The sequence below is a fragment of the Homalodisca vitripennis genome, chromosome 3 (genome assembly GCF_021130785.1).
Source record: "Homalodisca vitripennis isolate AUS2020 chromosome 3, UT_GWSS_2.1, whole genome shotgun sequence".
In the NCBI taxonomy this organism is placed as follows: domain Eukaryota; kingdom Metazoa; phylum Arthropoda; class Insecta; order Hemiptera; family Cicadellidae; genus Homalodisca; species Homalodisca vitripennis.
The window spans coordinates 113,153,945-113,226,033 of NC_060209.1; the positions used below are offsets into that span (position 1 = coordinate 113,153,945).

At 35.0% G+C, this 72,089-nt stretch overlaps 1 protein-coding gene and 1 long non-coding RNA gene across 4 annotated transcripts; one reads left to right on the top strand and one right to left on the bottom strand.

The window, feature by feature from the left end:
• Window positions 1-9,996: 9,996 nt before the first annotated feature.
• Window positions 9,997-40,216, bottom strand: LOC124357325 (netrin receptor UNC5C-like). 3 transcript variants are annotated; one of them, XM_046809013.1, is made up of 16 exons: window positions 40,070-40,216; window positions 30,266-30,667; window positions 26,496-26,774; window positions 20,428-20,595; window positions 19,135-19,155; window positions 17,251-17,415; window positions 17,014-17,160; window positions 16,533-16,784; window positions 16,211-16,438; window positions 14,807-14,973; window positions 14,372-14,632; window positions 13,521-13,667; window positions 13,225-13,416; window positions 12,970-13,064; window positions 12,432-12,533; window positions 9,997-11,801 (listed from the first exon to the last, which is right to left on the bottom strand). In XM_046809013.1, exons 1-16 carry the CDS (start codon window positions 40,125-40,127, stop codon window positions 11,630-11,632), a joined length of 2,856 nt encoding a protein of 951 aa, XP_046664969.1. In that variant the 5' UTR covers window positions 40,128-40,216; the 3' UTR covers window positions 9,997-11,629. The 3 variants fall into 3 exon arrangements, with proteins under 3 accessions (XP_046664969.1, XP_046664968.1, XP_046664970.1); XM_046809012.1 differs by having other exon boundaries at window positions 12,970-13,067; XM_046809014.1 differs by lacking the exon at window positions 19,135-19,155 and having other exon boundaries at window positions 12,970-13,067.
• On the top strand, window positions 20,503-22,076 carry LOC124357327. The gene is made up of 2 exons (XR_006921935.1): window positions 20,503-20,610; window positions 21,764-22,076. It is a non-coding gene; the product is annotated as an uncharacterized LOC124357327 (long non-coding RNA).
• Window positions 40,217-72,089: the final 31,873 nt, after the last annotated feature.

Consider the following 72,089-nt stretch of genomic DNA (forward strand, 5'->3'; position numbering starts at 1 on the left):
ATATCATAGGACCCTATCATATTACACCACAAGTGCTTTCACAAAGAAATCTACGAACTTCGACTTTGGACTTTCTCTAGAATGGTCTAAAATAGTTCAAGTGTTACTGAATACGAACTATTCAATAACATATACGGAATTTTGCAATTGTGGGTGAAGCCACGTGTATGTGCTAGTGATAATAGATTAATACAAATAAAAATGAAAACTATATAGTAGAACACAAAGTCTGCGCTAACTGACCTTATATTTTCTAACTTACAAGCTTATCGTGTAACATCTAACATGAATATCAAAACAACAGCGTATCGGCACCTAAATATGAGTTGCACGTTACAAGCTTTAACATGAAACACAAAATGGACTAAAAACGACTATAGACCATATTTTGTGTCTTGCTCAAACTGTTGTATTATAGTGGCAGTGGGAAACCATAATTCCCACGCACATATTTAACAATACAACATTATATAAGATGAGTGCTATAAGTGCGATCGGTTATGTTTCCCAGATTCTCATGTTATTAACTGACGTACGTGCAATGGCGTAATAGAATACATCAGGCAATAACCTCTAGCATCATAAACCTGTTCTGCCTGTTGTGGTAGTAAGGATGTGAGTGGAGAAGGATGTCCCATGGAAACATTACAGACTCAGTCGAGTGAGTCTAAACTTTAACAGCGGAACTGTAACCAACTCGCTCGCAGGGCTCAGGCATGAATTACGCAAATGAATTCCCCGTTTCGCAAACTTGCTTCGCTTTTCAGTTCAATTGGTGTTCCAGTGCTATGCATGCCACATTAGACCTCAAATTCTGTGTTAGGATAAAATTATCGCCTTATCTTAGGTATATAAAGAATATATGTAAAAAAAAAAAAAAAAACAGTGAAATATTGATGATTAAAAATAAAGATTATTTATGATTAAAAGACTATAATATTACAGAAATACCCAAGAAAAAAGTATCTATTGCAGTTTGTAGTTAAAGTCCTCGTAGTAACATAAAAACTTTAATATTGACCATTGGTAGGTAACCTTTCGAATTTTTAGTTCGTTTCTTCGTTTTTCAAGATACATATCCATCTGTTTTGGGCCTCGTCGGGTTGACGATATCGTGGCATAGAGTATGGGACGATGGCTTTGTATGGATGGTGATGGATGAATGTCTGTTAATTTCCTTATAAGTTTTATTCTATTTATTTATTTTTAGTTTCATAGAGAACCTTTATTTCATTTTATTACTTTATATAAAGATATTATAATTTTTGATTGTAAAATAGTAATGTAAACTGTATTGTAACTCTTGTTTTACAGTAATAGTAGAGTTTATTAATTTATGGTTAGGTGTAAGAGAGGACTTAATAGTGATAACCTCGCCAATTGAATATGTTTTACGTTATATTCAATAAGGACATTTTTCATTTCATTTTCATTTCATTTCATATAAGATACACATATTGTACACGTATTATAAGATATTTGCTTTATACGGACTTTGTGTTTTACTATATAATTCTATTTTTTAGTAATTTGTTATAGAACAAAAACAATGGTATAGACTTTGTACAATCCTAATGGGGGTTCTAGTAATACAAGATATATGCAGTAGTTTTTAGGAATAATATTATTCATTTTTCATCATACTGTAACTATCGGATTATGGTATCAAAGTAATCATGTCCACAATACAGCAACTTTATTAGTTTTAATAAAGACGATTATTAATTTTTTAGGTATTTTCGATTATAATATGACTATTATATCATTTTCGTGCGTACTTTTGAATATTAAGAGCAATAATAATAATGTTAGTTTTCAGTGAGGAGGCTCTCCTATTGTACTTTATATAACCGTATATTATCACCAATAGTCTAAACTAATGGAATCATATAGCACGTCTCCATTAATAAATAACAATTGCAAAACTCAGTGCATTAAGTGATAAGGATTAAACATAAAAAAATATCAATCAATTTGTAGAAATTTCACGTTGATGAAACGTGTTAGTCACTATTCTTGCCTCATACGATCCTCAGGCGTGAGATATGTTATCTCGGAGGTTGGAGATCTTGGTGTGGTTGGCCCTCGCAGCTGCTTGGATGATTGTCTCGCACGGTCCTTTGGCGTAAGTTGAGCCTAGCATCTTAACTTCTAAGATTATTTCGTCTTGTGCAATCCTCAGGTGTGAGATATATTGTCTCGTGGGTTGGAGATCTTTGTGTGGTTGGGCCTCGCAACTGCTTGGATGATTGTCTCGCACGGTCCTTTGGCGTAAGTTGAGCCTAGCATCTTAACTTCTAAGATTATTTCGTCTTGTGCAATCCTCAGGTGTGAGATATATTGTCTCGTGGGTTGGAGATCTTTGTGTGGTTGGCCCTCGCAGCTGCTTGGATGATTGTCTCGCACGGTCCTTTGGCGTAAGTTGAGCCTAGCATCTTAGCTTCTAAGATTATTTCGTCTTGTGCAATCCTCAGGTGTGAGATATATTGTCTCGTGGGTTGGAGATCTTTGTGTGGTTGGCCCTCTCAGCTGCTTGGATGATTGTCTCGCACGGTCCTTTGGCGTAAGTTGAGCCTAGCATCTTAGCTTCTAAGATTATTTCGTCTTGTGCAATCCTCAGGTGTGAGATATATTGTCTCGTGGGTTGGAGATCTTTGTGTGGTTGGGCCTAACATCAATGCTGCATATGTTACTTCCGAATAGGATTCTCTGAGGTAGCCACATGAACTTATGAGGTATGCGAAAAAACTAACAAAGTTGCAAGGATTGCTTGGGTTGAGGTAAATTAATGGTAAGTCAAGTGAATTAATTATAAAGCTAGTATTATCTACATTAATCTGCTATAATACAGTACTAGAAACTGCATAATACCCATTCCATATTCTATTCCTATTTATATAGTTACTTATTTCCCTTTCCTCCCATGTGTTGCTGGCAATAAAAAACAATGCTAGGCTACATTCTTCCATATGGGACACGTGCCTTTACTTCAAACAATAGGTAATCGTACTTGTTTCATGGCGCGTCACAATTTAGAAACCTTTCAATTGGCCAAATTTACCAGAAACCGATTTTTCTAACTAGTAACAAACTCTAATGGCTTATTAAAAATATGACTAGTATATTGGTGCTCTTAGATTAATCATAGTCCAGTAGTTCAAGACATAATCTACAGGTTGTTAGGTACTGGGCGGTACTGTATGTCGTGGCCCATTACATTTTATGGCAGCATTCCAGTAAAGCACAGGCTGAACACCGAGGTATTATAATGTTATGATTACGATACGGTAAATATACAGTCAATGCAGCAACGGTAGTTAGTGTGCATCTCTCCGCGTTCGCAGGTTCGTTCTAGGTGGCTTCGCTAAACTTTCTTTGATCTCGCGCCATGTTCCTTTAGTACTAAAAGGAAATATTACAATGGTCTATCCTCTTTATACAAATAGGTTACATAAGTTTATGCTGAAAACACCAAGAATATCTTCAGCCATGTTTCAGCCTACTATTTCAGAGACGATGTTCAAGTTGAAAAATATAACAACAGTATTATTTGTAAAAAACGTCAGGCTATACTTCTAAGAACCCAATGGTTACACTAATTACCATAAACTCAAGACAATCTGTTCTTTACTAGGAAGACTTTCAATATCTTGAAGTTGAACACTGCAATCCGAGTTTGTGTGGATGTATCCATGGTACTCCAAGATTACATCACAAAATAAAGATCGGGGGAATGACTTAGTATTATCGTTCTATTAGTTACTTCATCATATCCCATTCATTCCACATGACGCGCCCACAACTTTTATGGTCGCATCATATCCACTTAAGTTGCAGAGCATATAGTATTGTGTTTCATTCTTAATGGCACATACGTTTTAATAAGATTACTACACTCTTTATTCATATTTTACGTCGGCTACTACTGTGTCCACATCGTTATAATAGGCTGTCATGGTAAATTAGCCTAGACTACGATTAAACAAACCTAAATTTAAGTTATCCATTACTTTTCTTATATTATTGATTAACAATTTGCTAGATGGCCACAGAAGGGATTTTCTGCCTTTAGAATCATCAATTAGACTCAAAATATACACCGAAATACGAGGAATTGCTGGAGAATGATTGTAGCGTAGTAATCATCGGCAACGAAATCCTTTGCAAGAATACAATGCAGTATCTCTTCCACTATAATCCAGTGAATCCGATCTCACTTTCTATAGCAATTGGAATTGATTCTTCATAGTCCATGATAAAGAAGCTCCATTGGCAGAGTAATTCACATAAATTCAATTACATATTTTTGAAATCCGCCGGATATCGATCGCACTTTTCCTAATTGTTACCCTAGTGCATACAAAATATAGAATTCAGTTCAAGTACCGTTACATCTAGTCACATACAGTACGTGTCGTTTGATTTGACCGTAATAAGTCTTATAGCAACTCCGTAACACATAAGTTTCAGTAGTTTACAACATTACTACATGATCGGCGTTAGATATAAATGTGACGTTTCTGTTGTCGTTCATATTCTTGTTTGAAGGCAGTCGGTTCTGACGTGAACGAATTACTCTCCATCCATCCATACGAACTACTTTTCATATCCATGAATCCAATCAAAGTAGATTCTACACATACTTGAGATTCAGGAACATTGAAACTCGTCCTCTATTCTAAATCGTTGAACTCTGAAACACACTGACTCATCGCTAATCCAATAGGTAGTTAGTAAAGGTAGCGTTGTTTTCACTTTTCCACATAAAAATATTCAGAACAAGTGATTCGTAATACCTCTTGTATCATAATTTTGATTACATAGTAATGTTCAAGATTTTAAAATGCAATTCATTGTTAATTATGTTTGCAATCCACGGTAAGATAAGGCTATTGTTCGCTTTCATGGATTTACATTCTAGTCGGATTCAGTATGTCACAAGGGGGTGAATTATACAAATATTTGCTGTCCAATTTGTATTTAACTGATGGCCTATACTCATGGGATTCTAGATGATTTAATTGTTTAGCAAACCGCGCTGGCTTGATTTTAAATACGTCAAACCTTTGTCAGCTGAATATAATACAATATAACTAAATAATTACAATTATAATTAAATATGAATAATAATCTTCAATTTTTTTAAATAGGCCTACACCTAATTTTAATGTTGTATTTGAAATATATTTGAATAACATGGACGCAAAATTGTTTTTTTTATCCTATAATAATTTGTAAAGGAGGTAAGCAAAGTTGAAACAAAAATAGTAATTTTGTATAATTTTACTTTACAACTAGGAAAGGATATTATTTTTTTTCAAATGGTAGCTATTTTACATTGATAAAATTCTAGTCTGATGTTAATTATTGTTATATTTTTGTTTTATAAAGGACCTTTTTTCACGATGTTATTACGAAATCTTTACACGTAGGAAATAGGCGTACCAGTTATAACAACCAAAACGTTAAACTGTTGGCACCTATTTTTTGGAATATTTTTAGTTCCACTGAAATCAAAAACCATTTGAATAAAAAATTGTATTTTGAAAAACAAGAAATATAAGCAGATCTTACTAAAGTTACGAACCAGGAAATACATTTTATAAACATTCTCGCGGAATTTTTACAGCTCTCTGATGATTCAATGAATATTTTGATGCTTGTTGTTTGTTTAAAAAATTGTGTTATGGTGACATCGGAATTACAAGTTGTATGAGCGAAATGCTGCTACCTCCAGATTGATACATTTCTCTTTACTTTAATTAACTAGAGCAGTATATCCAATGTATTTTAAACAGCAAGTATATGTGAGATACGTGATTATTAATATATTGCAACTCCAGCCAGTGTCATTTCTAGGATTTCAGTGGGGGGGGGGGAGATATCCTTTTCTCATATTTGTTGTGTGGCGAAGCTTAGATGATGTCTCCTTTGTCAGTATTGTAATTCAGAATATTTGAAAAATGTAAACCAAAAGTTTTGAAAACTTATCATATAAATTTAATTATTCAGATTCTTCAACAATTTATGCCCTCATGCAACAGGTTCACATGACTTACATCCGATATTTATTGACGCGACTGCAGAAACAATCGATTCACAACTATCACTGGAATATAACCTTCTTTTCATCCCATAACTGAGCGAAACTAAGGGCTTATGAGGTAACAATTTATATGGGAATATTTTAGATCCTAAAAGTCCAGTGAATCAGAGCTCTGAAGTTGGAGAGCAATCGTTTCTTATTGCACACACATGATAGATAGTCTACGATATATATCACAGCACAACCACTTCCAATTAATGACTAATAGGTAAATATCATTTTTAGCAAATAATCATGTTTTGATTTTTGCATATCTGAGATTACAGTAAATTATATTGAAACTTATGAGAATTAAAGGAGATACAACATCGGAGAGTGACGAAGTAGTTTTTTTAGTGGAAGTCTATTTTTAAGTCACTTGATATTTCACATTCTGAAAATGTTGAGTAAATAAATACGTTTATAACAAAGGAGGAGGCAGATGAGTCAATTTCGCGATTGACGTGCTCAAAATAATTCATTTTTTGAAAAACAATATGATCTTACAAACCTTTTTAGAAAGTTATGGTTATGTGAATTATATTTGTTAGGTCTCTTGAACATTCGTTATCAGACCCTCTAGAACCTAGATCTGTTACTGATAGGTTCTGTCTCGAGGGATGTTTATCGTTCGTCGCCGTCAGAACGGGGTAGCACCGATGCGATAGTGCTGCTGTAGCTCGCTCGTCACACTGTCGTAGCTTACACTGTTCGTCGGAGGCAGTATCAGCCAGTCCGAGAACTAGAAATACTCTTAAATACCGTTCAAGCAATCATAAAGGCTATTATCTGGGTTTGCATTTGTATTTCAACAGTTAAAGTATTATAGGAAAAAATGAAGTTATGAGGGAGATAATGGAATTTAATCTAAACATTAATTTAATTAAAGATTAGAAAGGGTTTATAATTTTTTTAAATAGTATGTATTTGATAGTTTAATTTCATGTATCAAATCTTTAACTTATAAACACATAAGAAATCATAGTATAATGCTTATCAAGATTTATTTGTGTTGTGAATTTTTAAGAATTAGAACATTTGAGATAATATGAAATAAATAGACACTGAAGCTGTGAGCCATGGCCAAGTGAAACAAAGTGCTTCAGTACGTATGTGTAAGCAAAGATTCTATCCACCCTCCGAGGGCAGATGATATCTGTGTTATGGCGGGGAGGGGTGTGCGTGTTTGTAACCGAGGCTGTTTACAGCTGTTATCTCTTCCCCAGACATCGTCCATACTGATATGAATGTCTAGACCTTCCTTTGGCTGGAAATTTTCACCGCCAGATAAAGTTCACAAAGAATTCTATCTACTGCTCACTAGATCTTCCTTATTGTTGTTCTCCAGGTGGGCTGTTATCTCTTACATTGTTTCGTATTAAGCTTCTCTAGATTAAAGAAATTTATAGATAGCATTCAAGCCTTATCTTGGTTGTGCCCTGACTACACCTAATCTTGGGATTTTAGTTAAAGTAATTCATGCAACGAATTACAACATACTTATATTCTGTTTAAAGGCATAATAAAAAGACAATTTGTTTTTATCATAGCCAACATTTAACATAATTCGAAAACAAAATGAAGGTATGTTTTGTACAACCAGAATGTAGAGATAAAACATAGTTTTACTTTTAAACTAAAATTTAATTTTTGGAAATGAGCCAAAAAGTAAATGTTGTGATGAAATCAAGAGCGTCCTCTAAAATACTAAAACTAACTTCACCAGAGAGTCAGTACAAAATCAATACCACACAGTAACATTATATGCCAATGGTTTTGTTTTTTTACAAAACCTAAAATAAATTAAATCAGAAATATTTGACATAAATATACATATGAAATGTAATTGGACGAAAATCAATCAAAATTTCTGTAGAAAAGATTTAATTTAGCAGTAAATTAAATTATCAGTATAATTTGTTGCAAGTATTAAAAATCCATAATTAGAGCGCGTAATTACAAAGTCTGTAACCAGTTTCAAAATTCAGGTGTATCCACTTTTCATAAATGTAACTTTTAAGTAACAAACCATTTCTAGTTCACATTCTTTCTCAATACTAAAATATAGGCTACTAAAAATAATTTCCAAAATATCAAATAATTGAAAATACTCTGTATCTACCAAATTTTTCAAACTTACAACTTTTAAATATTTATTATGTTCATTTTAAAATTAGATATATTTATTATTTTACCGAAGATTGCCATTATAAAACTAATGTAAATTAAAACTAGTTGTAAATTAAACTACTATATGATTTACGTTCATTGTATTTTAGTAATTTTATTTTTCAATACCATTTCATAGGCTACAACTATTCATAAACATTTATTTATTGATGCTAATAACTATTACTTCCTGATCTGACTGCCGATTATTATTAGTGTGTAGAGCTAATAAAATATGAACTATGAAATATTTATTAATTGATATTTTAAGAATATTGATTACCTTCCATTCATTAAAACAGGGGTGATGAAATAGTTTGTCGCTTCACCAAAATTGTCATGTTTATTTACCAAAAATACTAGGTTGCTTGTGCTTATACAATGAAAATTAGGTTTCCTTGAACAAAAAAAAAAAACAAAATTCTTTTTTAAGACACAGAGATTTGTTTACAGTAAGATTTGGCAGCATCAAACATGAAATAGTTACTGAAGGCTCTTTATGATATTTTAACTCTTTATCGTTACAATTCTAAAGATCAATTCAAAATGTTGATTTTATTCCCTGAACTTAATTTTTTGTTGGTTGAATGCTATTAATTTTTAAGTATTTTTAAACATAGCTTTGTGTTTTTTCAAACAACACATCATTGTTTGTGCAATGTTGTTAAAATGAAAATAAAAGTTACCAATGACTTTGTTACGCTATTGTATGAATAACAGGTACTCTAAATGAATCCATAAAAGATATAATGGTCAAACATAAAAATAAATTAAATTATGAAAGATTAACCACTTTGTGATTTTTTAGTAACAATTAAAATTAACCTTTAATGAATAATTGTTTTTTTATCTATGTTATTGGAGGTATAACATGTCTGATAGTGTTCCTCCATAGCTTCAAATATATGATTGATGTAAATTTAAAATTAAAGTAATGCCATAATTAAATTTTAAAAAAGATGATAAAAATTACAACTACTAGCAGACAAAATAATATGCCTCAGAGAAATGGCACAGAATACAAGCAGAACTCAAACCCATTCACTGGCCTGATGATTCATCACTATATTAACTCACTGAAGAGTGATTGAGTTCTCAAACTCAATAAGAAAAAAATATTTTGCACACTGCTTTAAAGTTACTAAATATTTTCAAGCTCATACAATTAGAGAGTGTACATCTAACTTACCCAGTTTTCCAGTTAAAAAATTATCATTATTAGGGCTTGACCAGTTAGGTCATACACACCTGGAAATGTAAATCTAGTTTTATGTGCAGTCACTTTCTTCCTATCAGTTTTGATGACTGTTATATAACCAAAGTTTATTGAATACTGGGGTGGGGGAGGTTTCTTTTGTCCTATTTCAGTCAGTATTCAATGGAAAATACACAGGCTAATGTTTGATTTAAATCTGTAAACAATGATGACTAAGTGCAGTTTCCATTGATTACTGACTGAATTAGGAGAAATGTACCTCCCTCCACGCCACGATATAGTCACAGTTATATGAAGATACTTTACAAAAACAAGGAATTGGTAATTAATGTACTTCTCAAAACAATGGATAATGGAATTGTGGAAATAATTATATATGAAATTGTTTCCACATCCCAAATAACGTACCTTCCTCTTATATACCTTGCCTTCACAAAATCTAAAAAATCACACTTATGAACTTTATAGTGATTTGATTTCTGTGAAATGTTATTGGTAAGCCAGGGAAAATAATATTGACAGAGGATGCTGTTTAAAGTAATTATAATGTCAAGTACAAATCATGTATTGTAGTATACATTACTAAAGGCAACATTTACCGTTTAATATATTTACACTGACAGATTTAAATTTATATACAATATATAAACGATTATAAAACTCCACTTTCTACAACGTTCCACTGTCTACAGTTTTCTACAATAATGCACATATATACAACACAATCTACAAAACAAATATATTTTGTCAGCAATATTAAAACTCAATACTTCTATACAATAACAATCCTATAGTACCGTATATGTTATACTGTAAATTTTAACAGGAACAAAAATTATATAACCTTCAAGACAACATCCAACTAATAATATGTACGACTGAAAAATGTAAATATTTAGCAATAGTATACACTAGATAAGTGATGGTTTATTTTTTATTTAAACTTAATATACAATAGAAACTTCAGTTCAGAATTATAAAATTTTGGTATGTAGGGTAGATGGTTGGCATAAGTAATTCTTATTCATGCATGCCAACATATTGTTACACCACACTGAGACCAGCATTTGTCTGTGGCAAAGTTTTGATGAAAATTATACAGCCCACCATAACATATAAACATGTAGTATTTTAAGTAAAATGTTAATTAGAATTATCAATGATTAAAAAATTACACGAAGTATTATATGCTTGTATATTGTAGTGGACTGTATTTTACATGTGTTTTTGCATGTTGGTGTACATACATGATCAAATGAATGCCTATTCTTCCAATCACCTTCCCTGTGTAGCCAAAAACTTACTATAAAAAATTATAATTTATTAAGAAATAAAACAGTGTCATTGTAACAACTTTCTAGATTACTAAAGAGGGACAGAAATTCGTTCAAGAACATAACAGCTAATTTTACCTAATTTGTTTAATACAACTTAACAGCACTTATATTAATTATTTTTTTCTTAATACTAACAATTGTATAAATCAAAGAAAATCATAAAAATGAAAACTATTAAACCAATAATTGTTAAGCTAGAATTTGTATAAATTTCTAAAAGCTGTATAACATTATTAAAAATAACACCTATTTCTTTGTAAAATATATCAGCTCCAGGCAAAATTATTATGATTGCATTAGCAAACTATGTTCACAGCCATAATTTTTTACAAATTATTAATTTTGTTATATAATGTCTTATATTGATTAAACACACTTTAATTTCTGTTATTTTTAGCTTTACAGTAAGATATACAAACATAACGTGTTCTGTATTTTTTTAATATTTAGAGATGATTTTTTTTTGTAAAAGTCGATTCCGATTATTACAAAACACCAATTTTGCATCTTTAAATTGTATTACATTCTTTTGTTTTCTGAAAGTGAATGTTTAACACACTTATTTATATTTATATCCATACTTATTAAAAGTTCTAACTGTTTGAATAAATTTGCTAATTTCTTGTGGTGAAAGCAAGCATTTTAATTTTAACTTCTTTAACATAGAGATTTAAACAAATTTCCATTTTTCAGTCTCTTCAACTTTGGTCACATTGCGCCACAAATTGAATGAGTCCTCTTTCGTCAAATATCACAGAATGTTAATACGAAATGCAGTTTGGCAGTTTTTTTGCACCTTCTCTTATCACAACACCAGCCGATCTAGAGCCAGGGCCCTAGCTGCTTCTCAATGAGAGTTGCAGCGTCACTTCGACCCATAACCCTCAGGATATTGACAAGGTCAGTGACTGCTGTCGGCTCCCGGTGCCGGGCCTCCCACAAGTCCAGGATATGTTCTGTGGGACTTGCCTTCGTTGCGAAGTAGTTTATGTACCTAGGAATAAATATATATTCTATTACATTCAAAATATGTGTAGTTAATTCTAAAATAGAGTTATAAAAATATGTTCCTTTTCTTTTTTTATAGGACAAATTAAAGATCTTTAAACAACAACTGGAGTTAAAAAGATTCAGCGTATTTAGGCCGATTGCCGATCGAGGCCACTTCCCGTTCAGATCTCCTGGGAATACAACCAAAGAGGTGAGGAGGATATATAGGATACTCTAAACCTCAGCCATTGTTGCCCCCTGAAAGAAGGAGAGGATAGCAAAATTCTGGTGGCTATAGTTTGAATGACAGATAGGTGTGCCTTCTTCATTTCTATATAGGCTTGTTAAGCCTTATGTATTCAGAGCACTCCCATCCACTCCATTTTCCATCACCTATCAACCAAACTATCGCTTTATCTCATCTTGAAGTTTTCAGTTAGCAAAATACCATGTCTGGGTATTCTTTGGTTTGTATGGATCTAAGTGACAATATCACGTTTTTGTGTATTGTGCTTAGGTTCTACTTGACTGGTATAATGAGCAGTACTTAACAGAAATGAATCCCTTCTCAATGAATATACATCCTAATCTGGATACAATCAAAGCCTTAAAAATGTCATAAGAGTTTTCTTACCTGTCTACATTTAGTCTCTGTGCCAGCATCCTCCAATCGTTGCTTCTTGCATTAGGTGGATTCAAGCATTGACTTAATTGTCTCCGAAGGGTGCGGTTTAGTCTAGAAAATATTTAAATCAGTTATTACTTTTTAAATTTTCATACATAGGCATATATTTACGTAATAAAAGTGAATTAAAAAAGATTTCTTCCACACAACTAATAACCAGAATTTTATGGAACTTAACCATAATTTTAGCAAAAAAACTTTTCTAGGTAATGCCAGCATATTAAAAAGGCTTTTCATTGAAATTAAAGAGGGTACACAAATTAGTTACATGCTGCAAATCTCAAGTTGGGGTTAAAGCTTATAATTGCATTGAAATGGGAATTAATCTCAAATCTATACATTTTCTCTTCTGAAATTTATATTTTGGTACTTCAATACTAATGAATACTAAGAATACTAATCAATACTAAGAAGACTCAGATACATGGATGGCAGCTAACCTGTGTTCGCTCTTAACAAGTCTTGTAATAACAAATTATAAGAATACCTGAAGGGTGTGGTAGGGTTGTCACAAGTGGTGATGCTGGACCCACAACCGCTGCTGCTGGTCACTGTCCGACAAGCTAGGGGTGGCATTCCCACCTGCTGACACAACATGTACTTTGAGTAACAAAATAATACTTGAAGAAGTATAGGAACATATTAAAAACATGAGAAAGTAATTTCACTCAAAGTATTTGATTAAATTACTATTTATCTTACGAACATATTTCGCTGTTGGGGAAATTATTTTTAGACCTACCAAGGAGGAAGAAGAGGAATCCACAGAGAAATCTGCTTGAATCCTGAACATCTGCCGGTGGGTCTGGCAGCCCTTCTGGCTAGCAAGCACTCGGAAAGAGACACCAGTCGCCGTTTGCTCCGCTCTCTCCAAAGTGAAGGAACAGTGAAGGTGGTTCACATTAGAGTTCCACACGTGAGTAAATGGAATTTCCTGTAAATAAGTGATCATGTGGGTCAATATAGAAATCTTTAAACAGATTTCACAAGTATTAAACAGTTAGACATTACAGTCCAGAACAATTTTAAGAACCCTACCTGGTAATCCGTATGGGGTTTACAGCGCCAGCCAGGACTGATGTCCTCCAGGGATATGCTGAGGCTGGCCCCACCGTCTTGAAATAGTAGAGACTTAGGCTTGTCTGCCAGGCACCCACCCAGCTTTCTCTCCACTTTTACCACACCCTGTAACACACCCAAACAATGAAAATCAATAATAGAGTACGGTATTGGGTAAAATGATGATTATTGTTTAAACGCGACTTACTAAATAAATTGTAAGAACACAGACAAAGGATTTACATAAAGTTGTTAAGAATGACTATTTCTTAGATGTGAGAATCGTTAGAGCATAATAAAAATGTTACTTAAGTGTCTATATGAAATTGTAATGAGTTGTTCTGTTGTAAATATTGAGCAACATCATGATAATTATAGATAATTTTGAAGGTAATCAAAGAATTTATCAAGCAAGATCAATCAATTGCAAGGAATAGTGGAAGTATAGTTAACAAAGATAATCCTCCCTTTACCCATCCCACTATTATATAATATGTCATTCTTAAAAAAAGAAATAAAATTGTACTTTAGGTCTCTGAATTTATTCTTAAGAGCTTGAAATGAATCAAAGTACTTGATGACTTCTAAAGATAAAGGATTTCTTGCCCTCATCAAGTAAATAGAATGCCTGCACATTTCACTACAGAAGTTAAGCTTATGAATTGTATCAACAATAAATAAGGCTATCTTTTTCCGATACAGAATCTTCCCAATTCACATCTTTACTTTCTAATTTGTTTATTTTAAAAATTATTGCCTATGGACACACAAATGGTGCTTTATTTATTTCAGAACATATAGTTTGATCAAAACTCTCATTAAATAAGTACCTCAAGTGCAGCCATATTGTCCTCCAGCGCGTACACTCGCACACTGTGATCGGAGTGGTGTGAGGTACGGGCCATGGATAGTGGTGGTGTGAACACCGCCAGTCTCAACAGCTTGACACTGGGAGGTCTACCGACACACACGTTCGGCTCGCCCACTATCACCACCCTGGTGAGCTGCTCCATCATGAGATACACCTGACTCGTGTCCACTTGCGTGAAAATTGACGTGTTGATGGTTTCCTCACCAACGGTCAACATTTTCTGTAACAATAAAAGTCATAGAAATGGAAAATCATAAGCATGCACACTGTTCTACTTATGATTTTGAGAAAAATGTGTCTAAAAAATTTTTTTGTAAAGTACAATAACTATCAAAATGGTGAATAGAGGAACATTCTAATAATTTATTATTGCATTTTATTAATAAATGCTTACATTCCAGACTGGTAGAGCATCCAGAGGTGACTCTGACGCCCAGACGGAGAGAGTCCACTGGCCATGCTTGAGGCTGGCACAGTGCTGAATGTTGAGCACCACAGGTTTGTTGAGAGCAACAGAAGCAGGGCCACACAACACCACTGGGCTGAGCTGAGTCATGCCATCTGTCAACAAACACACACATGCCATACAACTGCTAGATTGTGGCTTCTTATTTTAAATTTTAGAACTAGTAATAATTATACAGGGCATATTTGAGCTCATATTACATGCTATAGTATTTTTTTAGCCAAAGATTAGACCTTTTGCTTGTTGCAATAGTTTTCCAAAATACATTCCTTCATGAAAGCTTAAGTTCTTTGAAATTTGAACTACTTATTTTGAATAGAAGCTACATTATTAAAAACAATCTTAGCTAACTAGGGGGTATGTACTTCAAAGTTTTAACTGCATTACTCATGCTTCCCTATCTTCCCAACTGGGCAGTTATATGTGGAGGCTTTATTTTCAAACTCATATCCTCAGAAATGGTAACCAACAAATATCTGAAAATCTTCCATTTATCATACAATTTTCATGGTGTAAGTATTTTTTTTCTAAAATTAGTCAAGTACAAAATAATTTAATGAGGTATTTATTCCATTCAAAATCTTTTTAAAACTTCACGTGTGTTCAAGTCTGAAATTACTACAACAAACAATTTTAAAAAAAATCAATATTGTTCTACTAAAAAAATGTTGTATAAAAATATTATTTATATTTTAACTTATTATAGTTTAACTGTTAATTATAGTTATACAGTACATGAATAATTGTTATGGTCTTACTTTGATCTTTAAAATATACCAAGAGAATTTTCCATGTGTTTATATACACACTGTACCAAAATTTGAATATTTAAATTAAGTGTAAATCATAATTGTTATTCCTTGCAGCTTTCTCTATTCAGGGTTCCTTGGAATAAAGTCAGTTGTACTGAAATAAGTTGGCCACAGAATTCTCTAGATTATTATTTTAAACAAACATTCTATTGTTCAGTATAAATTAAAGAATTACAAAATAAATGGTAGAGATGGGAAGAGGATGATGTTTTGTACAATACACACCTACACTTTCAGATCTTATTGGTATTTATAAATATTGCCATCAAGCATTTCATTTCTCTCAGTGTAGACAGCAAATCTTTAACTACCTTTTGGGATAAAATATTAAATATCGCTACTAACAAAATTGGTATTACTTGTATCTTTTAATATATTCATTTCAGTAGAGTGAATGTCATTGGTTTCAGTGTTATAGATAAACAAATGTTAGTCAAAGTTATATGTCACAATCCGAAAACAAAAAACCTACCTATATAATAATCGCATTTTCTTATCTAGTATCTACTCTTTTACACACCTGAAAGTTTTGGCCTGTGTCTGTCATCTCTTAGCACAGACACGTAGATCTGTTCCTTGGATCCTTTAGGCATGGATCCTTCCGGAATATACAGAGACACACCGGACTCCGGCAGCGATATCCTCCCTCCAGTTGAGGTTATCAAGCTGCTCCCGACACAGTCTATGTCAGAACTTCCATGGAGAGAAAAAGCACTTCTACAGGACCTGTCCTCTACACAGGACACAGCTGAAAAACCAAATTTATTTATGAAAGATTTCCAATATTATGAAATGACTGATACTCATACTCTGAATAATCAACAATTTCATCTAATACTTACAGGAGCCTGTGAAACTGGAAAGGCTGTGAGAATTAGCACTGCGCAGGTCCGGCACGTCGTAATGGTGTTCACTACAGGAGCGCTGGACACCCTCGTACCTCGCAGTCCCTACACCACCGCTCTCAGAGAACGGATATTCGTAGCAGCTGGGGACCGAGACAGGTATGATGGCTCCTCTTGTTAGATCAGGTTCAAACGGCTCCACACCATAGCTTTTATTGTCTTTCTCTGGTAGATATTCAGGCTGATAATCTATAACAATTTAATTTTATTAGCTTTTTACTTCTTCTTTGGGACTAATTTGTGTTTGATTTTAGATGTGTGTCATTAATTCTAATCTAGTTACATAATGATCAATTTCTGATTAATGAATAGTAACTGATGTAAAGTTTCAACTATTGGGAAGTTACTATAATAATAATGAGAATAAAGAGATTTAAAATGAGGTGAGAAGTTTGAATTATTATATATGAGTGATCACCTGAGTTGGCCCTGTTGTACATGCGGTGATCTCTGCCCTTCCTCTGCCTCAGGAGAAAGACTATCGCTGCCACACAAGTGAACACGACACAAGCAACAGCCAGTCCTATGTACGGTGCCAGCTGAATGTCTTCTTCAGAACGGACAGCTATAACATTTGACAATCATTACATATTTAAAATTATTTCCAGAAAATGGTATTAAACAGTAACTTAGTTAAATCATTCCCACAACTTACCCACACATAGAGGTCCAGTACAGTTGGCAGTGGCCGTGTCCTTGCCCTGGCAGTAGCTGCCACCGTTGGATGGTGGAGGGTTGGAGCAGGTCCTTCTCTTGTGGTGGCGGCAGTCCGGCCCGCAGGCGCTCCAACCTGACCACGCCGACCACCTCCCGTCCACAGCTGTATCAATAAAAAAAGTTAACAACATTTGAGAGAAATAAATCTAAAGCTTACAAAATAAATATGTTGTACTTATCAAGAACTAAAATAATATTACCTAATTCACAGATGTATCCTAAGTAGCAAATGAGTTTAATTTTTCTTGAGCTTCTATTAAACTTGTACAAATCAATACATACATGTATAAAAAATAAGGATACTTATGTATTGCAAGGTACCTTTGTAACAGTCTCTGTGAGTGAGTGTAGAATCATAGAGGAGTTAAGGATCTAGGTATCAAGTTAAAGGCCAAAACCAAAAAATTCTATTAAGAGCTTCTGCAGTAAAATGACCTTCAGTTGTTCCACATAAGAACAATGTTAAAACTCATGCACTTTTACATTTTTGTTATTGTAGCATTAAGGAAGATGTTTTATTTAAAGATTATTAATATGCATCCAAACACTTTTGAGTTTTTGTATAAAGTTTATACGTTTTGAATATTTAAACAATGAAGTTAGAAAATAATTCCTTTCTGAATAACCAATAAAATTTAAAAATCTTGTACAACAGTGTTGTATGCTTATTATTTATATCTTTAAAATGAGACATTTCCCATGATTTTAGCTAATCCAATAATTATGGTACATCTGTTTTGTAAACGTAATATTTTTCTTAAGATTGATAACTTACAAGTTTCTCCACTCAATTATAATTGACGGTGGTTTGTTTAGTAGAATTGTAAATTATCAATTGTCCAACTGTATTTGTGATTTTCTTGATAAATGACTTTGTTTTTAACATTATGTACAAAAGCGCAAATTTAGTGTCATAAGGCCCTGTCTTACAATTAATCCTAATTAGCTAAGCTGAATTTAATACATTAAAAATGTAGACCTACATGTTTTATGTATAATTATGTTTGTTGCCACAGTTTCCAATATTTTCATTGCAAATAATCATTTGGAAATTATTAAGTAAATCTGATTAAGAAACACTTTTCAGCTTTAAAAACATAAAGGCTTTCTACAACAAGAAACATTTTTCAAACTTCTTAAAATCACATCATATAAATAATTTTGCTCAGAATGCTCAAAATAAGTTTGTGTTACATGCAGTACTTATTAGTGTCATGACATAAGTATGATGAAAGTGAAAGTGTACTTTGATATTGTGTTTCATGAGTAGAATATATAAAGACTACATACAATACTTTTATTGTATTTCTTTTATAGATTAAGAGCTGATTTTAAAATTTAATGAAAAATATCACAGCTAACACAGAAAATGTGAATGCATTTATATGCAGTTGCATTCCACTATGAGCATTACCACATTGTAAATGTTGAGTAGCATAATGGTAATAATATTTTTTATTTATAAAAACCTAAAAATTGTACAAATAGTAACCATGCATTATTATTGAAATTAATTAGCTACAATTATTTGATTTCACAGATAAAACTTCTGAATTAAATGAAATATGTTTAAGTGAAGCCACATGAATATTGTTTATAAGGGTTCAAGTAGTATATACATATTTTTTATAAAAATGTAAAACACTAATTTTATTCCTTTTTGTCCAGATTTTAAGCAGCATTCCAGGTTTTATAATTAGTTTGATCTCAATACAATAAAATTAAGGATTTCTAAATATTTCATTGTCGTCATAAATAAATACGAGTACATAAAAAAGTACATGTAAAAGAACGTGAAGGAAATTTTCATGAGCATCTTTACCTGATAATCTAGTCTCCTCTTCTGTATGCATAACAGTGAACAGTGGTTAAGAAAACATTCATGTTCAACAAAATTATCCACAAAAACCAAGGAATTCAAAACAATATTAATATTCATGAAAAAACAGAGCCCCATTATTGATAACTGAGGACCTTCTAGTTTGTGAACATACATTTCCTGTAATGGGCTCTTTAGAAATATTAAATTTACATCTCATCAGTTTGATAGAAAGGGAAAGCGAGGACCAGGGGCAAGGCATGGAGGAGTGCCTCTAATACTCTATTATCCCAGATATTAATCTGATGCATGCTGTTTTAATAATATTATTATGTAAATGTGTAACCTGCAGCAAGTCTCCTGGTACAGACTTTGTTTCTGCTACCCACTTCCAATACTGTACTATGATATTTCAATCCGGTTGATATATATCCCTTGAATATGTAAAGGAAAGAGGAACTCATAGTATCTAACTATATATACAGCTATACAGAACCCAGATATTTAGACATGGGGCGATTGAGTTTGACCATAAGATTTACATGCTTGCTAGTACTTTTCATACATTAAACAAAACCAAAGAATCTAGTTTGCTCCGTAGCCTGGTAAGATATTTTAGGCCTAAGGGGGCTTAATAATTAAAATGTGGCCTTATCAATCATATCTCATACATAGGCTTACAGACCAACCAACTCATCTCAGACAGTATAAAGGCTAGAAATAGTACATTACACTTATTACAAACATCTGTTACAAAGAATATGAACATCACTTTAACAACTATACTCTATAGAATGCCATGTTGGGCATTGGCAACTGAATATTCAAGTGTATATCTATTAATCTATTAAACTTGTTTCCTTATAAGTAACCAATTAAAACAATCCATTAAAATATGAAATTCAATTATGTAAGAGTCAATGTATACATTTTATACATTCAAATTATTGATAGTAAGAAACATTACAAATTATAATTCTAAAGACCAAACTTGGCAAAAGGTACTCATCACTATGTTCTTCCAAAAGTGAAAATAAATTATATCAGTTGTAGTCAAAATATAAATCGTTTGTATTACTACATAATTGAAATTATAATAGTGTGTATATTGTAGTATAATTAATGACATTGAATCTGTTTGTAAGTGTGAAATATGAATAAGGAAAAAATCACGAAGACCTCCTTTGGGTAAGGTCAATTTTTCAAAAACCAATATTGATTTTACAACCGGAAGGCATGGATGTAACCGGAATAAATTGGAAGTGTATACAACAATTCATCAACGTCGAGACACACCTGGGCAGACAGAGGTGCAATCGATCTTCTGAAGGGCAGATCCGGGGCACTGCTGGCCACCGTTGAGGGGCGGGGGGTTGTTGCAGATACGGGACCTCTTCTGTATCCCGCGGCCACAGCGAGCGTTGCACTCTGACCACTGGGACCACGGCGACCAGGCGCCGTTCACTGGAATACATTTCGGTAATTACAATGTGGTTACAACAGAAATAAAGAACAAACCGAACTCCGATACATTTAACATCATTAAGTGGATATTCATTCTTTTGGATATTCATAACGTAAGTTTCTTAAACAGCTAATCTAATCAGCCTTGTAATGGAAAATCTTTGGTTAAAAATAGCGTGAGGTGTACCAGGAAAGTGTGTAATGTGATAAAAATACTGATACATCGTAGAATCAAACGACCTGACCGAAAGTAATGTAAGCGCTCACACACGTACGTTTGGACTATTTGACCTCAAGATCAATAACCTTCTTCATGTGGCCAAGGAACCTTTTCTATCAAGAGTTACCGCACAGACGGACGGACAATTACACGATTTTATGAATGTCCTGTCTGATCCTTAATAATCTCCAAATGTAATGGTCTAGATTTTAATTTTAAGACTTGAAGTGTCAGTTTTTTACTAATTTTGCACCTAAAAATAAAATTTAGAGTTATGAGGCAGGAGAATACATCTCCATATATTCCTAGACCGTTGTACTGACCGAAACTTGAGTTTTACCCCACAAAAGTGAAAGAATGGCGTTCATTCCAGCAATTATTTATAAGTAATCTTTGAAATAGGCTAATTATAACACCACGGAAAATAATGTATTCATATTTAGTCAAATAAAGCAATTAAGATAAAAATAAACAATAATACTATACTTTAATATAATATAATACTGTGAGGCCTACTTGGAAAACCTGCTTGTGCGTAGGCCTAATTATATCTAGCTGATCAAGGCCTAGTTTTATAAGATTAGTGTTAAACATCAAACACCATTATGCCCTATTTTGGCCCTCAATATGTCTCATTTTAAAGATACGATCAATATGCATCCAAATGCTTTTTAATTTTTCTTGTAAAGTATGTAAGCTAACTTTTTAAATATGTAATCAAAATCGAAAGTACAAAAGTTTGTGATTTTTTTCTTGAATAATCATTTAAATACTGAAAGGTTCTTATGGGGATTGAAAGAAAGAGTGCTGCAATTAGAATTGGTTATTTTTCTTTAAAGTATCGTTAAAAATATAAAATAATACCGAAGTTTATTCATAAATATAGATATTACCTTAGTTTTAAGATCCAACATTTCTTTATCTTATATAAAGTGCCATGACCTATAGACTCAAGGGAAGATAGACAATAGAGGAGGTTAGCCATGCCAAGGGGGGACGAAGCTTGGTCAACTTCAAATGGCGACCACATAAACCTCAGCCACCACAAGCTCTCTCCCGCTACGCTAACCAAACACCACGAGATTGTCGGCGACAAAAGCAGCGATCTCATGGCGGCAGCGGCATGGCTGAGTGTTGAGACATCCTCGCCCAGTCTTTGTAACTTGTATTGTTTGATATAAAAAATGGCCGTACGAGAAATTTCAAAGAAAGTTCAACTGTTTGATATATGAAATAAATAATTTGGTTTCTATTGTCATAATTACTCGCACTTATATTTCTACCCTGATAGTAGGCTAACATTAAGAGACAAATCTTGCTGTACATTTTGTAGGATTTTGTAAATCGTATTTTAAAAATATTAAATTTTAACTAACTAAAGATATTGGTGCAACTCAATAAAACATACTTCTTATACAAAAGTTAAATTCATAGTCAATCACGCAGGCAATAAACAGTCTTTACCTAGAATTTAAGATTTAACAATGCTCATTATAATTATTGGATTTGAGCACCAAATTCTAGATTCATATTTTGTATTAGCTTATGCAGCAAAACTTTTGCAAGGTTGTACATTTATACCTACTCCTTTGGCTTTAAACATTTTAACGGTGGATTTGTGATAATTTAAATTAGTGATTATTTTATAAATTAAACATATTTTTATTAAAATTTGTTCGGTGTAGAGTACATACAATGTTACGCAGAGATTCGAGAGTCAAGCAGCGTACAAAGATTGCTATCTTGAATCATATTGAATCATTGAGTCATATTATTAATTTGCCAAGTATTATTGGCTTGGATGGTCATTTATAAGGTATTTGGTGATGCGCAACTTGACTTGTCATTAGACTTGAGTCGTTGCGCCAAGCGCCACTGTATTTTCACCATAACCTAGAATAGTTATTCATCGAATATTATTCTTAAAACAATTTTCAGGTGAATTCCTTCGCACAAAAGACAACATTTTATCATTATACTGTGTACATAACACGTCGTAATGAGAAACAGCTATACTAGTTTTGTTTGTTTGATAAAGAGTTCTTTAAACGAAAGTGGTCATATAGCAAGATGACATATCTCCAAGCAAAATAGCACTTTCTAGTGCCACCAATCCACTAATGACTGAACTGAACTGATAGAAGACACCACCAGCTCATTGACCTCATTTTATCTGGTGGTCACTGGTCCTAACCTCAAAAATGTATAAAATTCTTTTCCGTCAGAATTTTATTCTCGTGGTTAGCCATTGATTGACTATTTTTACTAATTTTTTAAAACTTTTTATAACCTGTGTTTTAGTTTAATTTTCCTTAGATAACTGACAAACAAAACAATTTAATTACCTCACATGTAGAGGAATAAAACCGGTATTGACTTTATATCTACTAATGCAAACACAAAGAATTGTAGTTATCCCAGTAAATAAAAGCATACTTCTTTTAAATTATCTGAATGAAAATATGTTTAGAGTATTTGTTTCTCTATGTTATGGTCAGCTCAACTCGTATTAATCGTTATAAGCTACTATTTGGCGATCGCTTTAAAATGCACTGATAACAATTTTACGCGTTGACTACAGATAAAGTAGTTTAATATTTGTTTGAAAGTTTGAGAATAATTAAAGAAAAAAAGTATACAACAGAAAAAGAGTAACAACAAAATTAACCCACACAGTTAGAAATTCTAAGCACATTAAATTATTTTAAGTTTATACAACTTTTATATGAATGGTTTAAACATTGTGGATTAACATACCCATTTTGGTTTCTGAATTTACAACATCGAATGGTGCAGAAAATTCACTAGTTAGTTAATATACACTACCCTAATACTAGTTTATTCCAAGTATAAGTTTACACTTGTTTTTGTGAATATCAGACTCGACTCACCTCCAAAACTACCCGGTAATTTGTTAAACACATTAAAAGATCCTTTCAAGTCAAAGTGAATTCTGTCTTTTACGTCTTTAATTATGTTTCACAGCTATTGATTGCTTAAATAATGTTGTTGGTTCAATCACTTTTCCCGCTAAGGTACAGATTTATACTAAGAAGTGATGTTTTGAATCATATACAGTTGTGTAGTACAGACTAGTACTGTAATACTTTATCTGTTGAGTACTGTAGTCTCTTACTTTATTGATCATACATTTTGAACATCTCGCTGGTGAAAAGAGGGAAAGAAACAGTCACAATATTGCAGAAGTCGCTCAATCCTATTACGGGAAGTTGTACGAAGATGGGATTAAACAAAAGTTGGCCTCCAGTCTCCAGATGAAATTATATTCGAGTATTCGAAGGCAGGCTGGTGGATTAAACAAAACCGGATAAATTATTCATCAGAGAAGTAAGTTTGGTTCATTGTGTGCCCGGGACAATCGACACTGCGACAAATTCGGGCCGCAGAAAGAGAAGGTTTAAATCTTCATCGGTACGAAATTAATTATGAAAACTGGTTTGGAGTGGCGCTAATTATGAAATGAGTGGAGGCTAATAGTCTCCGGCTCATGTTGCTCATTAACAGACCACTGGAATATTAATAAACTTTGCCAACTTCTCGTCTTCATAAACGGCGCGGGCGGCCACTTTAAATGCCCCCACCGCAGGCACCCTGAATTAATTTCGACCCGCCACTTTTCCACAAAACTTCTGAAGGATGTTTGCGCATCTTTATGAATAACTGATGTGAAAACAAAGTTAACTTTTCGTTCTTTGCAAAATTAAAACCTTTATCGTCCCCGCCCCCTTGGGCGAGTTATTTAATTAACTCTAAGTATCGCTTATCTTAACCTAATTTATTTTCCTAATATTAAGAGCGTACCCTCGGCAGCAAATATATAGTTCCTGTTGCAAATGCATCTTTCAAGTTATTTTTGTATTAACTTGAGAATTTTTTCTCATAAGTAATGTACACTCTTTTCATAAAGCAGTTTAACCTATTTTGTCAAATCTGCTTCTTAACAAATAAACAAGGTATGCCATTTTATTCATTACCTAACATACCAGTTAGTTGGTGGTAAAAAATGAAATTATCGTGAACACATTTCTTAAAATGTCTCAATGATCATCCAGTTATATAACATTCCAAGTTTAACCAAAAATAAGATCCTAAATTAATTTTATTCCTAGAGACGTTTTTACTTGCCAAAGATGTGTTTGATTTAGTTATATCATCAGCTTAAGGCGTAGAATACGGTTCTGGACAAATGGCGCTCTTATTACTGTTTCTCTGTTAATTTCTCATAATTCGTCATTTGTGTGAAATAAACACGCTTTCCCCTTATTATCAATAATTAATTAGTACAAAACGAACAAAATTTAAAATTACATTTTTATGAAGGAAAAAGGATTTTTCCGGACATTTGCCATCGTTAAGTGAAACAAGAAAACAGTAACACTACGTTTCGAGATCTGCAATCTGATCTCTTCTTCAGGTAAAGAACTAACCTAATACATAATTACAAACTAGGTTAAAATAAACAAATCTTACTAAAGCGTTGTGGCACGCCTAAGTCAGGAATCACAACCTACATGTACGACTGCCGTAGATGGTTAGTAGACGAGTGAAGACGTATTGTGACCTGTATTCCGTAGTTTAGTTTTTATGATTAGTGTTTTGTATAGTTTTGTATTAAGTGCATGTCTTTAGTGTTAGTGAAGTTGACATACAACATGGTTGTGATTCCTGACTTAGGCGTGCCACAACGCTTTAGTAAGATTTGTTTATTTTAACCTAGTTTGTAATTATGTATTAGGTTAGTTCTTTACCTGAAGAAGAGATCAGATTGCAGATCTCGAAACGTATTGTTACTGTTTTCTTGTTTCACTTAACGATGGCAAATGTCCGGAAAAATCCTGTTTCCTTCACAATCCTTCCATCGTCAAAAATAACCTTCAAACAAAGTTACATTTTATAATACGAAAATTGTTGACTTAACATATATATTTTAACGACTAAATATATAAATTGAATAATATAAACTCTTTTCAAAGTATGCTTACAATGTGTCAAAATTAAGATACAAAGAATAATTTGACAAGTTATTTTACTTTCATAAGCAAATTACGAGGCTCTTAGATATTATGATGATTAAATCTGCTGTGTTTAAATTTTACTTATGGAAATACGTGTAAATTAATATGATATACTTGTGTAGAGACATATAAAAAAGGATTAGACAAAATTCCACGGTTTTTACTACAAGTTCAGGTGTACGTATTAAGAATAGGGTTGAAAATTACAGATTTTTATAATATGATGTGAATATAAAATCTAGTTAAATTTGTTCACACAGTTTTTTTTAATTTTTAATATTAATGCGCACTTTAATATCAGTGCATAAATGGATATAATGTGATTAATGTAACTAAAGAGTATATAGAGTTGGAATCGATTATTGAATATGGGCGTTCCACAGGGTTCTATGCTGAGCTCTTTAATTCTTGTATGTATTTTCCCCCGCCTTCTTACTTTATCGAAATTATACCTGTACTCATTGCTTTTGAAATATCTAGCGACGTTCATATTAAAAACTGTTACCTTTCCCAATAAGTGGATGTTTAAAAAGTTCAGTAACAACCTAATAAATTTCTTAGTTGTCTAACCAACATAGTTTAACTGCGAGGGTAAATTAGAGATAGATGTTAAACTGAAACTTCGAATGTCTGTGATTACTGACCATATACAGTGAGGAGCGCCGGGTCGCTGATGCGCTTAGCCGCTATGTTCTCGGCCACACACGTGTAGTTAGCAGTGTCCTGCAGCCTCGCCTGACTGATAAGCAGGTGTCCCTCACTACTGACGATCACGTTGGTGTCGGTCTCCAGGGGCAGACCGTTCCGCAGCCAGTAGATCTGAGGGGGTGGGACCCCGGGAGGCGCGTGACATCGCAGTTCAGCCTGGTGGTCCATCTCAACGCTCTGAGAGTATGGCGGAACCTCGAAGTGTTTCTTCAAGTCTACAAATAAATTACTTGGTTACAACTCTAAAAGACCTAACAATAGCGTCAAACATGTAAATGAAAGTGCAATGTAATTCTTATGGGATCTGTAAATAGAAAGTGTAGACAATTATATTCATTATTAATTTTGAACCGTAATCGTAAGCATAAGAAGCTCTTTTGGTCCTAAAATTGCTGCATACTTGATCCCAGTACCTGACCGCATTCCACTGGAAGTAGAAAAAGGACCCATGTTTCAAATTTCGGGTAATTGCCTTCATTTCGCTTTATTAGGGTACGGGTTTCTCTTCCTAATAATACCTTGTACTATGACCACAGAGTTGGGAACTCCCAAGTACTACAATTCATCCGGACGATTCAAATTGAAGCTCTGGCAATAGTATTAATATGTAAATTATTGTCCCGGCAGATATACTGTTATTTAGGTCTTTGTCCAAATGCCAGCGGTGTTTAGGACCAGCTACCTGTAATTGAAGAATAGTAAATTCATCTCAAACACTACCAATTATTAGCCTGCGTGGACTGAATTCTATTAGAATTGATATTACTGCGTTCTGGGTGCTGGCTAAAGCAACAAATAGTTTGTTTATATGATTTTTTTCAAATTCTGTAAAATTTTACTGAATAATAATGACAAGGGTGATTACTGATTATATCAATGGAAGATTCGGACTCTCTGACAACTGCTTAGCGCTACTCTTTTCTATTCTGGAAAATCCTACATAACCAAGAACATATTTCCCCGCTTACACTGCTCCACACCATTTCCAGAATCTTAGCTCCGACTAGCATTCGACATTGTGCTATAGAATATTACAATTCTATGTATGCCACTATTACTATTACTATTTAATATGACTCCAAACCATTGCAGACTCTAATATTGTTACACGGATTTGCATTTTATATTAATTCTTTTTTAATTTGACGAACATTTAATAGCACCAAATAAAACGGAGTAGATCATAAATAAATATTAATATGAGTAATGATGATGAAAGTCCAATTCTTAAAGTTGTGTCGGAGGTGGTAGCATATGAAACATATTGCGAAGAGTAATTTTCTTTTCATCGCTTTCAGTTTGTGCCTGTAATGTATTGCCTTAATAATTGTTGATATAATTTAAACGTTCCTTGAAGAACATTGCTCCAGAACTACTCGCATCAAGTAATGTTTATTACAAGATTTTGAAAATTTCAAACGATAAAAGAATCAATTATTAAAATATTATATATACGAAATAATTAAAAAACTTAAAATGGATCTGTTTTAAGTGATAATATTTAAAATCGAAATATTTATTTGCATATAGTAAGTCATCGTTCTTCCCAATACAATGTTTGAGGTTCGATTGTCGGTGGACAAGCATCTGCCTAGCGAAGTCTCAGAGAGCGGCATAATTCACAATCAAACCACTCCCAACCCCCATTTAATTACTTGATGTTTCTCTGCTCGATCGACCTCAATTAACTAGTCTACAAATTTGTACTTTATATCAATTGTGGTTTCGGTGTTGTGCTGTGGAGCGCACCCCATCTTCGCTGCACCCTCCCTTCCCCCGCAACCCCAGGGGATGAGTTATACACAATTAAACGCCAAGACGAGGGCGGCATTACAGCTACGTTAACAACAATCCCATTTCCAATTTACGAAACATAAACATGACTTAGAGCCTAGCTATTGTTTGGAACCACGCCTCGGAGACGTCTTGCCGAGGAATCCCGCATAAATTACATTACACGGCGGAACAATAATCAACAAATAATGTCTGTACGTTTACACCATGCCCCGGGGCTAACACTGCTCCAGTCTCGCACAGTTCTTTCAGCCGCCTAGCGCCATCCGTCTTGTTCCAGTCACTCAGTTACTCTAGTGGGTACAGCTAGCTTCAGTGTTATTAGAGATCTTATAATTCACTTATATTACCCTAAGTCGGTTAATGTGTACAAACGATCACTATTAAACGAGCCCTTAGATCATTCAGCTAGAAACTGATCAATCATTTAAACTAAATCTCCTTTTATTAGACTAATACTTAAGAAACCTAGATTTTTATGATTCGACTTTTTAGTTAATGAAGGGTTTGAACTAAAAAATATGAGACTGTAACGATGCTTTCCTATAAATCAAGATACGATCAAGTTGAAGGAGACAAAAGAAGACAGAGCCTTCCTCCCAGAGGGAGACAGGCATGACAGCTCCCCGCGTCTTCAATGAAGCGTGCAGATGCCGGCCTTAGGGCCACTTTAATGTCCTATATTTCACCGCAACTTGCTCCGCTCTGTCCTCATTTCATTTTACTACACATTATAGAGACAGTAAGACACAAAATGACGCTTGTAGGCGAGTTTATGGGCCGATCTCCTCCCACTCCCCTTCTGTGCGCTTTGTCGTGTCGTCAATAAATAAACAAAGGTTACAATCGTATAGCTTTATGGCTTTGACATTTCCTTCGCTATGGCTACAACTTTACCGCGTTCGCTCTTTTATTTTCTGAATAATTCTTTGGCACTGTGTTGTTGCCTTGGTTTCATGCCTTCACAGTTCATTTGGCTTATTTTTGAGCTCCGTTGTTTGTGTATTTGGTGTTATGTACGCCATTAAAAGCAAAAACCCTTCTTTTGGAGTACATTAAGAACAAAAAAGTGCATCATAATGCTAATGTAAAAAATAACCAAACTTTTTATCTTTGTTTAATTGAGACTTATTTCCGATTTTATTTTTATCAAACTAAATTTAGGAAACGTACTTGTAAGTTATATAGTGCTACTGTGAAGTGAGAAATTACATTACCATACTACCATTCAGAGATTAAAATTATATCCAAATAATATGTAGGCAATTCATCGTTAGCTCTTAATTTGTATTAACTTAATAGAAAACATTTGACAATGTTCTTTGGCATCATTCATTCAGGTAAAGCCTATAAATTTGCTCATTGTTTAAAAATATGTAATTATCTGTAGTCCCACAGTAAGAAATTACAATGTGCATTCGTGTTAAAGAAAGGTCTGGAATAAAACTGTTAAATAACATTAATATTACCGGTGCCCAAATACCTGTAAGTATACTCTTCTGCATTCTGGAGACATAAATAAGAGATTTAAACTTTAGAACTCAAATCCAATATCTATTATCACTTTGAAATAAAGTTAGGCAGGTCTATCGGAAGGACAGGTATGCGGCGTAAACGAGAGGTTCATCCAATATTCATGCCCTTAGCGGCGGCGGTGTCACCACCGGCTGTGGGGGAGTGCATTCCAATTAATTCATGTTTAAAAGAACGTCCCACTCCCTCAGCGGGAATTTATAAACTCTTTCGTTTTTCGATTGTCTTAATTGGCAACAATGTGCGAGCTCGTTTAGGTGGTCAAACGGAAATTGTTAGCTGTTACTTGACATGGAATTTCCTTATAAAGTGGCTAAACCTATGTACTGAAAACGCAGTATGATTAAATGAATAAAAAATATACCAAACGAAGACTTACAAGCAACATCGACGATAGCAGGCTGGCTCTTGATCTGCCCTCTGGAGGACCAGGCGACGCACTCACACCTGAAACTATCCTTGCCGAAGTACTCCTCCACATCGTCCCTTGTGATGTTGACGGCCAACTCCACATTCCTCACACCGGTTTGAGGATCTACAAACTCCAGGTGAGGGTGTAGCTCCCCGGACACCCGTTCCAGTCTCTCGCCATTACACTGGAAGTAGACCTGAAGCGCGTGCGCAGCTCGGCACGAGAGGGCGGCAGGTTTGTTCTTGATGACGTAGGTGTCGGTGGGTTCCTCCAGGAACACGGGGAGTGGCACCGAGTGGTGGTCCGAACTCCCGGATACTCCAGGATGGGAGTCCAGAATGTCACCCTCTTCCTCATCCTCGTCATCACCTGTAAGATTAACCGTAATTAGTACTAACTACTGCGATCAGTCAATAGTGTTGCAGACCACATAGGCACTAAAACTTAATAATTCTACTACAAAATACTATGGTAAGAAAACTACATTAATTAATATAAACAACATCTTATAAGTGGAGCAAATAACAGTCACTAGATTTACTATAACTTTGATCTTTATTAACCTCAATGGTATTTTAATTTTACAAAATGAAAACCTCTCCCATCTCGTAAAATATTTTATTTTCCTTTTATAAGATAACAGTTAATTTAGATACGGTTAGTAGTCTCAAGCGATCTCAACCCTGTTACAGAACGATACGACAGGAAACATTAAAGTGACGGTGGATACAGATGTAGTATATATTTTGTCGTTTTCAGCGCGTGCTTTTGATTGCGAGCCATAAAGAGTTCCGGTTACGTACAATCCAGAGTAGGTAATATTATCATAACGTGCAGTAAAGGAATTGCTAAGAGATTCTTTTATTGCTCTATAAAGTTCGCGTTAATATCAAAACATTCGGGATTTATCGCCACCCTTCATCTCGATCTTAAACCGAGTCGTTCTTCTTCATATAAAATGAATATCAACTTCGAAGAAAATAATGCATGAAGTTTGAAGGTGAACTTTTTATATCAGGCAGAAGATACCCTAGTCAGAAATATTTACAATTTGTGTGAACTTTACTTTTACTCTTATCTTTTCGCGTAGTTTCTTATTTTCTATTTGAATACCATCACTCACTTACAGATACATAAAATTTTCATACAATGTGATGTATATTTAGTATAGCTACATTAGTCAAAGAGTAATTTTATTAAAACTAAATATAGATATATTACTAGAAATAATAAATTCTACTCTACGCTACCTAACATCAATGTAAATCCTTTATCAACAAACTATATAACTACATAATACTCGTATTTCTATGAAATACAGAGAAATCGGAATACAATGTTTATATTACCGCAATTCATTTAACCACAAAACCACTAATTTAATTTGTGCATCCACATTTACGTCGAATCAGTTAATTTATTGAAATTGCTCCAGATAAGTTTTTATGGCTGAAACCAATAACTACGAGGAAATAATACTAATATATGTGCCTCTTTGTTATATATTTTTCGATGTTTTTGTGTCTCCAGTGGTAAAATACAACACGAAAATTTTTTTAGGATATTAACATATTTCTAATATTTCTAAATTAGTGTTGAAATTGGACTTTCCTGGTATACGACGGTACTTTCATAGTTAGACATGCTGTATTCAACTATTATTGGACAAGTTTAAAAAATAATTTTTCATCATTCTGTGACAACCCGCATCATAATCTAACGTTACACATTACTTACTGTCGCCCTTAAAATTTAAATTCTTTCAGGGTTGGCCATTTCATTGTTGCTGTTACACAATGTTCATGTCATAGACTATTTATCTTTGTACGGAACTTAAGTATTATTACATTTGATCTGCAGGTGAGAAAGATAGAGTACTCTGAACCTAATTAACTGGCTTAATTCTCTTTTTTTAGCTGAACATTTATTTGAGGTGCTGAAAATATTTAATTTACGTATCTGTCTGTCAGCATATCTCAAGAACAAAGACGTAAGTACATAGACGTAAATTGTTACATGAAACTCCATTTTTAGATAGTCCACAGCAAGTTTGATGATGATGGCTCTCACTCTATGGGTTGAGCTTACATTGGTGACGTTTACACTAAGAACATCGCAGAATAAATTAATTTGTAAGCCAACGGAGTAGGCCTACAACTATATACGTGACAAAGTAGTGTAACTACAAGATATCTCCAGAAATGTTTCATCTTTAGGCTTTAAATTTAGCAGGAACTTCATTTCTTCATTGACAAGAATTAGTTCTATGATGGTGAATGTTGTCAATTTAGATTTGGTTGAGCGTCATTAAAACCTACCACTCATGCAGTAGGCTGGCAAAATTTCTCTTTTGTATCCTGGGGCACCGAAGGGATGTAAAAAACTTTTTCTGGATGATTGTTAGTCTGTCATCTCGAGAATTAAATGAGTTGTAGAGTTTCACAGCCTCTGCGAAGCCTGTTTCGCGACACTTGGTGTGGTCTACTGCTTCCTTGTGATAGGTTTTATGTATAATATGCTGTATGTAATAAATATGTTTTATATTTTATCACAATATCGTATAATATACATGTATATGTAGCATATTACTTTTATTAAACTACATAATTATTCTTTATGTCTGATAACCTCTGTTTTAATATCTAAGTAAATTGTGGAAAATTTTTGAAATTCTTAAAATAACTAAAATAAATCCGAATTTTAACCTTGAGAGAATTATTTTCGACAGCTCAAACCATAGTGGATATACAACAATAGGTAAGGTGCGTAAGTAAAAAAAGTTAGTTTAATCTGTCGCTATGGAAGTTTAATCAATAACCTCCAAGGAAGGTCTAACAAAGGCGAACTTGGTATTGGATAATTCGTGAATCACATTGCAAAATGCTGCTTGTCTCTCCTACAGAGCATCTCTGCAACAACAAAGAAAGTGTGCGAGGAGGTACAATATGAGATGATACAATAAGAGGTAGTAAATGCGATATGAAACAATACAAGGGGATAAAATTCTAGAGGGTGCAATAAAGAAATGGTTTAATACGTGGTATTACAGTAGGAGGAGCTATAATACGTGGTGCTATAATACGAGATGATACAATACAGTATCGTACAACACAAGGTGAGACAATTCGAGGTGTTACACTACAAGATGGAACAATACGAGATGGTATAATACAGGGTGTTAAAATGCGAGATGGTGCAATAAAGAAATGGTTTAATACGTGGTATTACAGTAGGAGGAGCTATAACACGTGGTGCTATAATACGAGATGATACAATACAGTATCGTACAACACAAGGTGAGACAATTCGAGGTGTTACACTACAAGATGGAACAATACGAGATGGTATAATACAGGGTGTTAAAATGCGAGATGGTGCAATAAAGAAATGGTTTAATACGTGGTATTACAGTAGGAGGAGCTATAAACACGTGGTGCTATAATACGAGATGATACAATACAGTATCGTAGAACACAAGGTGAGACAATTAGAGGTGGTACACTACAAGGTGGAACAATACGAGATGGTATAATAAAAAAGGTTAATGGGGTATAAAATGAGGTGGTATATAAAACAAGGTATTAAATGCGAGATGGTGCAATAAAAGGTATTTTAATGATGTGTTACAATACGAGGTGGTATAATACAGAGTTTTTAAATGCGAGATGGTGCAATAAAAGACGTTTTAATGATATGTTACAATACGAGGTGGTATAATACAGGGTGTTAAAATGCGAGATGGTGCAATAAAAGATGGTTTAATGCAAGGTGTTACAATACGAGGAGGTACAATACATGTGGTATAATACGAGATGGTACACTACAAGGAGGTACAATACAAGATGTTATAATAGGAGGTGGAGTAGATGCAGTTGGTACCAATATTTTCTTACAAGAACTATCTTTTATTTTGTAATATAAATGCTTTGATTTTTACCCTTTTCTAGTTAATTATAATTAATTGATATTTAAATAATTTAATTTATTCATTATAACATTGCTATCTCTATCTTTCGTCTAGTTAAAATAACGTATTGTATTATCATTATAATAAAGAATTCTACTAATTAGTTTGTGATACACAATATTGTTTTTTAATACATTAATTTGAAAATGGATTAACAAAATAAAATAATTTATTCAATGCATTCATCGTATTCAATTTGTATTCAGAATGTGCAATAATATGAAATAGTAAATATAAATATATAAATATAAAAAAAACATGGGAACTAGATGATGACATTAAGAGCTCCGCAACGTTACCAAAGCCATATTTTTTAATCGCTTGGTCAAAAATAAAAACTAGAATGGTAATTTAATAACAAATTATATACCCGAAACCAGTCTACTTATACCTAGCATGCATACAAATTTGATCTTAATTAGATCACGTTTCCAAGTAAAAAATTTTCAAAGGTGCAGTTTGCTTGTAAAACGCATCGACCAGTACTTTTTCGTTTTTACCAACATAAAAATTGGAAATAATGTTTTTAAACAATTTGCTTTAAAAGTCTAAAACTAAATTAAACCAGCTCAATTTTAAACATACCATAATTAAACAAGCTCAATCTTAATTTGTTACATTGTGGTTAACGTTATAACTCACCTATCCATACCTTTTTTATCCGAGAATAGATCCGTTCTTTAGCTTTGTCCCAGAGTGATAAAACAGATTGTGTATTCCCATAGATCATATTTAGGAACAGAATAATGTTAAATCGTATAAACTAGATTATACACACATTTTGTACTGATACCATAACGATTTATATATATTCTTCAAATATTGCATTTATAAAAATCCTTTAATGTAGAATACAACCAAAGTAGTAATTATTTTATTAAATAATGTTCCATTAAAAAGAACTTAAAATTCCATTCAGATTGTACTACAATGAGTAATTGTCATATATATTAACACATTGCTAAAACTTTAAACAAAGGACGATTAGCTTACGCAATTATCTCTTATTACATATACTCTTTGGCTAAATAATTAACCAACATGTGTTTGACAAATTTTTTTGTTTCGAACTTTACAAATGCATATTTTTAATACAATATGAATTATTTTACTGAGAGGTAAAATACCCTATTAGTGCGGTTTAAAGCGTGTTCAAAAATTAAAGTATTCATAAACCGCCAGATTTATAAGCTTATATTTGTAATTATTTATTGTAATCATGTTTATATGTTTATTTACATAAGTCAGATATTAAAAAATGGAAAAGGGCAAAATCCTGTGATTTTGAAGAAATTCAATGATTAAAATATTAGTAAACTATAATTCAACTAACGAAGCTTTCAGAGTGCTCAACGCCTCATTAGTATTACAAAATAAAAGAAACATTCTTGAAAGAGAAAGTTAGTATTTGTTAACTCAACAGGTTGTGTTTACTATACAACTAATTTAGAAGGGAATGTGTTTGTTGAGAAAAACACCTTCGGGCTGTTATCAAAATATCTACGTATTAAATGTTAGTCAATGAACCACCACATTATATCAGTACTGTATATTAAGTGTCTCTTTTTACTCAAATCTAAAGGACACTTTGTTATTTAAGTTCGTTATATACAACTTCACATTCTCTTTATTTTTCTCTCGAATTTCCGTGATAAGTTAATAGATCACAAAGTGGTTCAGTTGTTTTCTGCTTTATTAAATATTTCTTACGTTAAATTCGTAGCTTTCATGAATACAAAAAAAGAAAAAAAACTTGTTTGGTACTCGAAATGAAATGACAGGTATTTAAAGTACAACATTTAGGAAATTGTATATTCAAGTTCAAATAAAAGTGGTTGAATATATAAATCTGAAACTCTTGACAATATGTACATGTATTGGCTTCAGGGAGTGACATGGTTTTTATTCATTTATGATTGGTTGAAGGATATTAGATGTTTTTAATTAAGTACAATTTCAGAAATTAACATTTTTTTATATTTTTCTTAGCGAAATAAATTTTGGTATAAATGAAAAACAAGTCAATGTTCTGCACACAGATGGGCCTGATTACAATGCTGCCTAAATGTGCTACATTGAACAACTGTAGTTTCAAGTTAAGTGATCAAAAATTACTTTTTCTGTAATCAGGGAAGTTGTCTTAAAGCCCTATTAATCGTAAACAGATATTTTCTAAACCCAATATTAATTGCACGCTATTAATAGTTTGTCAGCATACAAGTATTAGGCTACAGCTAATAGACAAGAAAATAAATGTAGTCACACGGTACATCCGTAACTGTAAGCTTCTCTCAGTTTCGGCTTAATTGGGGCTGTGGGGTCGGGAAGGTCTAAGACCAGGATTTATCTTGGTGCCAAATTTATGAGACAAGGAGCATTGCTATACAATTCCATCTCATCTCTCTCCATGATATAGAGCGGTACATGGATACAATCCGGAATAGTACCGCTGCGCCCTACCGCGCTTCCCTCTGGGGAGTTAGCAGTGTTGTAAGCCGGCGGTATAACCTCAAAATGGTAAACTCTTTTCTCACCTTAGAATAATTCTTTGGTTCGTCTCAGTGAAAATTACGTGTGAAAATATAGTAGGCAGAGAAAAATATTTTCAGTATGTTTTCTCACTGGCAGATTTATGTCATGCTCTAAGGAAAATTTACGAAAGATGTGAAGTGCTAAAAAATTTGAACATTTGAATAAGCAAAACCTATTTCAGACATACTAGAGTTGTATGAGTAAGTTGAAGGTTTTAATGAAATTTTAAAAGACAGAAAATTATAACGAAGATGATTAATCAGGTAAAGGTACATTTTTCTTATGAATTTATCGATAATACCAGTACCAGTATTGCAAAACTTGATCATGCAGAAGAATTGAAAATTTACTCTTACCAGATGACAGCATGTCTGTTCAACCAACATGATAGAAAAACAACTAAGACTATTATTTTGTAATTGGTTTTGTTACCAGATATTCAATTTGGTTTCAACAATTCGTAACTTAAAATATGGATAATTCTATTTTAACAAGAGAGATAGCTTAGAGAAGGGTTACCTGCTGAATATTTCATAAGGATGGTTCTAGGTCGCCTGAGTATAACGAGACGGAATTAAGTTGTTTGGGATGGAATTATCGTGTTCCGCTGTCCGTGACTAACATTAGATGAGTTTGGAACCACAAGTCCACAGACACATGGTGGAATTAGGTAATTATATATTAGGTAATTTAGGTTGGGTGAAATTTTCAAGTGGGGGAAATAGCCTTGCCATATTTCATCCTTTAATAAAGTAAAAATAGAAACCATATTTATCTAATTTTATTAGTGTTTAGTGCGTGTATTATTTTTACAAAAATGATTAATTGTGTTTGTTTATGGTTTAAACTGGATTATTGTGAAAATATTAGTTGATGTATTTTATGCATCTGTTAATTATTATTATTATTCAAGCTATATTTATTAAGTGTTGATTTATTATTAATTTATTAATTAAAATTCCATTAATTTATTAAACCAATTTCCTGATATTGTCATTACCATATACTGTATCTGTTATTTATCTGAATGTGTATTATATATTGTTTATTTATTTATAATAGTGCCTATGAAACGTTTAGAATAATATTTATTTATATTTATTTTGCTTATAAATATTCCAGTGATACAATGGACATGGGACTTGGACTCAAACCACTTTTTTAACATTTTGATTTGTTTGTACTCCTATAATGTAATTGGGCGTATTTCCTGTTTTATAAGCATGAAAATAAAATAAAATAAATAATAAAAAACTAATGGTATTTGGCATGCGATACAGGTTTTCGCCCAGTTGCTAAAGAAAATGGATAATAATTCCTTAATAAAGTTAAAGAATAGAGGATTAATTTACTCATTATGGAAATAAACCTACTTATATTCCTAGAGAGTAAAATAAAACACAATGTTTACTGTTATAACTAATATAACGTTTTAAATAGGAAAACACTAGAGAATAAACATATTTGTACTCGTACTATTGTGGATTCATAATGGAAAATCCATGATGGAGCTTACTATAAAAATTAGTATTATTTAAGGAATAGTACTACATGGACGCTTAAAGTGCATAAGCGTTATTCAATAACATTTAAGATTGTGGGAGGGTGAATTGTTCTATTACATGAGAAAAGTTCCTTGTCGGTTGGGTGAGCCGGTCAGAGAGCGCATGGGACGTAGGTCCGAGTTAGAGATGCGCGGGTCCAAATCTCTTTCTCTGACCATTGTAAATTTATCAGTACTGTCATGGTACTATGCATCTTGTACTGTACAGATGCTTCCCCTATTTTGTTCTATAAGTCTTAACAAAGGCCAGTTAGATTATACATAATTACGGCACCCTGTCTCGCAAACTGGAGAATTACAGGATAGGAAGAGTTTTACTCAAGTGCACAATCCGGAAAACAGTCAGAGATACGGGGCCCCTCAGGGATCCATGCTTGGTCCTCTGCTTTTCATGGTATGTGTCAATGATATTGGCTCATCGATACATGTCAATCAGATTGTCCAGTACGAAGGTGAGACGACTCTGCTTCAAGATATCTTCAAAGAGTGAACTTGAAATCGCGATATTCACTAAGGTCAACTGTATAATGCAGCACTTTAGTTAGCTCAATCTCAAAACAAATGCAACAAAATCAATTTTCATTCCATTGTATCAACCGCAAACATATCTAGATATCAGTCCAACAGCCATGTTAGATGATAAGGAAATTTAAGAAGTCGACTTGACCAAATTCGTTGGTATACACCTCGATAAAAGATTGACATGATGTTCTCACGTCGACAAAGTAGTAGTTAAAACTAGCCTCAGACATTTTTGTTTTGAGACAACCTTACAAATAAATGCTCAATTCAGGTACTGTTGTCGGCATACATTTGAATCATCTATCCACATATCGCCTATGGTGTTATATTGTGGGGAGAATGTGGTGGAAACACACACTTTTCTAGAATTTTCAAACTAAAAAAAGCAACCAGAATAATTGCCAAACTCCATTGGATAGAGTCGTGCAAGTCAACATTAAAAATCTTCAACTGTTGACAATTCTCTTCCTCTACATATTGGAAACATCGCTTTTTTTCTAAACAAAGTGCTGTCACATGGGAGGTGAAGACTACCACTAGTTTGAAACGACAGGCAAGGAAACATAGAACGGCAATGTATGAACATTTACCTGCTCAAGCAAGAGTTCAGTTTTCCAATAAGCCGAAAATGATAATAAGGGTCCCACTGCAAAATGGGTTTAAAGTTCGTTTAGAGCAGTTTTGGTCTGAGAAGCGTTTTGTAGTATAGACGAGTGTAAGGTACTAAACTGAGAGGCATGATTGGCTAACTGATATCCAAACTAGAGGTAAGAAATTAGGGGACGAATAAGAACCGAGTGAATGAAATATTTTGTATGTACGATTGAGGTACTGGAAAGAGATTTATTTCTACTGTTTTAAAAGGTAATAATAATAGAACTCCTGGTAAACAGTTAAATATAATTTCCTGGATTCCTGTTTGCTTGGGTAAACACTAATGATCTCGTACTTCCTCTGAGTGAGTACACCTGGAGTTTGTTCTTTCTTCCAAAGAATATACGGAGATTTAAATATTTCTTTATTGTGTCTAAACCGCTACAAAACGCACACTGTGCCTCACTTTGAACTCCTGTACAAAGACGTGTTTACAACTAGAACTAACTGCCATAAAACAGAGATGAAAGAAGCAACAGCCAGAGCTGTCACTCAGACATGTTTTATTGTGCACGTTCAATGATTTACAAACCTTGCAAGGCGGAAGTCGTGGAGAGAAGCAACAAAATGTAAATAAACCGAGGCGCCATGAGTCCTCATGTAGGAGCGCACCGCACTGATAACTCGCGCACTATCACCGCTCGACCTCCGAGCTCACAGACCGCACCACAGACCTGTAAACACACCACAGCCACATTACACACTTTGGCACATTAACACAGAAACGTATACTGTCTGTATATTTTTGTTGAGTTACTGTGTTACATTATAATCCCTCGACTACATTATACTATAGCAGCTCTAGCTGTAGTACACAAAATGTATGTTAATGAAAGGATAACATGATTTAGGACATTTGCCGTCGATATACGTTGACAAATAAAATACTACTTTTCGAAAAAGAACGTATCCCTTTCTCTATCCTTTCTGCTGCCAGTCAAGTTGAGTAATGAGTTAATTACATTACATTGATTTATGCTATATTAACCCATCATGTATATTTATATACATCACTCTGTGTGTGACGTCTCAGTGGTGTGACACACCTACTTTATACAGCTTGGTAAAGAGATGTCATATGCTTACCAATACGTTAAAAAAGGACTGATTCAAATTCTCAAAACGGAAACCAGGTATGGTTTACACTATAACATCTTGTAACATACTTCATATCTTAACTGACCTGTTTTGTCACCAGGAGAAATATATATCTTGGAAACTTAAAGATTTCCTTCAATTTTGAAAGCCCAATTCTAGAAATACTGTTTTAGGATTGCTGTAGTGTTAATGCTGTAGAAAGTGGCGAACAAATGGGGCAGCTGAACATAGAATACAGCTACATTCGAGGTCTCCAGCTAATAAGATGACGTAATTTTCTCGTTCATTATTTTTTTGCAAGTAAGCGACCATATGCGGAGATCAATTCGGCCGCTCGTACATCTCACGACCAGATGTCGAGATACGACGTGTCGGAGCAAGTGTGTTAATTTCATCACCTCCCATTTTACTGACTCGCTGACTCCAACGTTATCTACATTGTAATCACATAAGTTCACACCCGGCGTGTGCAACCACGGGATCGGGGACACCGCCGCCATAAATATAAACAAGTGCCATTAAAGCTTCGCAAGCGGTATTCGAAAGTACATTCCACGCCTGTAAAATACGGTCCAAATCGATTTCCAAGTGTGGGCAATCGCCATCGCGGCTAATTCGTCCGCGTCCGAGCCTGCCAGTGGAGCGGGTGGGGACCCGAGCTCGGATAAATTGCTCTAAAATTTATATCCAAATAGCTGAGAGGCGAATGGCTATAATTAGACATCGAGGCGGTGTAATGGCAGGATTCATAACTCGAATCGCTGTCTAGAAACGGTGTTATTACGGGGGTAATTTTAGGTTTGTAATTGCGAAACTCTCAATGCGACGGGCGGTGAGAGCGGTTCTGCACGGCGCGCGGCAGACGACTGTTTTGGCCATTGAGCCTCACAGCGGTCTGCAACACTGGCGAGTTGCAATGTGCTGGGCAGTACTCAGAAGTGGAGTGTATGTCACCATGACAACGTTCACTAGCGAAACATGGATGTCAAGTACCGTGTACACGATGAGCTGCAGCCGCTAACACAGGCAATCTGGCAGTACTGACAAGTGGAGCGTTTGACACCATGACAACGTTCACTAGCGAAATATAGATGTCAAGTACCGTGTACACGATGAGCTGCAGCCGCTAACACAGGCAATCTGGCAGTACTGACAAGTGGAGCGTTTGACACCATGACAACGTTCACTAGCGAAATATAGATGTCAAGTACCGTGTACACGATGAGCTGCAGGTCCAAACACAATCTGGAATGGGCCTGGCAGTACTTAGAAGTGGAGCGTTTGAAACCATGACAACGTTCACTAGCGCAGTCACACAAGTCACCGCTTGTCCAAACACAATCTGGAATGGGCCTGGCAGTACTTAGAAGTGTAGAAGCGTTTAAAATGTCAACGTTCACTAGCGAAATATAGATGTCAAGTACCGTGTACACGATGAGCTGCAGCCGCAAACATAGACAATCTGTAATAGGGCTGTCAGTACTAAGAAGTGGGTCATTGTCACTCAGTAGCGAAGTATCGATGTCATGTCAAAAGTAAGACCTAAAGGGTTTGAAAACTCTGCTGCAAAATGTTATTCCTGGTGTGGAATCTTCTTTCCCACTCTATTTTCTGGAGATATTCTTTAACCCTCAGACTCTTAAGACTCAGGCTTTAATTGTGTTTTAAAGGTCTGGCACTTATTGAGTGAGCGGTAAGGTTTGATGCTTAGTCAAAATTAACTTTACATCAAAATTATAACAACGATAGAAAATAAAAAATAATGATATATTAACTATATTATTTTTGCACAAAAGGAGAAACCTTGATATTAAAAAAATGCTTGTGTTTCTAAATGTGCATCAAAATTATAACAGTGACAGAAAATAAAAACAATGATACCTTAACGATACCATTTTTGCACAATAAGGAGAAACCTTGAGATTTAAAAAAATGCTTGTGTTTCTAAATGTCCATAAGAACTATAATTTTCAAACCATCAAAAGAGCGTTTTGGGTAGAGACGGGCGACCTTACATTACACATCCAACTAAAATTAGTTTGCGGCCGAGTAATGAGACGACCCATGCCCCTGTAATGGGTCAAAATCGACCAAGGAAACAAAAATCGCGAGGAAACAACGCTTATTTCAAAATATAATGATATGTTATTTTCAGTTTTTCTAAGCTTGGGCAATAAAGACGGTCGGATCCATATACCTGGAGAGAGGCGCCCGAGGCGGCGGCAGAAATAATGACTCTAGAGTGGTGACAGATATCATTTGGTAGACAGTAAAAAACATCTGTAGCTCCCTCCCACCTCCTCGCCCCTCATTCTTTGTTCCCAACAGAGACAAAGATCTAGTTAAATGGGCTGCACTAATTTGGGACTTATTTTCCGTCCCCGGAGCGCGCATATTTCAGCGGTGGGAGCGTGGTTGACCGTGATCTGATTTTATCGTATGAGAACATGGACAAGGAATTTTAGAACTACCTCTTTTTGGAATATATGTGAAACTGGAAGTACCTTCCGTGATTTCTAGTATCCCAAGTGTTGATTGCATTCATTATACAGCCGATAAAAATTAAGTATTGAAGTTATCTTTGCAGGATCATACGCTCACATCCAGGAATTTGAATTTTAAAATTATTGCCACTTCTGTGTTTTTCTAACAATAACTGTCGTAAAATCTATTAGATGCAAATTATAGTTGAATGTAACTAACATTTAATACGGGTTAATAAAATATGAAACATAGTAAATGTGTAATACACTTATCGGAAAATGAAATAAAGTAACTGAAGATGAAGATTTATGTACTGACTGAGAGAGTGAGAGGGGGGGAGAGGGAGAGCTCAGCTAAGAGAGTGTCCTCACAGTAAACATGTGATATCGACATTTTGTTTTCTTCCCGGAGCCGCTTCATTGGCCACAAACCCACTTATTTATTTTCTTCTCGTCGGTAACTTTGTTTTAACTCTTAGGCCGTTTGTTTCAACATTAAATCATTAGATAGCTGAATTATTGCTTTCCAGGTTTTGTGTTCTTCGCAGAGTAGAAATAGTTGACAATATGAAATCATAAATTACTTAACTGTTATAAATCCGTTTGTAAGTTCTTATAACAAAAATATTATTACTGTGATGTAGTTTTTGAAACAAAATAATAGTATTAAAATCATGGTTTTTATAAAACGTTGAAAATATCTTTATCAAAACTCATGAATAAGTAAATATTACATATCAATCGGGAAATCTGTCACACCAATTTTAAAGTAATAAGCAATTGTAAAGTTCACTTTGATGTATGTATGCGATTGCGTTCCATTGTAATATAAAAGTGTTATAAGACCGTTAAATTACCATTCCTTTTTTCCCCTTCGTGATTAATAAAATGTATATATAAATTTACATTTAAGATTACTTTCTATTAAAGCAACTGTTAAGCGTTAACCTTGTAGTGTATGACGATTTGAAAACATGAAATTAGGCTAGTACTTGGAAGTTTAATTTTATTCTTCCTGTCCATTCAAACTTTGCAATGAACTTTAATATGCCAACAGTGATGGTGAGGGGAGGGGAAGAGAACTCAACGACCTTGAAAGGCAAGCATTGGCGTTCTCTTAAAGATAAATTAAACGGCAGATCGCATACTTTATATATTGGTTTGTGTTTTTAGGAAAAATTTAAAATTAAAATGTGATGTAATTCCACACTTTGTTTGTTTTGTAAAAACAATATTGATGTACTATAATTTTTACTAAATTATATTCATGATACATTTTGAAGATAAGAAATTGATAATATTATTTTGATTACAATAACATGACTAAATATTGCAATAACGAAAATATGAAGATAAGATGATTATCAATCCATCGCAGGACAGAGCTAGTTGTGTAGTAGCGGCGTGGCGCACTCTCCCACATGGTAGGGGTAGCATGACACCCCACTGGGCCCGGGGGGGCGCCGCCCCCTGCCCATTATCAAGACTGGTTCACGCTGGGTCGGGCCCGGCTACACAAAAAGTGAGGCTCGCTTGCAGATGCCGGCTTTCTTGGTGCAAGGTAGTCTTTACAAAAACACTAGCGAATATCCGCTTGGATAAGGTGTTGTGAAAATACGACCCGGATGAAACAGTGGCTTCCTTCCCTCTCCTCTCTCTCCCGGATGTGAGATTTACGATCCTTTAACTATATTCTTGATTTTCTCACTGCGGTTTCTCTACATTTGTTTGTAAATTTAAAATTAATACGTGTTAAAATCTTAATATGTTCTTTCAATGGTGACATGAATACGTATAATTTAATAATATAATATATGTTTAAGTCTTCAGATTGTGAATACCAATAATGGTTTATTTATTTTGTGTTTTATCATACATTCTTGAATATTAATGAAAAAATAGTAAACCCCTGTATTGACTGTCCAAATCAATGGAAACCAATACTGCTAAATATCTGCTGCGAAATTTAACTTTCTATAAAGAATTTTCAGAAAAGGTATATTGCCAAATTATATTTTACTTTTCTTTCGAGATTTGAGTCAGTACCTAAATACGTTTTTTTCTTATGAAAAGTTGCACTTGGTGTTTTCGTGCAAAACACGTAACTACTATTTAGCGATAAATCACTACTAAACTACTGACAAATGCCAATCTTTCCCTAAATCACTGAACTTTTCCCGTAGTGGAAAGAGAATGTGAACATCAGGTTCAGGTCCAGATGTGAGATAATGCCGTGCACAGATCTCGACCCGGTACGTCGTAGAGTGCGGGGGCCGAGAACAAACACGTCGTGATCCACGGTCGTGATCGTATTTTCGTGCATTATCATTACATTCCCATTAGGTTCACGTGCAAAGTAAGTGTTGCCAAAGCCGAAGTGGGCCGGAGAGGAGCGGCGGCGCGGACGTGAGCGGGGTATGGGTCCGGTGGGAAGCTCCACAAACACGGAAATCCATCATCCATTATTAAACAGGACGTCAGGAGCATTGTCAACCTCAACGGACAGTACTGGCAACGTAATAGAGAGAACAAGAGAGTCATGAACTGAGTTACGAACAGCACAGCAGTTTGACATGTGAACGAGTTCCCGTGCTTTGTTTACAACCAATGCTGTATCGTAGGCAACAGTCACTTAACAGAATGTATTTGTCTTCCATAAATTGTGTGTACAGCACCTGTACTGCTAACTTATTATAGCACCCACAATTTGCACTTTCTACTTGTATTGTAACATAGCGTATCATAATTTATGAAGGGCTTTATCCCACAACAAGAACCGTATACGTTCAACATTGACATAGTGCGATAGCGTGTTTTTGGAAACTATAAATGCACATTTTACCAACCCAAAATGCCTCATTGTCTCGTTGCCAGGTCTATTCTGTGGACTCAATATGTAAAAAGTCACTGCATGATAAAGTGAGTGTGAAGTGGTGGCACGGCTTGAGTTATGAGGCGATACGGTACTTTTCATTCAGTACGGGAACAACAATGGCGGGCAGGGTGCCGAGACTGCGGACGGAGCTGGACAGTGACGTCAGTCGCAGGGAAGGTTCTGAGGGTGTTATCACTTTGCCTACCGCCCCGGGCACAGATAACGGGCATTCCCTTCCGCCACCGTCCCACGTTTTCTTCACACCGACCTCTCAATAGGAGCTTTTAGTACAGGCTATGTATCAATTTTCACACAGCTTCGATGGAGAAAATATTTGGGAACTTAAATACAACTTTTAATTAATTTTGTTAGTTTTACGAAACCACCATGACACGTACAGTACGTAATGTACCACAAAAACAATTAATCTTTCCTCAAAATTTAATTTTTAAATTATGGAATTCTAATGGAATGGAATATTAAGTCTTTTTTGTTAAATGTAATAGCTGGAATGAAAATAATGATTTAAAACAATTAGAGAAGTTAAGTAGATCGTGAAATTTGTTCCTAGAATCTCGGAGTGACGTGCTCTCTTATTTCTGGAAGTCGAGTGGAGAGTCAAGGGTTTTATACAGCTCGGTCGTTAAGAGATAATTCAATAAAAGCGCCCTCACTCAGTCCTCTTATCTTCTCTTCTCGAAAAGCACTTGAGAGACTAAAAGCTGAAATAGGTTTGACCGAGTCTGTGGAGGTCAGGCAGACATTCTTGGCGATAAGCTCCAGACAGATGGCCTGGGGGTGGTTGTGGGGTGGTTTTTTGTGCCCGGACGCCGCGCAGCTCCGTGTCCGATCCTCTAAATAATTAGTACACAAGTTTCTACTCCTGCTTGACGAGAAGATACGCCCACGTGACAAGCGGTGGCGACCAGACCGCTATGGATGAGATGAAAATCTGGTAAACTCGTTGAGAAGTCAGGCGTGCCGTACTTGGGGCGAATTCTACTCACCCCAGTGTTACAGGGTTAATTTTGCATTCATAACTTTAATAGTTACTAGAGTTTTTGCAATTTTGTCGTTTCCAAACGACAAAAATTAACCAGTAAAGAACCGGTAGATCACAATTTCTTTGAAAGTAAAGTAAACACGATAATAGCACCATTATCACAAAGTATCAGTGTGTTATACTCAATAGACTAGAGTGTTCAGAGAAGGCTCATCGTAATAGTGTAATAGTGTAGTAATAATGATATGTGGCTAATAGTATTCATAATTATAAACAAAAATATATTATAAAAATAAATTAAGCTTTTTGTATAAAATACAAAATGGCGGCTTGCAGCTCAACGTCGCATTGCTCAAACTACGAGTATGTTTAAAAAAAACATATTTGTTTGAAATGACGAGTACTATTTTACACATAAGTCTGTGACATCCATCTCTGAGCAGCCATACAAAATCGCGATTTTGTAATGCGGTTACTGTATTTTGTGCTTGTGTATGTTTATGTTATTGTACTTTGTAAAAGTAATCGGACACCACTTTGAAATAAGAATTACTAACCAGAAGTCAATATTTTCATCTTGCGATGCCTTAAAATATTTTACAAGAGTTCAGAAACACCCTTTGTAAATGAACTAATCTGCCCCATTATTGAAAATGTTCACTATCGCAAAAATGAAACAGACGTTCCAGCATAACCTTACAAATACAAGATTCATTATTGCACATTTCCGAGTTTGCTTGTACAAAACCCTCTAGATGTTGTCTGCAAAGGAATATAAACGTGTCAAACATCTCTATTAAGGACGAACAGATTCGTACACGATAATTAAAAAGCTGGTTTTGGAATGACAACATTTCTGTGTAAACCGTTAGCAGAAGAAAAATATGACGACCCATTCCCCCCAAAGGCGTCTGTTGCAAAACCCTTGAAGTCCAAAGTACAAATAAGACCATTATAAAATGCTAATCTGGTGAATTAATAAAAGGTAAAGTAATCTGGTAATTATATATGCGAAAAGATCGGATACATATAATTGAATGCCGGATGCCGTCTGTTTTGCTGAAATTAAATACACTCGAAGATGATATTTTACCTCGACGCTATTAGGCAATAAGAAACTATTACTAAAGTATAATGAGTTTTTTATACTTCATATGACTATCTAAGTGTTTTGTTATACTAATTTTACGCTAGATTAAATTAGATGTGTAACTTATTTTGACAAATCTACAGAAGATTAGAGCAGTTTAAATTACTAACTAATAGACTAGAAGATTATCTCTCATAATTCGGTGAAATAAAGTATCAGAAGCAAAAAATTAAATGGTTTATCCCTATGTTTCAATCCCAGATTCAAACGAAAAAGTTGTATATAAGACTAAAATAATCCGGTATTGTATGCATTGTGTTTTAAGTCATTGTCATAATTTTTGTTTAACTTGTACATTTGATCAGCATGACCGATAGAAGTGCAAATGTGTTTGCGTTGTCTCTCACGAATTGAAAGGGACGCTTAGTTAAATTATTACGTTTTTATCGTTCCCAAAAAAATGCACACACACACACACACACACACACACACACACACACACACACACGCACACACACACACACATAATAGACAGCATTTCTATGTATTATATGATTAAATTTTAAAAATTATATAAAACTCTAAAATATTATGATCTGTTTTGGGAAATTCTAGTATTATGGTTTCTTCGAAATCAAGTAAACTCAATTATTTAATATACTCACATCTACTCTTTCCAACCACCTTATGAATGTAACACAATGAATGGACTAAAGGAAACGATTTTAAAATGCTTTTTAGTTGCCATTGGTATTGAATATGCAAGAGAACCAGACATGTTTGAACTTAATTAGAAACAAATGGAAGGAATATTTATATTGAATATGGAAGTTATATCATTATTGTAAACTGTGGAAATGGTGGCAGAAAGAATCAGGCAACTCAAACCGTGCCTTTGTATAGTTATTCTTAAAATGTAGAAAGATCGCTGTTTTAAATTTTTATAGTGGTATTGACATAGTATTATAATTCTTCTTGTATTAATATATTGTATTTATACAACTTTTGTCAAACTCACAGCTCGATTGTTCACATTATTTCCAGTAGAACAAAGAGTATTCGCATGTTTCATAATCATTTCCGTAATTCATGTTTCATAATTCGTTCATGTTTCATAATTAAAGCATTCCTTATTAATTATTGATGATAATGCACCCGAATTACATCATAAGTTATAAGAAAGGCTATAAACATTTACGAAGTACGAGATATTTAATAGATCGTCTGACTGGTAGGAGGACGTTTTCAAATAAAATCCAAAACAGATTAAATGGTTTAGACGTTCGAGCCCAATCGGCAGCTCATTACGATGCCTTGGCTGAGCGGTAAAATATTTTAAGGGGAACTGTCATTATTTCCGAAGAGCTTCGGTAATTTAAAACAATCCAATTACCAAGGAGGATAGAGCGCGACTACGACGGCAAGAAAGAGACGAGGTCGTAAAGTCGAAGAGACCAGCCGTAAACGACACTCCTGAATGGTAATCTGGAGATAAGCCTCAACATACAGACCATAACAATAAACTGGTGTATAGTTGTGTATCAGTTGGGTATCGACCAACGTTACAAGCAGAGCACTTTGATAACTCGGCCATCACGGCACAGACGTGACAAAACGTAGTGACGGACAGACCATAAGTAAACGACACTTCTGAATGGTAATCTGGAGATAAGCCTCAACATACAGACCATAACAATAAACTGGTGTATAGTTGTGTATCAGTTGGGTATCGACGTTACAAGCAGAGAACTTTGATAACTCGGCCATCACGGCACAGACGTGACAAAACGTAGTGACGGACAGACCAGCCGTAAACGACACTTCTGAATGGTAATCTGGAGATAAGCCTCAACATACAGACCATAACAATAAACTGGTGTATAGTTGTGTATCAGTTGGGTATCGACGTTACAAGCAGAGAAACTTTGATAACTCGGCCATCACGGCACAGACGTGACAAAACGTAGTGACGGACAGACCAGCCGTAAACGACACTTCTAAATGGTAATCTGGAGATAAGCCTCAACATACAGACCATAACAATAAATGGTAATCTGGAGATAAGCCTCAACATACATACCATAACAATAAACTGGTGTATAGTTGTGTATCAGTTGGGTATCGACGTTACAAGCAGAGCACTTTGATAACTCGGCCATCACGGCACAGACGTGACAAAACGTAGTGACGGACAGACCATACGTAAGTGACACTTCTGAATGGTAATCTGGAGATAAGCCTCAACATACATACCATAACAATAAACTGGTGTATAGTTGTGTATCAGTTGGGTATCGACGTTACAAGCAGAGCACTTTGATAACTCGGCCATCACGGCACAGACGTGACAAAACGTAGTGACGGACAGACCAGACGTAAGTGACACTTCTGAATGGTAATCTGGAGATTAGCCTCAACATACAGACTGTAACAATAAACTAGTGTATAGTTGTGTATCAGTTGGGTATCGACGTTACAAGCAGAGCACTTTGATAACTCGGCCATCACGGCACAGACGTGACAAAACGTAGTGACGGACAGACCAGACGTAAGTGACACTTCTGAATGGTAATCTTGAGATTAGCCTAAACATACAGACTGTAACAATAAACTGGTGTATAGTTGTGTATCAGTTGGGTATCGACGTTACAAGCAGAGCACTTTGATAACTCGGCCATCACGGCACAGACGTGACAAAACGTAATGACGGACAGACCATATGTAAGTGACACTTCTGAATGGTAATCTTGAGATTAGCCTAAACATACAGACTGTAACAATAAACTAGCGTATAGTTGTGTAACGGCGTAACAAGTAGAGCTCTTTGATATGTCTGCCGTCTAGGTACTAACGTGACAAAATGTAACTACGAAGAGACCAGGCGTAAATGACACTCCTGAATGGTAATCCGAAGATAAGCCTAAACATACAGACCGTAACAATAAACTGGTTTATAGTTGTGTATAGACGTTACAAGTAGAGCACTGTAGCAAGCCAGACGTTTGGAATGGTCCCTAAACTATTATGTTCTTTAAGTAAGGTAATAAGAACACTAACATCTAATGACTAATTATACACGCTTAACCAATAGTTATTATGGATTTAAATAACATTTTTGGAGCTTGCATAAACGATAATGTCTCTCGTATTTATCATTCACGCGTGCTGACTACGGGTGGGTAAAGGAGGTGGAGGGGTAAAAACATACACGAATTTTGCGTGTAAGGATATGAATAGTATGAGTCAGCGATTCTATGTTGCGTGAATCTGTCTATTAAAGCGGATCTCATGGAGATTACAAATGGAAATCCAAACAATTACAATACCGTAAACGTCTCCCAAACAACTTTATGTATTGTTTGACCAATGAAATCCAAGAATAAGGCTGAAGGCTAATTTAAGGAGGGGGAGAAAGGGGTGCTTTCTTGATATGATACAAAGTGTTCATGATTTCTGGGTAAGGATATAATAGAGATTCAATGTACTTAAATATTATCAAGAAGTCACCATTAACTTTGTGCTATAATGTTTGGATTATCTTACAAAGTTCCAATCTAATTTGGAGATTTGAAAATATTGTTGTTATTCATCCTACAAGTCAAGTAAAAGCATGTATTTCGACAATATGTTTTATAGGTTGGAATTACGCATAAAATAGTCAGCTGGGCATAAATAGCACTGAATTTCCAATACTTTATATATCAAGAGTTTTAATTTAGTATACATTTCATAGGATTATGCTTCAAACATATGTTTGTGACAGCGTGTGCTACTCTCAAATCTTCAATTATTTTTTGTTTCGTAAAATTTCGGATATGTCTTTAAGGATTTTAAGAACCTTTTGTATTTCAATGAAGAAAAATGCTTTGTACCAGAACATTTTAAAATGTCACTTATACATAGAGCGGAAAATATTTCTAGCTATTTAATTTTGCTTTGATAATTTGTCTAATATTTTAACCTAATCTATAACACTTTTGAATAACTATTAATACCTGATTTAATGATAATTAATTAGTAAGCAGGTACGGTAAAATCTTGATCAATTTAAAGCCAATAATCTATGTAGGAGTTTTTCGTTTGTTTACTGTATCTTTTAAGGACACGAAAAAGCATTCTTAAAATCGTGTCTTTGTCAGTCCGTCTGTAAAAAGGGAAACACGTTAGGGCTAAGAGTTTTTCTCTAAGACTTAACCAGGACACCAACTGCTCATAGGTACCGAACCACCACCAACGGCCGAGCAGGCGGGTTTCTCTGAGCAATCACTCTTGATAGAAAGGTTCTAGAGGCTATACATAAAAATAGAAATACAAAATGGCCGGGTCAAAGTGACAAATAGCTGACGTCCTGTGCGGTCTTCCGTTGTATTTATTTATTTAATTTAAATTTAAGTGCAATTTTCCTACTATCTATCTATTATTTGCGACTATCAATAGTGCCAATATTATTGACATCAACCGCGAGGGGGCGCGCCTTGAAACCGTATTTGTGACCGCCAGTGTAAAACTGGTAACTGATTGAAACAAACGAAGGATCGTCAATTCGTATGTATATTTGGGAACAAGCTCTACGAGCATATCCATTGCTCTGTATATCAAAATATTTTATAAAATTTTGACATACATTATGATATAATGAGAGGTCTCCTGCTCTGCAGGCCTACCGACGCGACGTGTCGTTGTACGCGACAAGACAATTCAGGTAGACAAAAATGTTGCGGACACTTCTACTAAGAGAACAAAATTTGTACAAAGCTATTGGTTTATAATCTCTGTGGAAATAAAATAGAAGGTGGGCATTACATAAAATTCCTTGATAGTTAACTGAAAGCTTGCTCGCATTATATATGGACATATATTTGGTTTACAATCTACTTGTTAATTCTAATTTAATATTTGTCTGGGTGTAAAATAAAGGTATAAAGCATTTACTGCAACATAAAATAAACTGATAAAACGGAGAAAATGTTATCGTACTAAATCAATGCAGTTCTTCCTTGCTCGAATGAAAACCTATACATTAAGTTTCAAGTCTCTAGGCCGGACGGATGGACGAACAATGACGTGACTTTAAGAAGAGTATGTACGGTCCTTAATAAGATTGTATGTCAATATGGTATTAGTATTATGACTAAAACCATAAATTAGAAATATTGATTAGTATTATAAATTAAATTGCGTTAACTAATCGTCATAATAATAAAGCTAGGTAGCTAAACAATGTAGGCGTGTTTATGTGCAAGTGTAGGTTACAACCACCCAAAAGTGAAAGTTGAATCAAATCGTAATAGTGTGGTAGAATAATGTTTATAACGAAGTTCACCGCTTTAATTTCATGAATCTATTTTAGTCGTGTATTTTCCCTTGAAATACAGCTTTATAAGTCATCCGTAGTGCAGTTCAAAAGGAGAAGAGCACTCACCTTCACAAAGCGCACTTCAAAATACAACAAAGGTAATAAAATTTGCATAAAGAATCCTGGAATCTCATTGTTACTTCTATCGCTTCCTTCCCCCAAAAGCAAGATATTCAAAAGGTGTGTCAAAACGCCGGAATGATTAACAATGTTTAGCTGTTGTGAGGGCTCTAACTACCGTGTACAAGTACAGGGTTACGAGCTGAATAACGCATAATTAGTGAGGGTTATTGTTATATGAGTTATAGGGGAGGTTCGCCGCTCTACCTGCGACTCTCGGCGCGGGCTGTCGACGGGTTTTGTCATGGTAATGGCACCCCCCTCCCTCTCGTAAACCCAAAATCCCCGATAATCCTTGTACTTATCGCCTCACCCCCCCCCCCTCACCGATAGTCCCTGCTGTGTCTGTGTCGAGACGTGTTTATTTAAGGGACCAACTTTTTGATCCGATTGTTATCATGGGTCTACACTTTGTCGGTGGTTTTTTGCTCCCGGATTACCAGATTTTATCACACCCCAGGGACTATATAGATCGGCCGAGTTCATTGAATACATTAAAACGTTATCATAATGTACGTTGTGGCAGTAACTCCGGCTTGTCTAGGTCCAGTTATAACCGGTTATATGTCTTATTCAGATCTTATTGTAAATGATAACTGTTGAACCGAATCCGTTGATTCAATAACATTCTAAACTATGTATTAGAAATAAAATAAATAAATTTTAAATAATTGTTTTATTTTACATATTTTCCATATTTATAATGCAAAGATAAGCTACATATCCAGTCGTTGTAATGCTCCTCCTTTAATTGACTTGTTTTGATCTCTGTAATTAGATACAATTCAAATAACGATTTAGAATTTTACAATGATGATTATGACTGTAGCCAAACACCGGCAACAGAAACACTCTCGTCTAAAATTCAGGGACGGTAAGGAAACACTGTTGTGATGGAGACGAAAACAGGGTGGCTCAGCTCCGCGCGGGGTGGCGCGGCGGTGTTATCAATGGGAAAAGTTGTACATAATGCAGGAGACGCCGAGAAACTCGGGCAAGCCCATTACAATAACCTGGCTCGCTCATCCTCACTTAGACTGATCAAATATTGATGGCTCAGCACCGCCCCGCTGCCTGCCTGCAGGGTGCGAGGTCGCGAAACCGGGTCAAAACAATGGTTGGCTATTACAGGCGTTCGTTAAATCTTCACGCAAAAGCTTCGTAGTTGTACTTCCATGCGTTTGCTAAACAGAAAGCACGTAATATAATTGACTTGCAAATACTTGAGTTGGCTCACCTTTTTATAACACGTTTTAACTATATTTCAGCATAATAAGCAAAACCATAATCTTTATAAGAAATATATTTTAGTTCAATAGTATATTTTATGTAAAAACTATAAGAAACTAAACGTTGTGGAAACAAATCGTAAAGAATATATGGCATTATGGGGCCACATGAAACGCCTAATTAGCTGCAGAAAAACAATGTTATGTAGTTAATGACATGGACAATGCCATGTAGTCAGTGTTCCACCTTCCCTGGTACCAGTGACAAGTGTTATGTATGTAGTGTACTTGGTTCTGCTCAGTGACATCGCTTGGGATCATTCTCTGAGTCTCACCTTTTGGGACTTTAAGCTATTGTTTTACCAGTGAGGAATAGCCTAGTTATGACGTACAACATATCAAATTTAGTTTATTGAGTATCAAGTTCATCAACACACATTTTTATTTTTAGTTTTTTTATAACCTTTTTTTATGTCTTGGGATTTTTTTAATTTGAAGAAGGGGATATATTTCAATCGCCCCCACGTAGTGTTCTGTTTTTGTAATATTTGACGGTGGAAAATGTCCGAAATTCTACTATCCTTTCGAATTATCTATCGTCACAAACAAACTTTTGGCAAACAATAAAACAATGAGAAAAATTCACAAACATCCATTGAAGCCGTATGAAGGGCTGTAATTAAAGAAGGTCAGGTGAGTTGGAACTTCAATAAGGATAAAGGAATAGGTCACCCGAACGAGCTGCGGTAGAGCCAGCCACATCGATTTGTAACTAGTTTTTGCGTGTTACCGCGATTACATCCAATTTGATGAAACGATTAAGACGAAAACCAGCGATAATTACAACCCCATGGAGAAATAGAGATTAGTCATAACACGGAGTCAAAATATATGCATTGATTAGACTTATGTTCCTATTGTAAATTACACAATCACGTGAATCATTCTTCGTGGAACGCGATAGGCTTTTAAGAGAATTAAGTGTAGGAGTTAATTGCATACGTTGGACTGATGACGCGATGGCAATATTTTCACAGCCAAGTGCCGTTTACTCAAAGGTCGAATATTGAAATTTATTTCACAAAGGGTGGAACCTATTGATGATCTCCTGTGATCTATTTTAATGGGCGGATTCACACAACATGCAACGGCTGAGTCATATTGTTCCATCGCACGCAGCGCCGCTATAAATTACCCTCTGTCCTCACCGCCGCGCGCTCTCGCACACGCGATATTCGCGACTGACCACAGAGTATTTATTGGTTACAGAGGTAACAGCTGAGCTTCTCTTTGGTAGTCTACTAGTCTGGTATTAGAAATTCATCCATATCCCCTTCGTAATTGCCACCTTTTCCTATGTCAACTTATTTAAAAAGATATACATTTAGAATACTGTTATTACTGGGCATCGTGTGTAAAAAGCTTCACCACAAGAACAATTTTGGCAAGTTTATATAATCATACACTCGTGTGGTTATATGTCGATGAAGGTTAATTAGTGGCAAAGAATTGGATTATCAATCATGTAGGCGCTTCTGAATTGGGTGCAGCAACCGCAAGCAATCTTAAAGCTACTAAAGTTCTCGTATTCGACGTTCCGAATCCCGAACTAAAATCACAACCAACAGACTAAGACAACCTGATCCACCCTTTGTTGAAATGTATTATTCTCGATAGTTAATTTGAAAGGAAAACAGGACTTTGGGCATTTGCCATTGTTGCAATCACAATGTCAAACGATCACAAATTTCCGAAATCCTGTTTCCCTTTTAAACATATGCAAAAGCCAACACAGTAAGCATTAAGACATCCTCGTCAACCTTATTCAAATCGCCAAAATTGATATTCACTTCCGTCTTTGCTCTTGATTACACGGTGGCTATCAAGGCCACGGAAGATAAGAAAACTTGTTTTCTCACACACCTGGCGCGGAATACGTCAGGATTCTGAGTTAGTTAGTAGTCTCTATCCTACATAACATTTGCTTCATAAATTTAAACCATTATCTTTGTGATTTAACTAATCTACTTTATATATCTGTGGTTAAATTTATATTCTTGATTAGCCTATTAGAGCCATTAAAGTAATTAAAGAACCTCGCAGAACAGCGATTTTGAACATAAATGAAGATTTTTAATATTTGGTCCACATTGTTTTGTAATACAAACATTTTAACCTGTAATTGCTGAAAGTGATAACAATACAGCAGCCTTTACAATGTCCGCCATCCACTACACCGTTATCTCACGTGAGCCTGAGCTCTTCTCTTGAGACGCTTCCTCATTGGCTTTTAATTGCATCATTGTTTCAACAATCGACGCCGCCCATTGTTGGTCTAGCTTATCACCAAGACTGATAACACACCTTTGTTGTCCGCACACCACACAGCCCTGCCCGCTTTACTATTATTGTTTGTGGAACGAAGCCACTTATCTCTGGCAATGTGTTACTGAAGGGGACATTAATAATGCTGACTCTCCCAGATTTACTTCATCACTGGGCTTCTATATCAGTTAATTAGATAAACTCAAACAACAGGGTTTGGAAACTTTTCTCATTCTCACCAATTTAATACAAGAATCTTAGAAACTTTGTAGGATTGCCTAATAGTCACAAAGAACAATATCCTTTTCTCACTAAAACTCGCAGCACCAATATGTATAAGTAGAATCATGTAAACGCTCCTTACTGCTTCCAGTATTTTTGTAAGTATTTGTATTTTTCTTACTCCGGTAAGTATTATTGTGTGTTGCGTAACATAAGCTTTAGCTGCATAGGTCTCTGATAAGACTATGAAGAATGATTTGTTTTAAATGTTTTACAAGGTAATAAAATGACGAAAAGGCATACTCATGAAAAACATGTAAACAATGATTATTAATTTGAAGACTTCATGTATTATGGTTGTTAGAAACATCGTAATATTTTATTCATGTAGCCAAAATTGTTTCTTAAGTTATAATTTCCAAACCAATATGCTGGATATTGAATAATTTCACAGCAATTATTAAATCTACGTTGTTTAAAATGAATAAAAATTAATGTTAAGATGTATTTTTAAACTTGAACCATGCGTTATTGTTCTTTCCATCTAAAATGTTTGTGTGTGTTTTCTTTTGTAAAGGAAATATGGGTCTGATGGTAAAGGGCACGAAACTGACCACGCTGGTAGAACAGTGAAGGGCCATACACTAATTGTGGGCCACAGCCACGTCTGGGTTCATTAACAGCCCGCAGTATTGTCCTCACAACTCTGTCGTTTTGTCATAAAACAGTCTGCTTGTGAATGTATTGTATTTTAATTTTCACTTGTTAGCGTACGTATGCTTTCCTATTTCTTCTATGGTCACATGGTCAACATTTAATTACCGCACTAATGATTCATACTATTTTATTTAACACTGTAAACAGTACATGTGAAAAAACTATGATAAAAATGTAGTGTACATGTAGAAAGGAACAATTAGATTAAACTTTTAATCTGTACGAACTTCGCAAACACGCCCTACACACAAACCAGTCCGCCTACACTCTGTATTGCGCTGCTATATTAGTTTCCATCAAACCTACACTGACACGACCTGTTCCAGAGAGAAATTTTGTTTAATATTGGTAACGAGTACAAACATTCAAATTGTTACGTAACATGCCTCTATAAAAAAGTACATTTTACCCCCGATGTCACTTTCCAGTATTTTTATTGGATTTAAACATTTATAAAACTACACAAATTATAATCTGCAAACACTAAACAGTCTATTTTAAATACAGTTGCATTTAATTTCTTCCTTAATTTCTGTATGATCTCATATTATGGTATTTTAGCTATGGAGTTAAGATCTATGGTACTTATAAAAAGCGTTAGGTTAACAGATAGAATTTGAACCTGCGCTAAGTAAAACCCGAAGTCCAACGTCTTAGACAACTCTCACATTAGTACCAAATGTCTATGTTTACGTCTATGTTAAAAGTACGTAGACTATAGGATAATCTATATCAGTCTGTAGTAAAAAGACGATGGGTTTTATCCATACGAACAATGTTAAGCTTTTAACATTTTTACGCCCTCACTCTCGGTTATATAATTACGGAAGATGTGAATTTAATTATATTAAATGTATTTAACATAAATTATAATGTCATTGTATTTGATTAAAGGAAAACATATAATTTCCTTAACATAAATAAATAAACAAGTACACTCTCCGTAACTATAACTCAGGTATATGCTGTAAAATCCTACATTTTTATCTTAAGCCATTTTATTTGCAACTGATTTCAAAACTTTTAAAATTCCTACTTTAATGGCTGTAGTAATTTAACCTGGATTGATGAAATAATTCTACTTTTTTACTCACAGTGAAGTTGTTTTTAAAGAGCTATGAATTTAAAATTACAAAATTGTTACCATAATCTAGAGAGCGTATTTTAGAGTTGATTGAACAATGCTCGATAACAAATGTGGAGAACAAGTCCACGCAGTAACAGCAGTGCGGAGTGGGGCAGTTCTCTCTTAATTGTGGTAACTTTGGCCAAACGGTTTCAGGCACGAACCTCCCCACCCACTCCTGCTTGTCTGTCGATTGTTTCTACAATATCCCCGTGGTTTTCCGTTTCCTGTCGGGCACACAGCGCCGAGTGAAATGCCGCCGGTAAAGGTTGGTTTTGTTCGTGGCGTCCATAATTCATGAGACTGTGAAATATGACGCACACTCAAGAAACTTTGCTGCGCTATTGTCTTTTACCTTTGCAGGACGATATCTGTGCCCCAGTACTGTTTATGAGAGGCTTTATCTCTTGCAACAGGACTATTATTTCTTTTTAAGATGCCGTAAGAGTTTCTAAATGTGTGTTACTAGCCCATACTAATAGCGAAGTATTGGCAGGACTATGTATAAATAAAGTTCTAGTTTTAAAAATGTATAGTTGTTTTCAATCATATGTATGGATAACTAAATACAAAGTCAGTCATTGAATGAAGTAGACGGGTTCTGGAACATTTGATGGATGGTGACGCAGGCAGACATAATTTTTATCGTAAGTTTTTCTTGAAGTTTTAATGGTTCGTCAATATTTGATGGATACTGCACACTGAAATAAAATTTATTATAATTTAGACTTCTTAGTAAAATCGAAAACATTTATTTCGCTTCTTTATTACAAGTGTGTATAAACAAATTAAATGGCCAGCGGCTTTTATACAGTAATAAATACAAAGCTTTGCCCCTTAGTTTTAATTTTATTTGACTCTTAACTCTGAAAACAAAGCATTGATTATAAACTACTGTAAATTAATAGACTTTTTGTTTTAAGGATTAAAAGGGTTGAAGTTAAATAAATTCGAGCGCGGTATTATTTGGTCGACATAAACTACATCCTAGTATTCAAAGCGTGTTTAATCCAGCTGTGTGGGCGTATTTAAATCAATGAAGTAATTATCGAGGCTGTTTCTAATTTATAGTGCGTCCAGCTCACCTCAAAGGCATCATCAACACGCGTTACACAAGAGCCAACCCGCTTCCACATCAATCTGCCCTTCCTGTGGAGCACTTCAGACCTCTGCTGGCCCGCTAGACTAGTCTGCCTACACACCGCGCTCGTCTCCTAGACAACCAATCATCATCATTCTTACGGCGGCGACGCGGTGTAGCGAAAGCGAGTTAGTGCTCTTATTATGCATCCTTCAACCAAAGACAAAGTGAAAATAGAACGAAAGTCGTACTAGTGGATTTCGAAGTGCAAACAGCCTAGCTGCGTTTCTGAGGAAGTGAGTAATGTCTAAATTTACGAAAGTATTTAAATAAGCCATACTAAAAAAATTGAAAACGTGCAAAAGTGATTACACTCGATTTATTCTTTGAAGTTACATGAATTTAAAAGTTAAAATATACAGTGAGCTAAAATAGTCATAAGAAAATTGAAGAGTTTACATAATGGAGGATTTTGAATCGAGGAGAAATTGGTTCAACTGCATCTACTAAACTGTTATACATTAATACCCGAATATGTAACACCAAAACTTCTTTAACATGGACATGGCTTCAAATTTAGGTATGACTGTGCCACTTTCAAACCTAACAACTATCATTTGGACTCTTACAAAAGCATAATGTGAGGTCTATAACCATGGGGCTAAGCTAATCTATAATTTTTAACGAAAGATTGGTATGGGTATTTCGACTAAATCACCACCACAACTATACACTAACATGGTTTAGATCCACGAAAAAAGAATACTAAGGGTATAAGGGGCATCTACAAGAGTTTAGACCTAATTCGTAGAGATATCTGGGTTTTTGTCTCAGATCCCTCATCGCTTGTTACGTAGGTATCTGATCTAATTTTCCGAACAAAGTTCATAAATTATTTTTAAAGGAGATATTATATAGACAGTGTATACCTAGTCTGTAGTAGAAAGTTTATTACAGATAAAATATAATGGTTCTATTCCTGAAAATATAGTAATCAGTCAACAAGTATCGTTTTGATATGTAGTATCTGAATATCTACTGTATCACAAATTGTCTCTAATTGTATTTGGATGATTAAATTTGTAAAATAAATTTTGTTGAATTGTGATTAAGTGATAGTACAACATTTCGCCGCCTATGGTATGTTGCATGTTGCATTATTTATTTTGTCGCTGATCGCGTTAGTTTACACCAACTCAAACAAACAGTAACCATGTTCGCTCCATCTCGCTAGATAATTATTTGGTTTGACAACAGAGACTTGAGTTTCGAGTTGTTCTCTGCCTCAGCTGAAGAGGAGAAACGTTCTCTTTCACTAATTAGATCGGGTTGTGTTTCCCCATTTGTTTAACGTTCGAAATAAAGATCTACTTTGCAAAGTATTAAATTTACACTGACGTTACTTTGTAACACGTTTTAAAATCTAGTAGAGTAGAAATATCAGTTTTAAATTACTCTTCTTAATTGGACTTTACCTCAGCACATATCGCAAATACACTCGGTTTTTGTGAGAACTTAACATTAACAGAATAACGATGAATGTTGAATCCAGTATTACAGATCGTGTGACAGGGGTTTACACAGTATTATCTCTGCATCGTAACTACTCAAATATTTACCAAGACTCTTCATTTCACCATTATAAACTTTCAGATGGTTGTGGATTTTTGTATCGTTATCAACGCATTACTGCTCTACAAAGATCGAAAATTATATAATCTCCGTCAAAATGTGTATATTCAATTGATTATATGATTCCTATAATTTGAAGAAAATCATGAATAGGATATACGAAATCGGGTGAATGGATGAAACCAAGAGAAAGGACATGAAGGAAGGTGCTGATAATACACCAGGAACCAAGAGCCGATTTGCTTTGTATAATCACGAAAACTGTTTTAAATAGATAGAGAAATGCCCTCTAAGACAGAAATCGATCATCTCCCGCGCTAACTTTTAAGAGCCTCTATTGATTTAAAGATAAATCAGGTTGTGTTACAGTGAGAAATTGGTTCTTAGCTCCTAGTAACGTAACTCTCACATAAAAGCCCCTACAGCCCCCATAGCTCTGGTTACCCCGAAGGCATTTTGGAGCATTTCTTCTAAGTAGCCAAGACATGAAACACAAACGCTTCCCTATTACCTATGTACTTATCTATGTGCTTACTACCTACTAACTTGTCAGATTGCACGGCGAAAATCATGTTACGGCAGATTTTTACACAATTGAGTAACCAACTCTGTTATTAACACGCTGTTCCGTCGGGATACAAGACAATACTCGTAGCCTTAGATGGAGTAGCTATGAACGAACACTCCCAGTCCCGACAATAACGTCGATGGTGTATTATACACAGTGAATTGCTCCCAATTATCTGCAGGGCAATTACAGCTCGGTTTACGACCCTGTGCCCATTGTGGTCGTTAAGAAACAGCTGTAAAATTTTACCCAATATTTAGTCTAATTTAAACTTTTAACTTCAATCAGTGTTTTATGAAGTTCAAATGAGATTTAAGGTTTGTTTATAATTCTTAGTACTTTCTGAAATAATTGAAATTAGATAAGTTTCATTTATTGGTGAGAAATAACAATATTTTATACGTTTCAACTATAGTTCTACCGTCCTTTACAACCACACTAATAAAATCTTTTATTGCTTTACATTACACCTCTTATGTTTATTACTTTCGTATAAAGTAGTCTATGTTCTGTGTTTAAAGTTTGTGTTTAGCAGTAGCAGGATTGTGAAGGTTTTTTCGGATATTTGCCGAAATACTAATTTCAATAATTAATTTTGTTTTACTAAGTGCATGTTTAGAAATAAAGTACATTGAATTGACACACAAAATGTTAATTCCTGACTTATTCATGTTACACCGATCAGGGATAATTTGTTTATGTCAACCTAAATAATTGTAGTTATACGTTTGGTTAGTCATCAACCTAAGATAGAGATCAGATTACAGCTATCGAAACATTTTGTATATTAGTTTTTTGTGTCAACGAACGATGGCAAATGTCTGAAAATCCTGTAGTTTAGGTCTTAGGAAAAATGGATGTATTTTGTTTCGCATTTATACTTTCCATATTAAGCTATGAAGTAATTGATTAACTCGTTTATTTTTATGATTACACCTAATCGAATCGAATTAGTAATAGATTTAGAAAGCAATGTAATTAGTCAGTTTACTATAGTCATCTCTCTCTCTCTCTCTCTCTCTCTCTCTCTCTCTCTCCTCTCTTTTCCTACCTCCCTCCCCCTCACTGTCTCTTACTTGACCTGGTGTATCTTCTTAAACGCAATTTTCTTACTACGTATACCATTACAATCCACCCATCAAGCTGGAGACATTCTTTTTAGGAAGTAACCGACACACGAACCCATTATGGCCCTAAAGTTAGACAAAACCAACGATTTCTATGGTCGACAGTCTCCATGGTTAAAGTCAGTATTGTTGAAAGTTATCATATTAGTATATACAGTAACTAATGATGTAACCTTTTATGAGAATCACGATTACGGTTGTCTGGCACAAAAGTATGTATTCCATTTCTTTTTTCACTCATACTTTTATTTGTATTACTGAAAGAATAACATTTAGAGCAAAAAGTAAACATTTCTGTTTAAATTAATTATGCCAATTCTAAAACAAAACGAAATGCGATGTTCCTACGGTTAATTGATACACAACCATAAATCTCCGGATTAAATAGTAAGTGACCTCAATTTGTCTGACATGACCTAGTTAGTAGTTTTAGGAGTCAATGCCCTACAGACTTCCGTACGTAAACCTTCATTGGCAATAAAATTACAAATGCAATAACGGAAAGCTTTCATTACCAGTGCATTTAAGCAGAGGATTGCGGAACCTCACGTTGCGCGGACAGCGAACGTATCCTGTGGGTATGATTGCATCCAATTACACGTGCCAATTATATTTTACTGCTTACACAGTCAATAACGTGAGGTACGGGTTCTCACTTTATGGGTGTTGACCTTAAGATTCCTGAGGCTGTTTCACCTCAGTAAAAACGGAGGAGCCTTATAAAATGACTCTTATTGTTTTCCTACACCTTCTCCACCAGGACGAACACGTAGTAATATTAGCACCGAAGTTAATTAAGAAATGCTTTGCTTATCCCCCCCCCCCACCCCCCCCCCCCCCCACCCCCCCCCCCCCCCACCCCCCCCCCCCCCCACCCCCCCCCCCCCCCACCCCCCCCCCCCCCCACCCCCCCCAACTGAATATATTAATTTATTCAATAACTATTGTGACTTACAACAGGGAATAATACTGTTAATTAAATGCACTTGAAAATGAGTACTATTACTGAGAATCCATGAATGACAGTGTTTTTTTTCTTTCATATCAAATGAAGATGTCAACTTTTAATTAACCAATGAATTTTGTAACTTTGAGCAACACAATGTTTAAAGAAAATAAATTTAGAAATATAGAAACAAAAACTATCTAATTTAAAGGAGTTATAAGTAGAAATGAGCAATACAATGATTCCCAAAAGTTCAAGTATCTTAAATTTTATATGAATTATTTATGTATATTTTATTTTATGAACTATGGGTTATTATAACAATTATTATTAAAACAATAGGTAATGTATTAACTCTATGGGCTATTAACCAAGAGTAATATAATGCGTTCAACATACAACGATGTAAAAACACATCCTCATAGTTCTAGGCGGAAACAATTTTTGAAATGAATTTTACATTAGATTAATTAGGTACTATGTAAATCAAAGTCAACTCATTAATTCAGTCATTATTACACTATTACTAGCCGTTTCAACTTCCAGGACGGAATTGGCCCGCTTACAACAACCACTCACTGTTGAATCACCGTCATTTACCTTTAGTTACCTCCGTGTAGTGTTTTATTATTTTCAAATTTTAGGTTTTATCATTGGTGATTAAAACGGGGCTAGAAACTGTATAGATTAAAAATTTTATACATTTATTGTTAGGCACTTAAGTGTCTACAATCTTGTTTTTAGTCAATATCGTTTTCATTATTACTATTGATCCCACACACCTGTGTCACGTAACAAAATCTATGCCGTGACTTTGCTATGGCGTACACGCAAAATTTCAATCTATAGGTGTCATTTCATTCCGAGTATATCCTGTGGGCCATACGAGACCAAGAGAAAAATCATTTAGAAAACTGGGTTTCTACATCGCTACTGCTATGACAAAAAAAATTGATTTTCAACTCTACTAAGGAAACTCATTAATTCGGCGTTTCAATAATATTCATTGCCTACATTAATTACTTCATATGGACGCCTCAGAAAAATAACTGACCACGGCTTGGACAATGAAATCATCACAAAAATTATTCTTGTCTATGTAGGAATGAAGTTTCATGAAAAATATAAAATCCGTATTGAGATACCTGGGCCACATGGTATCTTCACATAATTCTTCATTGAGTTAGGTTTTAAGAATAATAGTTACTTTGAGTTTGGGGAGGGTACTATAATAGAAAAAATTCGCTGAAATCAAATCTTATCATACTTTAAAAAACTGTTTTTCAAAATAGACTTTTTCATTATCCTGCAAGAATAAGCTACATGTGTTAATATGTCACATGTTAAAATTGGCTATGACTGTATTTAACTTGCTTACAATTAAAATATATATTTATTCTTCTATTTTCTTGTTAAAAATCATGACTAACCATAAGACAATGTTAAAAATTATGGTTTATCGCTCAGCCAAATGAAGTGATAGGCGCTTATAATTGAACTTAATGTATATAGTCATTAAATAAAGCTTCATGCGAGTCTATAGATGAGTTCGTTTTCCAATACTTCGTATGGGCAGACCACAGACAGACAGCCATACAGGGAGAATTTCATCTTTTTCTAGCCCCACATGTGATTAGAAGGCTTCTCTAAACTTTCAGCCAATGATAAATTGCTGTGTAAAACATTTTATTTCCATAACCAAACTTACCTTCAATATTTGACAAGAATGTTATTATTTTTTGTCCGTAATTTATTATTTACACGTTAAAATTAATTATATAATGGAAAACAGCTCCAATGAATAATATTTATGTCTACTTACAATGTGGCGGGCTGTTGTATTCGAACATTAACAACCTTCATTAAGCTGTTTGTTCAGTTATTTAAAATAACAGACGTCTTGTAGGTGAAAAAATAGGCAGAGTTTGAATTTGCTGATAGCGTCCGAAACTTGCATAAATACAAGCGATAAATATACGCGTGACATATATTATAACTGTCCAAGATCCATGACAACGACTGCATCTTAATAAAACTCTAGTTTTTTACACTTTTTTTAACAACATTTAATAACCAAAGGTAAAGAGCGCAAGGAGTGTATGAGCGTGAAGAATACGTGAAGTGATATGATATTTAACAACTCTCACCGACAGGTCACCAGGAAGCGACAGGTGATTGACAGCGAATAAAGGGTACTTCATCAACACTAAACAAAGCCTTCGGTTCAAAAGAACGATTTTACGCTCTCGTTTTATTTGTATAGCAAGGGTTGCTCTATAGATTTTTACAGAGCAAACACAGATCTCTTTTTCTGAACAGAATAAAAAAGTACATTACAACTTGATCTTTGTTAGTTTAAACTGTGATTATTCGTCTAATAAACACATTTACTAACACAACTACATATTAACATCTAGAACTATTGTTAAGGTTAATTTCATCATGAAAAGCTCAGCTATTTATTGCTTTAGTATAATTATAAGCTATGTTTTTATTTCTTTAGTTAACACTTATATACGAATGTATATTTCAGGCATTTATTTTTGTCATTTTCAAGGGCCATATTGTGGCCAATATTTATAATGTGTTTCAGTGAAATTCAAAATAAACACAATACTTTGGAAATGTTTAAGTATAGCTGCATTTTACCTTCCGCTCATTGTAGAATCTGAGGGACTGTCACAGATTTGACTCTAATGAATGTGGAGTCCACGTCCGTTTTAAGATACGGCATCAATTGTGCACCTGATGAGACAATAAGAACACCACTTCGACTACATTACACTGGACGGCTGCTGGGTAAACCAGGACAGAGTTCTTTGCAGTGTTTTGTCGAAACGATGTAAAGGAGTTCCAGATTGCAGGAGTAATTTACATACACCCCACTTCTCGGAAGGTAAGTTGGACTCACATCCTTGGATTCATATCCTTCCCACTATAACTGCTATTCTTGTTAAACTCCAAATATTTCTACGTTGCGTATTTCTGTTGTTACACATTATTGTATTCTGTTAAGAGTAAAGTAAAATATATTGAAAACAATTTGGGTCCCATAAAAAGGAAGCGAGAAAATTATTCTTATGTCAGTTGATAAAATATATCGTTTAAGTATCAAATTATTAGTGTATTCTCGCAACAGTTCAGAAACGCCTTAGAGATGCACCAGTTTTAACTAGCAATGGCGTGACAATTGTTTATTCATAAATAAACACGCAGATTAATAATAAAACATATTTTGTATATGCATGGAGTTGAACTCATGTAGGCCTTTAATGTAATTAAAATATAATCTTATAGCCAAATCAATAGGCTGAAGCGCCTTGATTCATCCACAGCAACAACGAAATAAATATCGGCGAGGTTCAAACGTAATTTTATCCTCGGGGAAATAGTTATGTCCCATGAAGGTTATACTGTCACGTAAATACTGGGACGATATTTTCTCATCAGTGCGCGGTTCTTATAGTTCATTAAAGCCTGTAAACGCGCGTTAGGCCCGAGAACAATAAGTTCTCACACGGGCCGCGAGGAAGGGCTTCTTCCCATGTGGGAAGAGGACCTGTGTAAGATTGATGTAGCGGTGTGTGTGCGTGAGTGTGCGTGTGTCGGACGTTTCACTCCCACTCCCACTTGGTCTCGGTTATTTACAGTTCCCATTGTACTGGTGTACACAATCGGGTATTTAACTAAAACACTGACCCGCCATTGTCTGACGCGATCTATGACACGACCTGTAACATTACGTATGGTCGGTCCCGCCATGCCGGGCCGCGCCGCGCTGCTTTACCCGCGTCTGTGACGGATGCTGCCATTGTCTCTCCTGGAGCGTTTCCTCTCTTCCATCGGGAGAAATACGAGACGTTTACTGCCTCTGTGGTCATTTCATTTACATAATTGTGTTTATCCGAACATTATTGCTTCCTCAGTTACCTCCTGCCGGTCAGTCCAAATAAAGATAAAATAAATAGTCCGTCTAAAATGTAAAGATTTATTTATTCTTTCTGAAATAGGATCTGTGAAAAATGTTTCAAAATTGTTATTTTTATTGAGTTATGCTGTACTGAATTTATCTGTTGTTTCCCTACTCCTTGCATTACGAGAGAAAATTCCAGATAGAGCACTTCTGCCAACCCTACACCATCAAGGATCTAATCACATGATGCGGCCGTTCGGGTGTCGTCTAATCAAGTGTTTCTAGGATGGATGTCCCTGACTGTATGTGTAAAGATGTATTATTTTACGGTAGTCTTTTCAGTCAATATTTATTGGAGATGGAAGTTTTAACTGCTATACTGTTACCATTGCGAGTGATTTACCAGAAGAAAATATTATTGTAGCTGATGGCCGTGATAAATCCAGTGCAGAAGACAAGCTTGCCAGTAAATCTCGCGCAACATCCGCGTGTGGTCGAGGACAAGCGCTTGTAATTGTGTTTATCGCGGCTTCCCCCAATTAATCAGCGCACCAATTAGAAGTCGGCCGTTTTTATTACCGACTCATATTTCAGAAGCCGGAAGAGCCGTGTCGTGTAGTGCGGCCAAAATAGCGGCAGATGGCGGGCAGGGCGCGTGGTCCGTCCCTGTCTCACTGTCGCTGTCGCTGTCTCCTGTCCCGACGGCAGTAACATCACTCTCCGAGACGGCTTATGTACCACATCTCTCCCACATCCAGTACAGTACACTACATCCACAAGCACCTTTCCTCGACAAATCGTCCGCAGATGTTATCTCTGAACCAAAATGTTTCTCTTACTTGGGCGGTTACCGTAATAGCCCCAGTTGACTCCCACTTCTCCCAGGTGGGTCGGGTCTTTCCGGTCCGTTTCAGGCTAATGAGAATTACATTTCTCCAAAAATGATTAACTTTATTTTTGTAGCTTATACTTAAAAGCTGTTATTATATGTGTCTGTTATATTTTTGAGCTAAGCTAAAAGCCAAAAAGTATTACAAATATAAAAATAATATCAGCCAATTTAATCTGCAGATTAATGTTTAAGGGTGATTCATATTCGATATATCATTTTAACATTAAATAAAAAAACAAAAAAACATCATCAACATGTTCAAATAACCTTCCGATTTCAAGTATGAAAAATTATCTCATGCATGTGGTCTCCTCTACTACGCTGGCACGTCAACAAACTCAGTCCATGAAATTCACTTTGACTGCACGACAAGTTTTCACGTCAATTTCACCTTCAACTCGTTAGAGTTCCTCCTTCAGTCACTGATGTTCCGGGGTTTATTGCCAAACACCAATCACTTCAGATAACCCCAAAGATGAAAATCACAAGACGTCAAGTCACACGACCTCTGTGGCCATGGTCGGAATTCCAAGAAAACGACGCAATCCTGGAACCCTTCACGGAGCAACACAACTCTTTCACGAGCAGCGTGGCACCCTGCTGAAACCACAACTCGTCATAGTCCGTTCCATCAAAAATGAGGCCACAAAAACTTCCTAATAACGTACGGTATCAGTCTCAATATACTGTCACGGCCTGTCCTTATTGACTTTCAATAAAATAAAGGCCGGTGACGCCGCCCGGCCTAAAGCCGCACAAAACTCTCACTACGCTGTACATATGTTTCTCTCTCTTTATTCATGGGAGGATTGTTTGAACCCAAGATAAGGTAGTTCTGCTTATTAAAAAAGCAATGCACTTCATCACTGAAATGATTTTGTTTGCGAAGCTGTCACCCTCCTGTCGTTTTCTCAATACCCAGATAACAAACTTTCGTATTTTCTGGTGATCTGTCACTTTCAAATTTAGCGTCAGCTGAATTTATGGGTGTTTAATTTGATATTGTACCGAAGAATTCACCGTACAGAAGAACATCTTAAAGGTAATTGTTGAAAACGGCAACGTAATATTTTCGCTGCGCTAACAGCCACACTGTCACGAAAAAAACCCAATATTCCACTCAGTTTGGTCAGAGCTTTTATCGGTTGATTTTTAAACCCGTTTCAAAGAACTTTTCATGAGTCTGCGAACTATTGATTCATTCAGTGTTTCATTGAACTTCATCACTCCTTAGAGTAATATAGTCACCTGACTGTAGGCGCCTAACTCTCTCCACTCTTGATTAAAACGTTTTGACAATTAACACTCTTCTGTACACAAACTTTCACGTGGTTGGACACATGAATGCCAGAAAGAGATAGATACCGGTAGTATGAACAATCGGAATGTTCCCGGAAATAGACACAATATCGAACATTGTTGCCAAACGATAAACGACATTTTTACCAGCCCGTCCGTTTTAAACCTGTGCTTTTTCACACTATATTTCGCAGACTACTCATTAGATATTACCGAGTTTATGAAAATTATAAATGTCCAGATACAAACAATTCTTCTTATGTCATTTGTACGAATATGTTGTAATGCAAATAGCCTATTCATTAAAAGAACAAAATGGTCGAACGAGTCAATATTACTGCTCGAAAGATGAAAAGGAGGAGCTATATACCAACAATTATACACTGAAGGCAATACTACAAGTAAACGCGTACTATAAAAGTGACATGGCTATCACTGGAGCAAAATGTTCTGGAACCCATGTACTGTACTATCGTGGAAGGCGCTGTTTGCAAAGGAAGGATACTCTATACTCTATAGTTCTTCTCACCCTATAACTTAAGATTATAATTTTTTTCAAATCAGTTGCGTCTAAGTGCTTACGAGATAATTCTATTGTAAAATGTATGCTCGTAATTCAGAAGTGTTCAGAGATCCGACATTAATATTCTATAACATTTCATGCAAAACTTTGAAGTCGTTTTCCTTCTTCTCAGTTGCTGGTGTATGCTGTGAAAATTAATTTAAAGAAATCAAAATAAAACGTAATTAATTTTTGTTTGGTTCATAAAGGTCGCAGTTTTTTAAATGATTTTGAAAAACTTTACTTTAAGAATTTTCTATTTACAAGAAATTGAGTTGTGATTTATACAGTGTGTTAGTCAATGAGGCCATGCAGGAAGTAATCATGTTACGTGACCTGTTGTTTCTTATTAACGACGAACTATCTGTGCAAACATGCCATCGCATTACATTATCGACAAGGCTGTCACGCAGTAGGGTCAAGGGGTGAGTTATTTATTCATTTATCTACCACAATTATTAGGACAGTCGGTATAGTCTTTTTATTGTAAACATTGCATTTTATAGTAAACCGGTTGTAAAATCTAAAATGAAGGCTTAGAAACGTAGTGTACTTTTACAAGACATGTGGAGGAATTACGCCAAGAATGCAGTTGACCTTAAGAACTGGAATTTGTGTAAAAGAAATGAACTAATGCTAATGATAAAACACTATTAATATGAGGTGATTGCTCTCGGGGCGTGACATTTCAAATAACCGACCTGTTTATCTTTAAGACAAAGCGCCGAAATGTCAGGGTTTGATATTTGCAAGTCGTTACCCGAGCTGATGAGTCTGTTACGGGCGCCCTCTTCTTTACCTCCACGGGCACGAGGCACACTAATAAGTAGACCCTGGTAGGATCACACGCTTGTAATAGTTGCCCTCCTCTTTACCTCCACGGGCACG

Coding starts and splice junctions, on each gene's coding strand:
- LOC124357325 (XM_046809012.1), bottom strand. CDS start 40,127: ATGGCGCCTCGGTTTATTTACATTTTGTTGCTTCTCTCCACGACTTCC. Junction 17,161..17,250: donor TACTGGACCTCTATGTGTGG/GTAAGTTGTGGG, acceptor CAAATGTTATAG/CTGTCCGTTCTGAAGAAGAC. Junction 13,668..14,371: donor ACAATATGGCTGCACTTGAG/GTACTTATTTAA, acceptor GGTGTGTTACAG/GGTGTGGTAAAAGTGGAGAG.